Source organism: Mustela erminea, chromosome 1, assembly GCF_009829155.1.
Source record: "Mustela erminea isolate mMusErm1 chromosome 1, mMusErm1.Pri, whole genome shotgun sequence".
In the NCBI taxonomy this organism is placed as follows: domain Eukaryota; kingdom Metazoa; phylum Chordata; class Mammalia; order Carnivora; family Mustelidae; genus Mustela; species Mustela erminea.
The window spans coordinates 5,280,235-5,347,535 of record NC_045614.1 but is presented as its reverse complement, the minus strand read 5'-3'; the positions used below and the strand labels follow the sequence as shown (position 1 = coordinate 5,347,535).

Sequence of the window (67,301 nt, the reverse complement as noted above, 5' to 3'; positions counted from 1 at the left end):
TGCAGGAAGACCCTTCAAAGCCTAAGTCGGACCATGCATCTCTCGGCTGAAAACTCCAAGAGGACCCACCATACCTCCCTCACTCTGTGCCTCCCCATCCGCACCCCAGCCATCACCTCTTACCAGTGCACCACCCCCTCCACAAGCCTCCCGACTTCCTGTTTCTGGAACGCACTTCTGCCTCAGGGCCTTTGCACTTGCTGTTTGCTCTTCTCAGAATGTTCTCCACCTATATACCCGCACTGTTCACCTTACTTCCTTCATGTCTCCCCTCAAATGTCTCCGTGCTCTGGAAGCCTCTTTTGATTACGAAATAGAAAGATAGTGACCCTTCTTCCCCCAACCCAGCAAGCCCACCCCTCCTCCTTGGGTACTCAGATTCCAGAACTTAGCACCGTCTGACACTGATGTGGTTTTAGTAGGGTTTAGTAGCTGACCATCTGCTCCGTCACGCCACCTCCACTAACTCCTCTCCATGGGGGAAGGGGTCTTGTTCGGTTCAAGGCGAGTCTCCAGCATCTACAACGCCTGCCACCGTGTCGGTGCTCAATGAATATTTGTCCTCCTCCACAAACTAACCTAGAAATGCAGTGCGATCCCAAAGTCCCAAGTCGATATTTTCTGAAATGCTACACGCCCGTGAAAAGATTCGCGCACTACCTGTTAGAGGTGCTGGTTCCAGAACATTACGAGTGTGCTAAATGCCAGGGAGTTGTTCTCTTTAAAATGATTAATTTTCTCTTACGTCAATTTCACATCAATAAACAATGGCTTGATGTAATACTATCACGCTCCTATTAGAATGGCTAAAATTTCAAAGGCTGCCCACAGCAAGCGAAGGGACAAGAATAAATACGTTGCTTGGGGAGGAAAGTAAGAGTGCACCCACTCTGTAAGGCACGTTGGCGTTTCTTTAAAATTAAAAGGGGCACCTGGTTGGCTCAGTTGGTAGCGCTTGTGACTCTTGATCTCAGGGTTGTGAGTTCAAGCCCCGTTTTGGGCATGGAAGCTACTTAAAAAATTTAAATTAAATTAAATTAAATATATACCTACCACGTGATGCAACCACTCCTCTCCTGGGGTACTTACCCAAAAGGAATAAGAGCACATGAAGAAACTTAGATCTAACTTCAAAGCAGGGGGCACCTGGGTGGCTCAGTCGATAAGCCTCTGCCTTTGGCTCAGGTCATGATTCCAGAGTCCTGGGATGGAGCCTGCTTCCGGCTCCCTGCTCGGTGTGGAACCTGCTTCTCCCTCTCCCTCTGCCTGCCTCTCTGCCTACTTGTGATCTCTATCAAGTGGGTAAATTTTTTAAAAATCTTAAAAAAAAAAAAAAAAGAGTTAACTTTTAGCACATGCAACAACAGGTACAGATCTTAAATATGTCAAGTAAAAAACACCAGATAGAACAGGCCACCTATGACATGCGTCTGGAACTGCAGTTGGAGGCTCAGTCGGAAGAGCGTGCAACTCTTGATAGGGTTCGAGCCCCACATTAGATATAGAGATTATTTAAATAAATATTTTTTAAAAATAGAAACGTGATGAATCTATAGTGTCAGAAGCCAATCAATCGTTCCCTGGGTCATGAGAGGGGTAATGAAAAAGGGGCACCGGGAAACGCCGGGGGAAGACCCTTGAACACTTGATGCTAGGTTTAAGAAGTATGGCATCAGAGGCCACCTGTGGTAGACTCCATCGTTATGAAATGTCCCGATCAGGCAATCCCACAGAAATGGGAAGTGGGTTATTAGGAGTCGGGGGCTGGGGGATGGCCATGGGGAGTGAGTGCTAATGGGGGCAGGGTTTCCTTTTGGGGGATGACAAGGTGCTGGAACTAGGTGCCCAACACTGTGAATGTACTAAGTGCCATGGAATGTCTACTTAAACTGGTTATGGTTAATCCAATGTTAATTTTTCCTTAATTAAAAAAAAAAAAAAAGAGGAAGGTCAAGAGTTAAAGAGACAAGCACACCCCCCACCCCAGGCTCCCATCATCCCCTGGAGCCTCTAAGCCCCCAAACACCTGCTCCCAGCCACCTGCCTGGGTCCACCGCCTCCTCTTCCTGGGCTCCCCAAACACTGCCCTCCCCAACTTTTAAGTTTGGACCGTCCCTGCGGTTTCCTGGAAGTGACTCACTGAGCCTGCTGTACGGGACAGCAGAGCGAGCCCCACTCCGGGGGAACAGAGGCAGCTGCAACCCCAGCCTCTTCAGAGCGACAGACATTGGTCCCCGTGCCTGTCCCAGCAAGCAAATGGCAGAACTGCTGTCCCACATGACATTACACAGAACTGTCATCTGCATGCTGGGACAGGCGCGGGGACCAATGTCAGTCTGTGGGCAGAGCTGCGGGCCAAGAGATAGTCAGCTGGCTGATGGGGACAGGCGTCCCCCCACACCTGCCTGCCCCACCCTCTGCCCTCTGCGTGGAAGGTGGCCTGCAAGGATGGCACCACGATGCGGGTCCTGTCAAGGTTCACGCCCTTGTGTGGTCCCCACGCACATCTGGGCTGACCTAGGACTCCACAGAAGCAAGAGCACGCATCCAAAGGGACGCTGGGCCGTCTCGCTCAGAGGGCCAGAGAGGGGAGGGGGTGGCTCCACTGCCCTGGCCATCCCAAGGCACCAGACATACCAGAGAAATTCTAGATGCCGATGTCCACCCGGCCCAGCCCCCAGAGGACAGCAGGCACCATTCACTACGTGGGACGGAAGAGCGGCAGCAGACGTGACAGAGAACACGTGGCGGGAGGTTTGCGCCTCTGAACCCACGTGACGCCGACGGATGAGCCAGACCTCTGATTAGGTGACATGTGCCAGTGGCTTCATACCCCCCTTCCCCCCTTGCCCCCTGACCCACGGATGCTGACAATGCCTGAGCAAAGGGGACAAAAACCTAAAAACAAGAAAATCCAGCCGAGCTCCAAGCAACACTGCCAGATACGGAATTCGTTTGCCTGCCCCTGAAACTCCCTCTTTCAGAAAGCTCTGGGGGGCCCAGATAGTCGACTGCCCAAGTTACCCCACTTCTCCCTCCCAGCCTCAATTCCTCTTTTTATGCTTCAAATTCACTAAAAAAGGGGACACCTGGGGGCCTCAGTCGGTGAAGCGTCTGCCTTCAGCTCAGGTCATGATCTCAGAGTCCTGGGATCGAGCCCCGCATCGGGCTCCCTGCTCAGGGGGGAGCCTGCTTCCCTCTCTCCCTCTGCCTGCCTCTCTGCCTACTTGTGATTTCTGTCAAATAAATACAATCTTAAAAATAAATAAATAGATAAATAAATAAATCCATCAGTGAAGTGTGAGTCCCCGAAACCCTGGACACTCCGCCCTCGGACCCTGACAAAGGCAGAGCCCCAGGTCCTCCCCCCCCCCCCCCTCTCTCTCTCTCTAGGTTCCCCGTGACCTCGCTGTGTGGCCGGCGAGGCTGCCGTGTGCCCTCTTGTGAGGACCCGTGAGTCATCGCCCTCGTTCCTCGAAGTTCCCAGATAGTCTTTGCTGAAATGCGTCCAGCGATTGTAAGAACCCCAAGCGCCGACCCAGCCGGAACACTGGCTGCAGACAGGAAAGGTAAGTGGAGGCAGGCCGGGCAGAGCAGAAACCCAGGTGGATGCCACAGGCGCTCCTAGCCCGTGGCGACCCTGTCAATAGGCCAGTACCTACGGGACAGACGGCGTCTGCTCCCAGAGCCCACTGGGGTTATTCAAACGAGCCAACCCCAAGCCCACCTGCCCACGGGAACCACAATAAACCTTCTTGCCCATGTTCTCCTCGAGCTCCCCCTGCCTCCGGACCCTGGTGCTTTCTTCCTGGGCATGGGTAGTGTGCCCCCTGCCCCCCATCTTTTGGGAACTGTGAGTCTTTTCAGTGGCAGTCCACAGCCCAGAGCACAAAGCCCCCATGTTAAAACTGGGTGGATGGGGCTTCTGGGAGGCTCAGTGGGTTAAAGTCTCTGCCTTCAGCTCCGGTCATGATTCCAGCATCCTGGGATCGAGCCCCAAGTCAGGTTCTCTGCTCAGCAGGGAGCCTGCTTCCCTTCCCCTCTCTCTGCCTGCCTCTCTGCCTACTTGTGATTTGTCAAATAAACAAATAAAACCTTTAAAAAAAACAAAAAAACTGGGTGGAGCCCAGATCAACCCTGAGATGCCCAGCTTACATCTCAGAGAGCGAGAAGCCATGACAGATGGTGGTCCCCCGGGACTCCGCACAGGGGCTGGCCGGTAAGGAAGACCACCCCGCTGCCCCAGGCCCACCGCCTCCTCCTCTGGGTCCCAGGAAGCCAGAGGCAGAGCGGCCGAGGGAGCGCGCAGGGCTGGGTCCCCGAGTCCCACCCTCTGGCGGCACTACCACCGCGGAGGAGGGGCTGTGAGGGAGACCGTCGGCTGCCCGGGCAGAGGGAGACAGAGGCCCAGAAGCAGACGGAGGATGTGAAGTAACTTTAATCAGCACCTTCCGATGAGGGCAGGAGGAGTGCCTACGTGTGGGGCCGCGCCCCGGAGCAGACTGGGGCCAGCCCCTCCGTTCCGACTGTGATGCACTCCCCATCCAGGGTCCCGGCACCCCCAGCCTCTCTGGGACCGGCTGCAGGAGCTCGGCTCCACGGTGCTGCCTGGCCAGAAGGACCCACGGCTGAGGGCTGGTGTGCCAGCACCCGTGCGCCGCCGCTGACGTACCAGGTCTCCAGAGCTGCTGCCGCTCCGGGACCAGGAGCCTGGGTGGCAAGAGCTTGTCCTCAGAGCAGCGAGGGCTTCCTGTCTGACAGCAGCAGCGACTCCTTCACGACCACCAGCAGCCCCAGCGGGTGCAGGCGCCCGCGGGCACAGAGCCGGGACAGCACGAACAGGGAGATGGCGGCCACACCGGCACTCAGCACCACTGTGGGGTCAGACAGGCAGGGGTCAGCAGGAGCAGGAGCTGGCCGCACAGAGAGGGGCGTTTGCAGCCTGTGTCCTCCCCAAGCCCCAGGAGGAGGAGGCCCTGGCCATCTTACCCGCAGCTGCGATAACCCCCCAAGCACTCCGGTTTCCAGACTGGACGGAGTCCTCGTCCCCAGTGGGGGTGGCTGTGACATTCCTGAGAGAGGGGACACTGTGCGGGGTCACGGGGGTCCCCGTGGATGTGGCAGTCCCTTCCTGGAGGGTCTCAGTTCCTGCAATAAGTCCAGGCATTCAGCAGCCCCGGGGTGGGCGGGGAGACCCTGGAACATGTGTTCCAAATGCGGGGGACGGGGGCGGGAGGGACCTTGCGGCTCATCTCCCGCTGCCCCCAGGGGATGCAGGCCCAGGTGGATGCAAGTGTCCACACTTTCAGCCTGGTCACCCACCAGAGGGTGTCAAGTGTCCTTTTCTAACGGCCAGCCCACCCCACCCCTCCAGGCACGCTGAGGTCCCAGGACACACACCACAGCCAAGCTCATCACTGGAGTCGGGACAGTCGGGATGGCCATCGCAGAGCCACGTGTGTGGGACACAGGCACCGCCCAGCAGGCAGCGGAGCTCCCCCGCCGGGCAGGGCTGGGAACTGCAGTTGTGACCGTTCTCGTGAATGCCATCTCGGCAGTCCTCCACGTTGTCACAAGGGCAGGGGCTGCCAGTGGGTGGCTGGCACTCTCCGTCCTGGGCACAAGGCTTGATACCTGGGGTACAAGGTCAGTCTGGTCCCAAACACCCACCCAACAGTGCTGCGGTACGCCCCTCCACCAAGCCTTCTCGTAAGCCCCGCCTTCCAGGAACAGGTGACCTTAGAAAACCCACACATCCTAAAGATCCCAACCCTTGTGAGCTCCACCTGCCAGGCCCGGCCTCCCTTCAAGCCCCTCTTCCCGAGCCCCACCCCCAAGTCCCCTTCCCAGTCAACCCACCTCTTCTTGTAAGCCCTGCCCACTCTCAGGCCCCGCCCCATCACCCCCAAGACCACACCCCTTGCACCAGCGCCTCACCCCCTGCGGCCCCGACCCCAGAGCGAAGCCACTCACTGCAGTCCTCCTCATCGCTGCCGTCGGGGCAGTCCTGGTCACCGTCGCAGCGCAGAATGAGGGGCACGCAGAAGCCACTCGTGCGGCACTGGAAGCTGGTGGGCGAGCAGGAGCCTACAAGGAGCACACAAGTGAGGTCTGGGAGGCACCAGTCCTGCCTCCCTCCGCCAGGGGCATGGAGGTTACAGACTGCGACCACTAGAGACAGGCCAGGTCCCAGGGCGCTGGAATGACACTGGTAGCCACCATTTGCAGAGGACCTACTCGGTGGGAGGCCCGGAGCGCAGGTTCTCCTGCCATGCCCATGCTGCGGAAGACACTGAGGAGAGTGACAAAGCCCCAGGCTGCAGCGCTGGTGGCAAAGTCCAGGTCTGAACCCAGGTCTCACTGATCCCAGAGTCTTTACAGGCTCCTGGCCAGACGGTCTCCCCAAGAGGCCCTCCAAGATCCACAGATCAAAGCACTGGGGTAGCGGCCATCTCCAAGCCTGCCCCGCACCAGGCCCGTGGTCAGGGTCAGCATGGCCTGTTATATCCCACCTGCTTAGCCAAGGGGAAACTGAGGCCCTGGGCAGAGGACCTGCTTAGTTAGCAAGGCTTGTCCACTCACCTCCTAAATTCCTCCCAGATCCAACCACCTTCCCCATCCTGAATGTGCCGCCTCCTCACAAGGCCCCGTCCCCATCTCCATTTGGACACTGGGGACCACAGAGTCACATCATTTAGTCACCTGCCCTTGCCCCCCCCCCTGCTCAAAACCATGCCCCCTTCTCGTGCCAAATCCGTTTTGTCTGTGGGGTTGCAAGGCCTGGCCCAGCCCCACCACTTCCTGGACCTCACTGCCTCCCTCCTCTTCCCTCTTCAACCACCTCCCTCTGGCCTGACGGGCTCGTTCCGACCTCAGGGACTTTGCCCATGCAGGTTCCTGGCCCAGTCCTCCCTCTCTCCTCCCCACTCTGCAACTGCGATTCCTTCTCAGCCTTCAGATCTCAGCTTCTTTCTCGGAAAGGGTCTCCTGCACCTCTCAGGGAGGCCTGACGCTCCGCCTTCCCCCAGTAACAACGGTCCTCAAACTGGTATCCACACAGACTGGACACGCGGTGGAGATCAGGGCCGGGACCTCGTGACCGCAAGCCCAGGGTAATACAGACACGAGTCACACCAAGGTCCAGGCTGTGTCCTGATGAGAGCTGAGCCTTCCTGGGCCCCAGGCAGTGAGGCTCAAGCTACGTGCTGATCTGGAGGAGCACGGACGGCCTAGAACGAGGGCCAGCAGGAGGGAGTCTGACAGACGGAGGAAAGGAATGGCCCTTTTCTTGGGTGCAGTGGTGGGAGAGAAGTGGGGGGCACAAATACCCCAACCTAGTGGCTCTCCAGTCCATCCTGGTACTCTTGCCACTTTCACCTTTACTTGGGCCTGTGCCTCCAGACCCCCTGTTCCCCAGAGCCACTCTGTTCACAGGCCCCCAGGCACAATGATACCTGTGGCCCACAAAGTCCCTGAGCTTTTGAAGTCAGGAAGAGGTATGGCCGGACCTGGATCTGGCTTCCTTCCCTGCCCACAAGGGTGGGGGTGTCTGGCCATCTCTGGGTGCGGTTTCCTCTCCAGGCCTAGCCATTCTCAGCCCTGCAAACCTCCAGACCTCCCTCCCTGGAGTGTGGGTTCTTCCTGGACACTGGGGGTTCTTCCTGGACCCTGGGGGGGGCAAAGCACAGCACACCAGGCCTCATAGGGCTGTGGGGTCAGACAGGAGTTAGAAGTGACCAGTGGGGGAATAAAAGAAAGTGACTGGTGACTTTTCCATCCAGCCTCAGTTCCCTCCCCTGTAAAACGAGCACGCTAGAAGTCCCTATCATAGGGTCCGGAGGAGACCACTTGCAGTTTGGTACTTGGTTAAAGTGAGTCCTGCCCCCTTAAAGGACCCAGGAACATTTAGCCTGTAAAGGCAAGGTCTTTGGCATGAGCCAGGAGACCAGATCAGACGGGAGCTCACAGCTGAAAGCGAGGGTCACCTGTGCCTACAGGGAGATCACTCTATCCCACCGCTCTGGGAACCTCAGAGATGGCCACCAAGATCACTTAGGCCCAGGAGCAGGTGTCCAAGGGCCTGGGGTTACCGGGAGGGAGAGAAACCTTTTGCTCTCTAAAGCCAGAGGAGCAAGGCGCAGGGATGGGGAGGGTGGGGCCTGGTGGCCCAGGAAACTCTGCCATATGGCCTCGGGGTCGGACGGGGGTATATTCGCCGCAGCGGCTGCCAAGAGGCGCCAGGTGACCGGCCATGCAGTTAGAGGTCGGACAACCGGAGCCTCCAGCAAGCCTTCCTGCCCACGCTGGGCTGAAGGGCTGCTTGGAGGTGACAAAGGGGTCCGCCAAAGCGGAGCGGGAGTGGGGTGTGAGAAGGCAGAAGCCGGGCAGCGAGAAGCAGTCAGGGTCACCCAGGCGACGATCGCTCTCTGGGGATGGCTGGCTCAAGGGCCAGGCTCCCGGCACGCCAGAGTCTCAAGCCACGTGCGGGGGGAGTGTCCGGGACCCGCGAGCGGCACAGCCAATAGCGAGGCGCCGCCGGGGCGCGGGGCGGGGCGGGCCGGCGGAGGGGTGCGCGCGCGCGGGGTGCGCGGGGCGCGGAGCTAACTCACCTGGGGCCTGGGCCAAGGTCTGGGTCGGCATCGGGGCTGCCTTCAGGCCCAGCCCGAAGCCGAGCAGCAGCCGCAGCGCCAGGCCCAGGGCTGCCGGCCGCCGCACTCCGCCCTGCGCCATGCAGCTCCTCGCCGCACCGCCCCTGCCCTGGAACTGACCACGCGCCGACCCGGCCTCGCTTTTATCCCCGCGCACGCGCGCCGCCGTCGGGGGCGGGGCCCACGCCTCGAAGATGTGCGGCGCCCCCGGCTACGCCTACCGTAAAGGTCCGAATACGAGGAGACCCACAATTTGAGGCTCTAACCCACTTTTCCCAGTGACAAGGTCTATGGAAAAATCCCGGCCCGTTTGAAGTTAGAAACTGTGGGGATGTAAAGGAACTCGTCGGTGTCTACTCACAACATCGAAGGCGTCGTATGAGTCCTGCGGCAAATATGACTGTCTAATTACTATAGTTAATATGGCAGCCACCCCCTGAGGCACGCTCCAGCCTCTGCCTCCCCCAGCTTCTCTTCTGCACCCAGCCTTTGCTACTTTGCTCACTTTGACTTAGTGTCTCTTGACCCACTAGAAGGTCAGTGGTAGGACAGGAGTGCTATGTTGTTCACTGCGTCCCCAGTGCCCAGCACAGGGTCTGCCACCATAACGGGCTCTTCAATATTTAGTGAAAGTGAATGAAACACTTCCAGAAGTTCCATCAGGGGTCCTGTCCCTCGCACCTGGGAGCGCTCACCCACGCCCACTGCCTCCTTCAGTCTTCCTTACCGGGAAGTAGGTCGTATTCTTCCAGAACAAGATACACAAAGGCCGCCCATGGGCTTTCTCTTCTTGTGCTTAATCCATAGGCACATAAAATACAAATCTTCTGGGGCGACTGGGGGGCTCAGTCGGTTAAGCGTCCGCCTTTCCCTGGGGTCACGATCCTTAGGGTCCTGGGATCAAGCCTTGCATTGGGCTTCCCGCTCAGCGGGGAGCTTGCTTCTCCCTCTCCCTGCGGCTCTGCCTACTTGTGCGCTCTGTGTCAAAAAAAAAAAAAAAAAAAAAAAAAAAAAAAAAAAAAAACCTTCTACAGACTTTCTAGCCAATGAGAGGCTGAGTTTTCTTGAAAATAAATATTTTATCAATAGCTCTGCCTTCAGAAGAGGCAACAGGTGGACTGCCAGCAGAACCCCAGACAAGTGGTGCGCCCTCAGTGTTAGGTGTACAAGCATTGACCCCCCACCCCAAACCCCCACCCCCGGTTCCTGGGAAGCAACACTAAGCATCCCGAGTTTTCCCACAAGGGGCTCTGTTTGCAGGTTGTTGGCAAGCTTCACTATTTGAAAATGTTGAAAGTTATAGCTGCTTTTGGAGTGTGTATATTATATGTGTCTGTTGGGGTTTTTTGTTGTTTAAAAAAAAAAAAACCTCCCAGATATCCCAGGGGAAATGGGTTAAGAGGCAAAGATGTACAGGTGCAGAGGCAGATGGAAAGCTGGCAAACAGGACTGTGCATGGCAGAGGTGGGGAGAGCCCCACCTTTGAGGCTGAGAGGTCTCTGGGGTGCAGGGATAAAAGCGGAAGATGCCGTGGATCTATAGTAGTTAGGCGGACTCATCAGCTGTCGGGTTCAATGTCATTGAGCCTGAGCAAGTTCTTGTCCTCCCATTCCTGTTTTTCTGCTGAGGGGGTGTGGCATCACCCATGACCTCCCAGGATTGTTCCACAAAGGAGCTGAGATCCCCAGAGCGTTCAAAACAGTACCTTGCACACAGACCTTAGGTGTCAGACCTCCTTCCCACCCCCACTCCCTTGCAAAACTTCAAGTCTGTGTCACCGGACTATTCAGAAACCTCCAATGGCATATCTGGCCCGCAGTCTGTGGAAGCCCTCAGGGCAGCCTTCCTTGTGACCTCAGTACACCCTGCCCAGACTTCCTCTCCCTCCCAATCTCTTTCCTGAATCTGACTCAGCCTTTGCTCTAGAGTCCCACCTCGTCCAGAAAACCTGCCCTGGGGGCTGCAGCCTGGGGTTTTCTCCCAGGTGAGCTTTTAGCATTTCTATTGCCAACTCTGAGGCTCCATGATACATCCTGCCTTGCTCTTGGCTTCCAGAGAGCAGAGCAGTAGCAACACCCGGATCTTCCTACATCTCTTCACCCACTGAACGTGTGGGGTTCTTCCGCAGGGCAGCCATGTCACGCCCCCACTTGAGGTCCCTACATGGCTCCCCATTGTTCCTTCGGACAGACCTGGTTTGTTTTTCTGGCTTTCACTCAACATCTCATTCCTCCACAAGTACCAGCCCCTTCTTTTCCTAGGCTGACTCCACCTTGCTCCCCAGGCCCACAATGAGAGGTTTCTGGTTCATGGGGTGCCTGGGTGGCTTAAGCCTTTGCCTTTGGCTCAGGTCATGATCTCAGGGTTCTGGGATCTAGCCCTGCATTGGGCTCTTTGCTCAGTAGGGAGACTGCTTCCCACCCACCCCACCCCTCCCCCCACCCCCACTCCCCACCCAGCCTCTCTGCCTGCCTCTCTGCCCACTTGTGATCTCTGTCAAATAAATAAAATCTTAAAAAAAAAAAGAAAGAAAGAGAGGAAGGTAGGTAGGTAGGTATCTGGTTCAGGGAGGCCTTTCTTCACCTGTTCTAGGTGAGCCTTCTCTGGGAGTTGCCCTGCAGTCCTCAGTCACCCCCATGAAGCTGCAGGGCACTCCAGGCCGGATGGGGGCAGCCGTGGAAGGGCGCGGGCTGGTGTCGACGTGAGCAGCAGCAGCGGGGGCGCGAGCAAACCTAAGGGAGCAGCTTGCGTTCAGCCCCAGGGTCCTTCACCGTCAGTGCCCCCCGAACATCCAAAGTTCCTAGAACCCAGCCTACTGATCTCTAGGTTAGCCAGGCCCCCAAGAAGGGATGGTGACAACACCGGAGCCTCTGGACCCCATGGCATCAGACTCGATGCCCAGTGACAGCGTGTCACCCTGAAGCTCAGGAACCCCCTCCCTCCTGCCACCCTGGAGCGCTGGCAGAGTGAACAGAATCGGCACCAACTTCCCCAGGAAATCCAGGAAGTCGTACGCAGCTTCAAAAAGTCAGAACAGAAGTGACACTGGAGAGCTGCGTGTATTTGTCATAAATTAGGTCGCGTTCTTCTTGGAAGGAACACACGGAGGGGAAGCACTCAGGCGGCCCTGGGAGCAGAGTCACAGGTAAGGCTGGTCTTTGGACAGCTCCCACCTCTTCATGGGAGGGGCTGGCGACACAGCCTTCTTCTCAGTGGCAGCTGCAGCCGAGCTGGAAGGGAAGAGACTTTGGTTAGGGCCAGGTCTCCGGAGAGCAGCGTGGGCGGATCTGAGGGAGCCCCACACCTGCGCCCAGCAAGACCATGCCTGCCAGGACTGTGTGCAGGCCAGCAGGAGCGTGTTTCAGAATGCCCAGACGCCTTCACTGGGGTCCCCCAGAGGGTCAGCCAACCCTCGCTGGGAGCTGGCCAGCCCCCTACCCACCCAAGCCCCCACTGAATGCCCAGTCAGCCTGCCCTGGCTCCTGAGCTCAAAGGCAGCCATGAAGGGCTGGCCGCCTCCTCTAGTACCCCCTCCCACTTGTGGCCCCAGGGTGGACGAGCACCCCACTCCTGTTGCCCCCAAATAGAATACTGGCAAAAGGGCCAAGCAATCAGGTGACGGGTGCCCACTGCTCTCTCCCCGTCGGGTGCTGAGCACTTGACACGTGGCAGGCACTGCCCATGCCCCGGCAGAGCGCTAAGACCGGGCCTCAGTCTAATGAGGCTGAGAGTCAAGTGCAATTGGTAAATACTCCGTTTGGGGAGCCCGGGTGGTTTAGTCGGCTAGGCGTCGGACTCTTGGTTTCAGTTCAGGTCATGATCTCAGGGTCCTAAGACAGCCCTGCATCAGGCTCCCGGCTGAGTGGGGAGTCTGTCCCCACCACCCTGCTCCCGACTCTCCCCCTGCTTGTGTGTGCATGCATGTGCCAGCTCTCTCTCTAAAATCAATCAATCTTTAAAAAAAAAAAGAGGAAAAAAAAAAAAGAATGCACCATTTGACCCACAGTGAGCCCCAAGAGAGACCCTAACAACAAATCCAAGGAGGGTGTCCTGAGACACCCAAGCCCCTGGGCCCCTGGTGCCTCGGGCCGGAGAGGCTGGCGCATGGTCAGCCAACTAAGGAGAGGAGGCGGGTGGGGAGGCTCTCTTGTGCAGAAGACCCCCAAGAGCAGGGGTTCCAGGGCTGCCCGCCCTCCCAGGGGTCTGAAGAACGTATAAGAGACAGAAGTGGCCTCCCTAGGAAAGTCAGGCATCCCAGGAGCAGGTGAGGGGCTGTGGGGGGAACTGGGTAGTGTGCCAGTCTGGTGCTGGACTCTGGAGAATCAGAAGGTAACAAGGGCCATAACATTGGCCATTCACCGAGTTCTAACTACACAGCAGGCCTTGCCTGGCCTCATCACCTTACAGATCTCACCACACTGCAAGCCTACCCTCCCATTTTACAGATGTAGAAACTGAGGCTCAAGAAGGACGCAACAGGGCACCTGGGTGGCTCAGTGGGTTAAAGCCTCTGCCTTCAGCTTAGGTCATGATCCCAGGTCCAGGGATCGAGCCCCACATCGGGCTCTCTGCTCAGCGGGGAGTCTGCTTCCCCCTCTCTCTCTCTCCCTGCCTCTCTGCCTACTTGTGATCTCTGCTGTCAAATAAATAAAATAAAAATCTTTAAAAAAAAAAAAAAAGAAGGACGGAACACTGGCTGCAGACCATACGATGAACCAGCTGTAGAGCCCAGACACCACTGGGGGGCTGAGCAAACTGGTCTGAAATCCTGCTTCTGCTCCTCACTAGCTGTGTGACCCAGTTAGGTCACATGGCCTCTCTGTGTCTTGATTTCCTCTTCTGCAACAGGGGCCATCACTGCCCAACTTGTGGAGGGGTCAGTAGGCAGGCAGGGCCGACTCCATTCTAAAACCTTACAAATATTAACTATGAAGATTAAACTTCCTAACAACTCTGCTATAGACTCAATGTTTTGTGCCTCCCAAACTCCTGCTGAAATCTCAACCCCCAATGTGACAGCATTTGGAGGCAGGGCTCTTGGGAGGTGATTAGGTCTTAAGGCAGGAGCCCTCAAGAATGGGATTAGTGCCCTCATAAGAGACCCCAGGCACCCCTTACCCTTCTACCACGTGAGGACAGAGCAAGAAAATGCCATCTGCGAATCAAGAAGAGTGCACTCGCCAGACACAGAACCTGCCAGCACCTTGATCCTGGACTTCCCAGCCTCCAGAAGTGTGCCAAAGAGGTTTCTGTTGTTTATAAGCCAGAGCAGTCTATGCTACTGTCACAGTAGCTCAGTGGACTGAGATACACTCCCTAAAGTAGATACTATTATCATCCCCTTTTGAGAGAAGGCACCTGAGGCCAGGGACCAAACTGGGTTTTAAGGGACCTGAGATTTACACGATTGTTTCTTTGGGGCACCTGGCTGGTTCAGTCAGTGAAGCAGCCGACTCTGGATCTTAGGGTCCTGCGTTTGAGCCCCATGTTGGGTGTGGAGCCTACTTGAAAAGAAAATACAATTCTTTCTTTAAGAAGAGTTCAAAGGGCGCCTGGGTGGCTCAGTGGGTTAAGCCGCTGCCTTCGGCTCAGGTCATGATCTCAGGGTCCTGGGATCGAGTCCCGCATCGGGCTCTCTACTCAGCAGGGAGCCTGCTTCCCTCTCTCTCTCTCTCTGCCTGCCTCTCCGACTACTTGTGATTTCTCTCTGTCAAATAAATAAATAAAATCTTTAAAAAAAAAAAAAAAAAAAGAAGAGTTCAAAGAGGGATGCCTGAGTGGCTCAGTTGGCTGGACGACTGCCTTCGGCTCAGGTCATGATCCTGGAGTCCCGGGATCGAGTCCCGCATCGGGCTCCCAGCTCCATGGGGAGTCTGCTTCTTTTTCTGACCTTCTCCTCGCTCATGCTCTCTCTCACTGTCTCTCTCTCAAATAAATAAATAAAATCTTTAAAAAAAAAAAAAAAGAAGAGGAGGAGTTCAAAGAAAATGTGGTTGTATGTGTATATATATATATATATATATATATATATACAACCACATATATATATATATATACACATACACACACGTACACGCACAATGTATGCAAATACCAAATCTTTACGTTGTACACCTGAAACTCACATAATGTTATAGGTCAATTAACGCCTCCATTTCAAAAAAAAAAAAATTACAAAAACAAGACCTGGGCTTCTCCCAGAGCCCTTGATGGGAGCACGGAGCTTCATTCGCTTTGTAGGAAATGCAGCCCAGGCTGAGGCCCCAACCGTTACTCTGGGCTGGGTGGGGATGAACAGAGCTCTCCCATGAAAAGCCCCCACAGCACAGTTCCTGACACAGGTGACGCTCAGTGGGCCCTTGAAAAGCACAAGCAAGAGAAAGGGCTGGTTCCGGACTGTGGGGTCCTCACCTCTCCGCAGGCTTGCCGGACGCCAGTACCTTCTGGGAGGACATGATGACTGAGGGCGGCACAGCTTCCCGGCGGCCATCGCGAGTGCAGTAGTGGTTATTGGAGAGCTTGTGGCTGGGGCCCACGGGGAGCTTGGGAGGAGGCTGAGTTCTGCAGGAAAAAAACATCACCATTGAAGCAAACAGAAAATCACTTTAAAAAATTTTATTTATTTGAGAGAGCGAATGCAAGTGTGCACGCTCACATAAAGATTCTCAAGCAGACTCCCCACTGTGCACAGAGCCCAACATGGGCCTTGATCCCACGACCCCAAGATCATGACCTGAGCGGAAACCGAGAGTCGAACGCTTAACTGAGCCCCCCAGGCAGCCCTAATATAAAGTCACTCTTCCGGGCTACGCTGGCCTGGGCTGCCTCCATCACTGCTGCAGGCCACGGCAATTCCTTGATCCGCTGTCGTGGATGCATGGCTAGGGAGGATCCAGGGCCCTGAAGCAGGTAGCAGTCTCTGCTTCGGGTGGGAAGGTGCTGGAAGGCAAGGCCTAGATATCCCCCAAATGCATGGAGGACCTTTTTCTGAGATTTCTCAGGGAAGAGGGCAGCCCAGATTGGACACCCAGGCCTGTTCCCAGTCCACCATGGCCCAAAAGCTTCCATCTGGCCTCACTTCCAGCTGCAGGAAGCTGGAAGCCAGGCTACAGAACTCCTGGGCTTCCTGTTACCTCAGGAACTCTGAAGAACCATGCTGGGATCAAGGCTTATTACTCAAAGAGCACCTTGTCCTCTGAGGTCTCTGCATTTCCTGCCTGGTCACCAACACTATAGCCAGGGCTGGACGAGGGAACAGAGCTCTGCCCTGGGTTGGGCTAAAACCTAGGGTGAATTTACAAAGAAGCCAGAAGCCTAAAATGGAAATGCTAACCTCAAAACAAGAGAGAAGCCTCCCTGGAAAACATAGCAGAGAGGAGAAGACAGAGAAAATAGGAGAAATCATAAAATCACCGGATTTTCATTCAACCCTGTTTTAAAGTAATTGGTTTAATTAATTAATTCACAATAATTGGTTAGCCGTTTTGCCAGGATTTAAGTTTTTTTTAAAACAAGCAACAGCTATTGTATTAAAAAAATGAGAAATATACATAAAAATATAAAAATTTGGTATTAAAAGCAATATCCTGGGGCACCTGTGTGGCTCAGTCGGTTAAAGTGTCCCACTTTTGGTTTTGGCTCAGGGCATGATCTCAGGTCCCCACATCAGGCTCTGCGCTCAGTATGCCTCTGCTTGAGATGCTCTTTCTCCTCCCTCTGCCCTGCCCCCAGTTCACACGTGTGTGCATGCTCGCTATCAAACAATCAATCAATTAGATCTTTAGAGTAAATAAGTAAAAGCAATATCCTCGGGTACCTGGCTGGCCTGGTCAGTGGTGCGTGCGACGCTTTTTTAAAGATTTTATTTATTTGACAGAGAGACATAGCCAGAGAGGGAAAACAAGCAGGGGGAGTGGGAGAAGGAGAATCAGGCTTCCCGCTGAGCCAGGAGCCGAATGCGGTGGCACGCATGACCTGAGCCACAGGCAGACGCTTAATGACTGAGCCACCCATGCTGTGTGACTCTCGATCTCTGGGTTGTGAGTTCAAGCACCATGTTTGGTGTACAGGTTACTTAGAAATAAAATCTTAAAAGCGGGGGGGGGCACTATCCTGTGTGGCAGTTAGCATTTGCTTAACCCCTAGAGTGCAGACGACACCCCTCCACCCTCGGTGGGTGGGCCATAGCTTTCTGCCACCTAGCAGAAAGGTTAAAAACCGCATGCCCAAGAGACACAAAGGAATCACTAGGGGGCGCCATGCCCTAAGGAAGTTTGTAAATTTTATAAATCCTTTTCCTCAACTGGTCTACCAACTACCCTGGATAGAAAGCAACTTGAAACTTCTGATATTTGGAATTAGTTGTAATAGGTAGACATTCACATAAGTTTGGTTATTCAAATGCTAGTTGTCTTCCTTTCGTGCTAATTCTCAATGGCTGCCTTACCTTTGCCTACTCCTCTGACTTCCAATATACTGATATCCCTCCTTCCCTCCAAGTGTTCCAGCCACAGACCTCCTGCCTACTTCTGGCTCTGTCAGGCCTCAACAGCCTTGGCACATACTGTTCCCTCCGTTCAGAATGTTCTTTCAATCATGGCCATTTGGCTCATTACTCTGGTCATTCAAATGTCAATCCCAGAAAAAAAGACCTTTCCTGACCACTTGACCTAATGTAGCCACCCCACAGCTGACTCTAATTTAGTTTGTCTTCAGAGCATTCCAGAATGCTCTTTACCTGTTGCATTTATTTCCCTACTCTATCTTTCTCTTTCTAGAACTTGAACTCCGTGAAAGGAATGGGGATAACTTTTCTTCTTGGTCCTGGTATCCCTGAGGACATGGCAGGGGCTTATAAATATTAAGTAATTTTTGCACATTTTAAATGAGTTTGGAATCAAGGCACCTATGGGTTCAAATCCCAGCTGTCACTTTCTAGCTTCTGAGTGACTTTAAGAAAATGATCGATCGTCTCTCTGAAACTCACATTTTTTCATTTGTAGCTTGAGGATGATAACCCTAACTGGCAGGACCACACTGAGGACTCCACAGCTACACGATCCCCACTCTGAATTCATGTCCAACCTAACTATATCACGAGCAGCCGGCTGTGAGTACAGGAAAGTTAAAAGCAAACCTCTGCTTCCACAGCCTGCCAGGGACAGGAGGGAAGATGCCGGTCCAGCAAACCGGGGACCTAAAGGACAAGCATTTTGTTCCCCATGTTAAGAAAAACAGGACAAAGGGGCGCCTGGGTGGCTCAGTGGGTTAAGCCTCTGCCTTTGGCTCAGGTCATGATCTCAGGGTCCTGGAATCCAGCCCCGCATCAGGCTCTCTGCTCAGCAGGGAGCCTGCTCCCCCGCCACCACCGCCTGCCTCTCTGCCGACTTGTGATCTCTGTCAAATAAATTTTAAAAACCTTTAAAAATAAATAAATAAATAACAGGACAAGGCCAGAGTGTAGGCAGCGAGCGGGGCTTGCTCACCGCTTGGAGATCTCCTGGTAGCGCAGCTGCAACTTCGACTGCAAATCGTGCTGTGGGAGGGGGGGAGAGGAAGGCAGTCAACCCGCAGGGTCCTCCAGGAGAGGAGAGAGCGAGGGAACGGGGCATCCCAGGGGTGTAGAAGGGAAGGTCGGACGGAGATGGTACAGGGATGTGGGCCCTAGAGATGAAGACGAAAGCTAAGGCCGGGGCCTCAAAATACAAAGTTAAGAAGGTCCGGGACTAGATAGATCTCAGTCCAGAATGGGTCCAGGGCTGGGGTGCAGTTGGTTGTGTTGGCTGAGGCAGTCACGAGTTGGGGGTCCCGGGCTGAGACACCGGTTCCGACCTAAGGGGATCTCGGTACCAAAAGCCTCAGGCCCAAGGGTGCAGGAAGAAGGGGACTAGTGGGAGCGGGTCCAAGGCGCACGCAACCCTCAGCCTCCCCGTTTGGCCCCTTCCGCCCCGCGCACCCCCGACGCCCAGTTCCGCAGCCGCTGGATGAAGCGAGTGGCGGACGCCATCTTCGTTTGCACTGAAGGACGCCGGTGACGTCCCTACCGCGAGGGCTGCTGGGAAGAACGTACGCGGTCTCGCGAGAGGATGGGCAGGCGGGGCTAGGATGTACTATAAAAGGTCTCCTCGGACCACGTGACCCCTCTCCGCCCGACCGCCGCCGCGCCGCCATTATGGACACGAGCCGTGTGCAGCCCATCAAGTTGGCCAGGGTGAGGTGGGGAGTCCTGTTTTGGGGGTCCGGGATGAAGAGACATGGGGTGGCGGGCTCGGGCTGCCCAGGTCTGATCGCAGCTTCCCTCCGCTAGGTCACCAAAGTTCTGGGCAGGACCGGCTCGCAGGGACAGTGCACACAGGTGAGCACGCGGGTGGGGACGCCCCAGGGTCTGAGCCCTGCTGACTGCCTGGCCGGCTGGACCCTGAAAACCGGAGTCCGTATATAGTACTCCGACGTTCCTCTTTCTTGTGGCTTAACCGGTCCCAGCGATCTCTTTGTGGCTCCATACCCTGCTGAGTGTGTCCCTCTCCCGAACAGGACTGGAGCTGCCGCTGGCCCTCCTGGCGGCTGCTCTTCCCGCTCGAGAACTTTGTTCTCCGCGACTTGTCTCTCTCGGGTTTCTCTCCTGGCTCTGCCCTGCCTCCCAGGCGCAGCCCCCTTTTTAAGTATCTCTGGGTGGGTCCCAACAACGTCCTTTGAATCGAAACCTGTTGCCCAGCCCGCGGTGCCTATCTGCTGCTCGAGCTGACTCGTTGGCGTCCTCGGGTGGGCCCCGTAGGTGCGCGTGGAGTTCATGGACGACACGAGCCGCTCCATCATCCGCAACGTGAAAGGCCCCGTGCGCGAGGGCGACGTGCTCACCCTGCTGGAGTCAGAGCGAGAAGCTCGGAGGTTACGCTGAACTTGGAGTTGGTGAGTGCAGGACAGGGGTGGGGATCGGCAGGCCTATTAGACCCTTCCTTGGTGGTAGTTAGGGAGGCTTCCCAAGTCCATGGCGTGAGAGGCTGTTGGGGTGGGAAGTGTAGAAAGAGGATATTGAGATTTGGAAGACCGGGGAAGGAGTTGCTAGGCGGCCCCTCAGTATCTCTTCTTTGGGTTTGTTTACAGGGTCCTGGATATCTGGGTTGGCCGCTTGCTCGCAGGGATGATCTGCATGGATTAATAAATCATTTGTCTGGCTCTGAGTAAGGCTTATAAAATCTTCTAGAGGGAGCCTCTCCCACCTTTTTGGGCTCTGGTGAGTTGGGGGGAGGGGGAACTATGTGTATGTGCCCCCAAAACAAGACAGAGGTTGAGTTAGTAATGTTTTATTCTGCAACAGGGTGGACTCGGGCCTTGTCAGTTTCTAGCCCCTTCCTCACCCCACTGGTCCGAAGTGAGCCCCTCCTGAGCACTGGGTCATCTGAGCCTTTCTCTTGGCCCACGGTAACATCTGGATAGCAAACCCTGGCCCTTGTGTGACCCAGAGGCTGGGGTGGAGGAAGGAACAGACTTTTTGCAATCCAGGTCCAGGGTGCCAGGCTGCTCACTGAGTCTGGGGGTCGTCTTCATGGTCGCTGTGTTCTCCTTCACCAGGCGCAGCAGCCATGGGAGACTCAAGGGGTGCCTGGGGAAAGGTGGGGGAGGGGTCCTGTTAGTTACTGGTGGGCAGGATTCCCCTGTGGTGGAAGCCTCTTGGAGGCGGTAGCAGGAGTTTCCCCACAGTGAAGGTGGGAGCTAGGTCTAACAGCTCGCACATGCTCTTAGATCACTGCCCCTTTGGAGACCTTGGGCTTGTGACATGTGACATGGAGGTGTGTCTCACAGGTATTTTGCAGGGGGACCCTCAGGTCCCAGCCACATGCAAGGGGTCAAACCCAGGTTCCCCTGACCCTGGGTGCTTCCTCAGGAAAGCCGGAAAGGAGGCCTCCTTCCTGGGGCACCCTTGGTATGCTCTGTGAAGCCAGCGTGTGGTGGGGGGGCCTGGTCCCTGCAGTCTAGGGGCTGCACTCACCGGGGACTGTGGCTGGCCCGAGCTCAGGTGTGCATGCAGCAGTGCAGCCACCTCGTCCTGCTCGGCCTCCAAGGCAATGGCCAGGGCGCTGGTGCCCTCCTGAGGGATAGTGGGAACAGTCAGGTCCCTGAACCAAGGCATGGCTCCCCTGCCATCCCCATGTCAGCCCCGTGGTGGCTCACATTGTCCAGGAGGGCTGGGTCACAGCCGGGTTGGGCCAGCAGCAGCCGGACAGTGTCCAGGCGCCCATACTCGCTGGCACACATCAGCGCTGTGGCCCCATCTGCATCCTGGGCGTTCACATCTGCCCCACATGCCAGCAGGGCCGCCACCATGTCCTGGCGGCCATGGCTGATGGCCAGCATGAGGGCTGTCTGTCCTGTCTGGGGACAACGAAGGGGAGATGGCTGTGGGGGAGCAGCACTGGAGGAAGGGAGGTCAGAGACAGACCCAAAGCAGAAGTGACCCCACCAGACAGGGAGCAAGGGAAGAAGTGTCCACGCACCTGGCTGGCCTTGGCATTAACGTTGCCCATGTGGAAGAGTCTCTGAACCACAGCCATGTCCTCTTCCCGCCCCACAGAGGTGAGTGCAGCCAGCATGAGGGCTGTGTAGCCAGCCCGATTCTGGCGGTCAACCTCGCAGACCCCTGGGAGAGTGGAGGGGGTCAGTGAGCCAAGATGCTGACACCCTCAGCCCAACCTGGTTTACTCTCCTGCCCCCCACACAACAGGTTTACCGCCAGTGTAAGGGGGGTGGTCACTGGTCATGGATTTACTATTTCCTCTGCCTCTTAGGCTCTCCCTGCCAAGAACCACATGGCTCTGTGCCCTTCAGGGTCTGCTCAGATCTCTGTATTTCAAGCTGGTTCAGACTTGGCTTTCTGCTGTATCTCCCAGACCTAACACCTGACCCATAGTACATCCTCAATAAACCAGTGCTTCTATTTTTGTGGCTATCATCCACCAAACCAATATCATTGCCCACCCCACCCTTTCCTCGACCCAAGTACTATATTAACTTGGGGCATCTGGGTGGCTCAGTCAATTAAGCATCCAACTCATTTTTGGCTCGGGTGGTGAGATCAAGCCTGGTGTTAGGCTTTGCGCTGGGAGTGGAACTTGCTTAAGGAGTTTCCCTCTGCCCCTGCTGCCCCCCCTAAAAAACAAACTAAAAAAAGCTATGTCAGCTGGTTCCCTTTTTATGTCCAAATCCACTCGTTCCCATGCAGATCAAGAGGAATTTGGCTCAGTCACTTATTTAAGACACACTCACATCTCCCCATTGCTCCTGGAATACAGGCCACTGTCCACCATGGCTTCTGCAGCTGTCCCCTAACTTGTCCCTTCCTCTGGAACCCTTTCTCCTCCAAGCCTGTGTTACATAATAAGTTGCGTCCTACTCCCATAGCTACAAAGTTGTACCTACCCTGTACCTGCAAATGTGACCTTAATTGAAAATGGTAATGGTAATTGCAAATGTAATCAAGTTAAGGTGAGGTCATGATGGTAGGCCCTAATCCAGTGTGGCTGGTGTCCTTAGAAGAGACCCAGAGACATGCAGAAGGCCACGTGAAGACAAAGGCAGAGAAGAGAAGCTGCTATCAGCCACCGGATGCCAAAGATGGCAGGCAACAGCCAGGAGCTCGGAGAAAGGTCTGGAGCAGATTGCTTGGAGCTCCTCAGGAACCAGGCCTGCCAACCTGGATTTTGGATTTTGGGCCTCCTGAACTACAAGAAAATGCCCATGTTGTGCTATTTTGTTATAGCAGTTCAAGGAAGGAGCACTGAACACGAACACTGGCTCTGTCCTTTGGGATCATCCCCGAGGATGATCATGACCCGCCATCACAGCATCTCCTCTGGGCACAGTTAGCAGAGTGACTGATGCTGTTGTCCCCCACTGTTTGGAAAGTTCCATGAGGCTACAAAAGCTTGGGGAGGTCTGAGGCTTGGATCAGGGCCATGGAGTGGATGCCCTGTAGAGAGGGTCTCAAACAGTGGGCTGGGAAGAAAAAGGGTTAAGTAGTATGGAAAGGAGGAGAGTGGGTTTCCTGGTCCTGCAGCATGCCCTGTAGTGTTTACTGCCTCCATGAACTGCTCTGACACTGCTGGAGTGTGCCGGAGTGGGGAGGGGCACATAGAAACAACCGTAGTGGGGGCACCAGGCTTCCCCTGCCCTCTCCTCTGCCCTCCTACCTCAGGCCTTCCTAAGCCAAAGGGTCAGTCCATTTGATTTCCTCTGGTTGTGTTTTGTTGTGGCCCTCCCTATTTGTAACCATTTCACATTTCGGCGTGATGATTGTCCCATCTCCATTCCCCGTCTCCCCATAATGCACGTGCTCACAGCCATTCGTTCTACATTCATGAGCGTTTGCTCATTCAGCTGGCACTTGAGGGTCTATGGGGCTCGGTGCTGGGGCCTGCCATGCAAGTAGGGTGAGGTGAAGGAGGGCCGTGGGGAGGAGTTTGGAAAGGGACATGAACGAGTAGTTAATGACAAGGAAGCAGGGGATGTAGCGGACAATGATGCGGAGGCCGGGGGCCAGGGGGGACAGACAATGGTCCTGTGATGACGAAGGGCTGTTAGGGCCGGGCAACTGGAGAGCTGAAATGTTGGGAGGTGAGAGCTGAGAAGAGACTGGAGGGGGCGTGGCTATCAGTGACCTCCAGATCTTAGGGTGACCTTTCAAGTGTAAGCTGATGTAGGGCGGAGGTCAAGGAGAAAGGAGGAGCAGGGGGGTCAAGGCACTGAGAAGCCTGGAGGTGGTGGGAGTGATGCTTCATGAGGATCCTGAAACTGGGGAGGATTCACCTGCAAAGAGGAGCTGCTGAGCCGCAGGAAGGAAGAATGGCCTGTTGTTTGGAGGGAGATGCCAGAAGGGGTGGAGGGAATAGGGGTCTGATGGATTGGAGGCTCCAAGGTAGGACGGAAGGGGGAAGGGTCTGGAGGTGGAGATGAGGGGCAAGGATACACAGCCACGTCCAGCGCAGCGTGGAACAAACCTGATGTGGGGAGTACATTGAGGACTCAGGGTCCTGGGGCAGGGGAGGGACCCGACAGCAGGCAGAAGGGCAGAGGGAATGATCGGTGTGAGAATTAGAAGGCCCGGGACGAGGTCTGGGGAGTTGGAGCTTGGGGGACTGGCATGAATGGGAATAAAAGGGGTCTGTGAGGTTTGGGCTGCTTGTGGCTGACCGCCAAGCCTGCCTTGCCTGTTGCTGAAGCCCCGCCCCAGCTCCCTTGAAGGGAGAAGATGCCTTGAATCATGTATTGTCCTTTCCTCCCAAGCTCAAGCTCTGGGTCCAGCTCAGAGCAACTGTACCCTTCCCCAGGTCACCAAGATCTTCAGAGACGGGACAGACCTGTATGTCTGGGGGCACTGGGGCCGGGGAGAGAACAGTGGGGCCTGCCGTGAAGGTGAGACCCCTCCAGCAACAGGCCCTGGCAGATACTGGACCTGAAGGATAACACCCAGGAGGGCTCTTGGTGGGCAGTCTGTCTACTGCCCTCTGTCCCCTCTGCTGGGAGTCCCCTGCAGAAAGTAGCTGTATGTGGGTGGCCCACCCCCACCCCCGCACAGTACTGGAACCTAGTAGGCTTTCAATACATGTCTGTGGGCTCAGGAACACCTGGGTGTGTGTATCTCAGCTCCAGAGGGGGGAAGCTGGGGAGAGAATGAGCAAAAGCAAGTGGCAGGAGATAGAAATGGGTAAAATGTGGAGTTGCATCCCCATTTCCCAGATGAGGAAGGTAAGGCTGGTGACACTAATTCCTCTAAGTTTAGGTCAACCTAACTAAAGCTGGGTATTCGGCAAAGTGAGAGGCAGGGTCCGGGTGGAGCGCTCAGAGCAGAAAAGCCTGAAGGCCCTTGGCAGTCTGCCCAGGACACGCGGATCCTCTAACCCTGGGAGGAAGGTGCTGACCGGTATCCAGCAGCAAGCTCGAGATGGCCAAGTTCCCGTGGGACACGCTGTAGTGCAGGGCTGTGTTCCCGTTGCCGTCGGCCAGGTTCACCACGTGCGCCAGGAGCTCGGGTCCCAGGCGCGCCACCGCGCCCAGGACCCCCGCCACGGGCTCCGCCTGAGAGCGCCGCTGACTCGACACTCGAAACCACTCCTGGGCCACTAGGCGCGCCGCGCCCTGCGGGGACCGGAGGAAAGACGTCAGAGATGGTCCAGGCTGTGGGGGCGGGGAGGGCGTGGGGGCGGGGCTGGGAATCGAGGCCGGGGAGGATGGTCGCGGCTTGTCTGAGGGGGTGCGTGGGGCCGCACCCTTTTGTAGGAGGGAGTACAGCCAGTGCGGGTCCCAGGCTCAAGCCAGCAGGGGTCCTCCCCTCTGGGAAAGAGCCTGTGGGAGAACCTGGAGTGGAGGAAGGCGGTGAGAGCTTGCCTTTGGGGAGTATGGGGGTGGGCCCGGGGCTTGGGGCGCACCCTTTTGGGAGAAACAGAAGTCTTGGAGCCAAGGGGTGGAACTTGGGACCGCCCCCCACCCCAACTCTAAGAAATCCGATGCACTTCCCCTAGAGGGCGTTAGGGGAGGTCCTAGATGGGGCCACGACTCCAGGTGTGAAGGGCTCTGGCTGGCACTCACGCCATCGCGGGTGATTCCTCGGGGCCGGCTCAGCTGTCGCTGTAGCGCTGCGCACGCCTCCCTCAAACGCGGGCTCAGCTCGCACCTATCAAGGTGGTCGGGAGATGCTCAGAAGGAGTCGGAGGTGGGGTGCGAGGCAGACAGAAAAGAAAGCAGCGGTCCCCACTCTGTGTCCCTAACGCTGCTCACCTCCCCTGCGCACCAGGCTGAGGTTCTGCCTCCAGCTCGGGCTCGGGCTCGGGCTCGGGCTCGGGCTCGGGCTCGGGCTCCGGCTCGGGCTCGGGCTCGGGCTCGGGCTCCGGCTCGGGCTCGGGCTCCGGCTCCAGCTCCGGCTCCAGCTCCGGCTCCAGCTCCGGGTCCAGGGCATCCCTGCCACTGTCGTCCCCAACATCCCTGCCACTGTCCTCCCCGGAGGAGCTGCTCCTTGGAGCCTCGGCAGCACCGTCCTCGCTGTCGCTGTCACTGTCGCTGTCGTCCTCGCTGGATGAGCTCTCGTACCTGGGGGCAGGGTGGGAGGCGGCCGCTGAGCCACCCCGTGGGCTCATTCTTGTGTCCTGTGCGGTGGGAGTGGTTTCCCCACTTTACAGAAGAAGAAAACAGGCTTTCCAAGACCACACTGCGAGTCAGGGGCAGAGCCGGGATTCAAACCCCAGACTATGTCCCTGCAGGTGCTGCCTCGGGGAGGGGTAAAGTGCTCACTCTCCGTTGAGGACCCCAACAAACTGCAGGCTCTTGGGTCCGGGGCTGGGCTGGGCGCCAGGTGTACCATCCCTCCTCTTCATGATGGATTTGAGGATGCCTAGCAGGGGTCAGATGAGGGTACTGAGTTCGAGTCCAGCAGCCATCAAGCCGGGGCTTGGGCAGGGCTTGGGACTCACCCGCAGGGGCCATGGCTCTGTCCGCATCCATGGATCCCGTCGGGTTCTCCTGGCTCAGGCCAGGGCCCTCGGCGGGGGTCTCGGTCTGTGTGGCCTTCGCGGCACAAGCCCACGGGGTCTGGGTAGCAGCCTCGCGCGGCTGGGGCTGAGCCGCCGCAGCTGCCGCTGCCTCCTCTTCGGCAGCCTCGCGGGCCTCCTCCAGCTCTCGCAGCCGGCAGCGCAGGAGCTCGCTCACCCCGCGCTGGTGCTCCAGGCTGGCGCGGAGCAGCTCCAGCTCGCGCTCGGCGGCCTCGGGCATCCCCAGCAGCGCCTCGGTCACCCACGCGTCCGACTCGAGGGTCTCAGGAGCCGCTTCTACGCTGGCCTCCCGGGTCTCCGGCACTGCCTGGGCGGTGGTGTCTTGGGTCTCCAGCACCGCCTGTACGCCAGCCTCCCGCGTATGCAGCGCCCGGTCTGGAGTCCCGGCCGCGTCGGGGACCTCGAGCGCGCCTTCACTGCCCCTAGAAGCCGGTCCGTCGGGGCCATCGGCCCAGGGACTGGCCCTGGAGCGAACGCCACGCTCGGAGGTGGCGAGGCGCTCGGTGAGCCGGCGCAGCTGAGCTAGCTTGTCTGGGCGCGCCTCGGCCTCCCCGTCGGGCTCCCGCTGCCCGCGTCCTGCCAGCAGCCGAGCCTTCTCCGCACGCAGCACGCGCACCTGCTCCTGCAGCCCGGGCAGCGCGCGCGCCTGTTCCTCCAGCTCGCGCAGGCGCCGCAGAGCCTCGGCCATCTGCTCGCGCACCAGCTGCAATTGCGCGGGACCGGGAGAAGCGGGGGCGGGGTTGGAGGCGGGGCTGGGGGCGGGGCTGCTGCGGCCAGATCCCCGCGGACTACGCAGAACAGCGCGGGCGGGGCTGGGCGCGCGCTCGTGCGCCTGCGCCAGCTCCAGCCGTCGGCTAGTTTCCAGGAGCGTGTGCTCGACGCGCGGGTTACGCACGGGCACTCGCGGCGACAGCGGCAGCAGCAGGAGTCCCGAGGGCGCGCCGGGGGAGAGTGCGCCCGATGCTCCCCCATCGTCACTGGCCAGAGATTCGCTGGAGGTCCAGGCGCCTGGGCTACGCGCGCCTGCGAGGCCCCCCCGGGGTGCACGGGGGCGGCGCGCAGGCGGGGGGCCGGGGGCGCGGCGGGTGGCGGGGCCGCGCTCCAGCTCCTCCACGTACTTGAGGAAGTCCAAATCCAGATGGAAGCCGTAGGGCGTCTCCACTGAGTAGGGCGAGCTCGGGCTGCGGGTGCCCGCGGTGGTGCCGGGGCATAGGCGAGGGCCACCCAGGTCTGCAGGCATGACGGGGTTTGGGGGGGTGTCAGGCTGGGGGAGGGGACGCCCCTGGGGGAAACTGGACAAATAGAGCGCTTCCCCCGCGGCCCCATAACAAGGAGTCCTGCAGGGCTCCCCCTGCACCAAACCCTACACACCTGCCCTTCCGCGCATGCATACTCGAGGACCAAATACCTATCTGCACCAAACAGTCAAGCAATCCCACCCTTACTGAGCACCTACTATGTGCCAAGAACTTTTCTAGGCGCTGGGGACACATGAGTGAACAAGACAGACAAACCCCTGTCCTCCGATAGGAGATAAATAAACACGATTGTTCCAAATGATGCTTAGGGCTCATAATAATAACAAGACGAAATACAAGTAACCGGAGGAGGTGCGTGACTTTGGCTCTAATTGTCAAGGCTGGTTTCCTGCGGAAGGGACTTAAAAGCTGAGCCCTGACCCAAGGAGGAGGAAGCAGTTGGGGACAGAAGGTTCCTGAAGGGAAACAGTCAGAGCAAAGGTCCCGGGATATAGTGAGCAGGGTGGACGGGAGTTAACAGTGAGGGGGACAGAGGTGGGGGTACCCGAAACAGAGTGAAAGAAGGGAGAGGGAGAGGAGTCCGAGAGGTGGTTTGGGGCCAGATCGTGGGGGGCCTCCCAGGCCGCAGTGAGGAGTTATGATGATATTGCACGTGTGATAGACCACCACAGGCAGGGTTGAAGCAGAGCCATGACATTATCAATGGACCTTTAGAAAGGGCTCCCTGGCCACGTGCAATGGAGGGAACCACAGGACTGTGTCCGTACATGGGCACCAAGTATCAATCTGTGCACACACACATATCCCACTTTGCACACTCACCAGGCAGGTTCTGATTCAGGGCAAACTTGGCCATGTTTTCTGGAGTAGCTGCCAGACACACCCTGGAAAATGTCCCCAGAGGGGGTGAGGCTGGGGCTGGGACTCTAAGTGAGTAAACAGACCCGCATCCACCCTCCCACACACATATATGTGTCCTCCCTGATCCTTCAAGAGGCCTTGGAACTTCAGAATGAATGAATGCTTGCGGGCGTCCCCAGGTCCAGGCCTCAGCATGCTGGGGAGGAGGAGGCAGAAAGGGCAACAAGAAGAGAGGAGAGTGATCAGAGAACGGGAGGGACTAGCTGTGGGGGCTGGGAAGGGTCATTCCAGACCTGCTGAGCTCGGTCAGTCCCAGGGCAAAATTAGAAGCTGGTGCTCAAAGAGTTGAGGTGTGAACCTTCAGAAGAAGGTGAGAGCTGGAAGCCCTTTATGGGCTCCGTAGAAATTCATCTGGTCAGATTCTGCATATTAAGAAAGGGACAAATGCAGGATCACTTGAATCCTTTTTTCCTTAAAGAAATGCAGACAAGATATAATTGTGCCTCTGAGTTTTTACCAGGTCACATGCGAGAGCCTTGTGGTCAGGATGGAGAGTCGTGGGCCAGATGTACCAAGGATTCAAATCAGTGGAGACCTTTCTCCCTAGGATGTCTTTAGTGGAGTGCCACAGGGTTCTGTTTTTGGCTCGTAGGAGCTTGTAATGGAACTATAAGCACCAGGTTGTCAGAGCTGTGGCCATACCTGGGGCTGGGGGGACTCTTCAGGAAACGTGATGGAGGCTCTACGAAACCGAGGGACGGCGGGCCACATCTCATGTGATAATTAACAGGGACAATCAGAAAGCACAGGGCAGGGAAAATGGGGCTTTGACGAGCTCACACGAAAAACCTTTGAGGAAGGGAAAGCTGCTTGTCTTCACTACCTACTGTATGCCCTGCCTGATCAAATGCAAGCTCCATACAATCGTGTAAGGTGGATATTATCATTCACATTTTCCAGATGGGGAAACTAAGGCACAGAGCAACTAGGTCCGCTGTCTGCGGGAAATGGCCTCAGACTGGGCTCTGCCCATCTTCCGGGGACCCTCTGCCCACCGAGCCTCCACCACCAGGAGCCTGCCGGACCCATCTGTCCTCTCCCTGACCCAGTGCTCTATGTGCCCACCACCTGGCAACCTTTGCTGTCGCCCCCTCCCCACCTCCCTCGCTTCTGATGACCACCTCTGTCCCGACACCCACCAGCCATTGACTATCCCCTGCTCCACTGCTGGGGGAACCCCGCCACTCCGGACCTACGCCCAGTCTGTGTCCCTAAAACCTCCCTCACCCCACCCCCAGGCAGGCAGGGCCCCTTCCAGTCCTGAAGCAGCTGTTTCCTGTCCCCTCACACCGGCCGAGAGGGGTAGGCCAGCAGGGTAGCCGGTCATCGAGGAGGACGGCCCGTGCTCGCACAACTTGTTTTCAGGAAACTGCCAGGGAAGAGTTGAGTCGTGGAAAAAAACCTGGGCCGACTTAGGGGTCTGGGCCCGCCTCCCACAGCTGGCAGTGTGACTCAATGGGCTCAGCCCCCTCCTCTGGTGACCTTGTCACACCCAAATTTGAGGCCCTGGGAACTTAAGAAAAAAATTCGAAACAAAACAAAACAAAACAAAAAAACAGTTGTGGGCCGTCCCTAAGATCCCAAGCAGCTAGAGCAGCTGGACCTAGGCACTAGGGTGAGAAATGATGCCTCAAGAATGATAAATAATAATAATAACAACAACAACACTTTTGCCATTTACTGTGGGTCTCTCTCTACTAAAAGCAATTTGTGGGTATTAGCTTAAAAAAAAAAAAAATCCTAGCTAAACACTCTGAGGAAGGTTTTCTTATCATTACCCTTTACCCTACTGCACAGATGGAGAAACCGAGACCCAGAGAGATTAAGGGACCCGTCCCAGGTCACACATGGGCAGAGGCAGGATTTTAACCCAGGAGGTTTTGCCAGTGTTTCTGCATTGGCCACCCACTTGATGGCCTTCTAGAAGCAGCCCTCCTCTGCAGGGCAGTGGCAGAGAGCCCGATGGGGTTCATCCCTCCCAGCCCTCATCCCTGCCCATCCCTGCGTGCTTCCCTAAGGGGGAAAGAGGCAGGCCCACGCCGCGGCGGCTCCAGGGGCCGCAGCCCCATCAGAGTGGGGGCGCGGCTGCCCTCCCCTCTTCTCCGCTCCCTGCAGGAGATGTCAGCTAGATCGGATCCTCTGCTTAAGACCCCCTCATTAGGCCGTCAGAGCCGACGCCATACGCCCCCGCTCCCGCCCCAGGGACTATTTCGGGACTTGGAGTAGCGATCAGGAAACCTGCAGGGTGGGGGACTCGGCGGGTAGCGCGGATCCCGGTCCTGGGGATTGGGGGGTTCTTCCCGGCTTGAGGCCCTGAATGGTAGCATCCCCTAAAGTTGGAGCTGGATTCTCAGACCCCTGACGTGGGCGTGGGGGCTGATGATGGTGGGAGGGGGAGATACTTCTCCCTCCAGGTACCCCCCGCCACCCCCAGCACACACACACACACACACCCCAAGACAGCCTCGTAGAGACAGAGCAGTTTCCTGCAGGAAACGCCGCCGGGCGGTTCCATCCGCTACCCATTGTCTGCCCGCCCGGGGGCCGTCGGTCCCTCCCCCCAGCGCGGTTTCCGTATCACCCCCCACACCCAGGTCCAGAATGAGGGACTGGAACCAGGTCCCCAAGCTCTCCAGGAGCGACGCCGGGAAAGTCCCGGAGTCGGTTGGGGCGCTACAGGGTGAACAAGCCCCCCACTTGGCTCCTAAGGGCGGCAGAAGGGCCATCTCCCGAGTCCAGAGTCCCCAACTCTGCTCGCTGCCCACCTGGGGCTCCCAGTGCGGGAGGGGTCCCAGCCAGAGGACATCAAGGCCACCCCATCACAGGGCACTGATCCCGCAGAAGGGCAGGAGGCGCAGTACCCCTTTCCGGTACGCCCACTAATTCCCCCCAAAATCCCCATCGATGGCCCCGAAAATTGGCGCTTTACCTGAAGCCGCAGCCCCCGCCGCGCCCGCACCCGAGCCCGCCCCCTCGAAGCTCGGGGACGGGTTATCAAGGCCTTGGTCCTAACTGATGGCGACGCCAGCCAATCAGCGCCCGATGTTCTCCGAACTGTCCAATGGTGACGGGGGTAGGCGGTGCTGGTCTGGACAGAGAGTGGGGCGGGGCTGGGGGCGGGGCCTGAAGTGACTGTCCCCGTGCGCCTGCCGGCCAGGAGGAGAAGGTAGGGGGCGGGGGCGAGCAGCGGGGGCGAGCGGCGGGGGACGGCCAAATTCCTCCCAGCGCAGGACTGAGGAGCTTGGATTTGATCCATTGGGAGCTAGGGAGCCATGGGAAGACCGCGAGAGACTAACCCGATGGGATTTGTGTGTTTGGAAGAGCCTTGGGTGGAAACTAGAAAGACTGATGCTCGTGTCCCAGCGTCTGGGTGAGGTACCAATACCCTGGCTCTTTCCTACCACAGGATCTTGGCACAAGCTGTCCCATCTTTCTGAACTGTTCTTCCCTGCACTTGTTCCCATGGGCTACCTCTATTCCGGATGACTCGATCTGTGTGTTCCCAGCTCTAAGGGCTTAATGCGGCCCGCCTCCAGCCTCTCTCTTTCCCATTGCTCTGTTTTATTAACTTGATAGCTACTTTCCTTATCTGAAAGAAAAAAGAATCTCTGTCCTTTGATTACTTGCTTGCCATCTATCTCTGTCTCTAAAGTGTCAACACCATAGGACAGGGAACTGATTGATTTTGGTCACTGCTTCATCCGGGGGCCCTGGCACACAGTAGGTGCTTAATAAATGTTTGTTAATTTTTTTTAACTACTTAAATTTTCTTTCGTTAAAGTAGAACACGTGCCCAACATGGGGCTTGGACTCCCAACCTTGAGATCAAGAGTTGCATGTTCTCCTGCCTGAGCCATCCAGAGACCCCTGTTGAATGATTTTTTAAAATAAGATTGAATTCTTTAACCCATTTCCCGATTCATTTAGCATTTATTGAGCACCTAACCTACACCAGGCACTGTGCGGGTCCCTGAGGGGTCACAATGCCTGCCATCCTGGGCCACAATGCTGAGAGGCAGAGAGAGACTTTCAAGGTAATGTTTATGGTAAGAGGGTGACAGAATGGATGGGAGGAAAAGGGAGGGGCAAATCCCTGACTTTCAGGGTTCAGGGAGGCAGCCTGCAGTGGGGACACTTAGAGAATTGTGCTCCAAATGGGATAAACTACACAGGCAAAGGAGAAGTACAAAGCTTCACAGATGGGGAGCTCACGGTACTTCTAGATTCATCTGTCTTGTTCGTCCCAGTGCCAGTCTGCTTTAACTACTGTAGCTTCAGGATACGGCTCGATATCTGGTAGTCCTCTTTTTACAAAATTCCTGGCATTTTTCCATTGTCTTTTTTTTTCCCCTAGATTTTTCTTTCCCCCTGTAGATGTCAGTTGAGTTTCCCATGAAAACTCCATTGGAAATTTAAAAGGTTTTTTTTTTTAAGATTTTATTTATTTATTTGACAGAGACAGAGAGCAAGTAGGGGGAGCAGCAGGAAGAGGGAGAGGGAGAAGCCGGCTCCCTGCTGAGCAGAGGCTCCATCCCAGGACTGCAAGATCATGACCCGAGCCAAAGGCAGACGCTCAACCAACTGAGCCACCCAAGAGTCCATGAATGTATTTTTATTGTGAAATAAAGTGCATACACACACAGAAACTGATCCAGGAACCCACACAAAACAAATATATTGCCTCTGGAGGTACTGAAGAGGACATTCCCAACCAGGGGTGATTTTGTTCTTAGGGGACACCCAACAATATCTGGGAGACACTTTTGGATTGTCATGGGGGGGTGGGGAAGAGCTGTTATTGTCATCTAGTGGGTGGAGGTGAGGGATGTTGCCAAACATCCTGTGATACACAGAGCACCCCCCCCCCAAGAATGATCTGGCCTGAATGTCAAAAGAGCTGAGTTTGAGAAACCCAGCTCGCAGGTGAACATCATGATAACCCCCACCCTGGTCCACACGTAGCACGTCATCAGCGACCCCAGAAGTCCCTCCATGCCCCACGTCCCGGTCCCAGTGACTCTTCTCTCCACAAAGTAACCAACTGTTGTGACTTTGATAATAATCCCTGCTTTGTGTTTCTGAATAGTCTGTCACCCAAGCAGGGTCTGCAAACATGGTAGTTTTGTCTTGCACATCCAAAAAGGAAATGATATGTCTTTTAAGTATCTTTTAATTCGCAGTGTTTCCCCGTCACCCCATTCCTTCCCTTCCAATAAATCAATCGCTTAGCTCATGCTGTTTGTTCTGGAGCATTTCCCAGGGTCCGGGTGTTGCTGATCCCACACTGGCGTCCCTCTGTCCTCCACATTCCCTGCAAATTGGCAGCTGGGTCTGGAACTGGGGTCAGACTCAGGTTTACTCCTTTGGCACAACTATGGGGTGTGCTCGGGTCTCCCATCAGAACCCCCACATTCTGATGGTCTCTCCTGCGTGGGGCTAGCAGCCGCTGACGTAGCGGTTCTCCGGGCTTGCACCATGGTGATGTCCTCCTAGCCTCTCTTTCTCACTAACAAGCTAGAATTCTTCCCTTGCCAGATGCTTCTCCTTGCATCCCATTTGGCTACCCAGGGGCGTGTTCATATAAGAAAGGCAAGACAAGTGTTTGATTCTTTTTCCCTTCATATATCACTTTTCAAAATAATGAACTGAGTCCCCATCATCCTCTGAAGGTGATGAATTAGGTTGTTGTTGTTGTTTTTCTGAAGATTTTATTTATTTATTTGACAGACAGAGACCACAAGTAGGCAGAGAGGGAGGCAGAGAGAGAGGAGGAAGCAGGCTCCCTGCTGAGCAGAGAGCCCAATGTGGGGCTCGATCCCAGGACCCTGAGATCAGGACCTGAGCTGAAGGCAGAGGCTTTAACCCACTGATCCACCCAGGCGCCCCGAATTAGGTTTTTTTTTTAAAAAGTTGGGGCACCTGGGTGGCTTAGAGCTCAGTGGCTCAGCGATCTCTGTCAAATAAATAAATAAAATATTTTTTCAAAAGGAAATCTTTATTGAAAAACAGTCATTATACAAAACGGATGAACACAGAGGAAGGGAAGGAAAAATAAGGTAAGATAAAAACAGAGAGAGAGGCAAACCACAGGAGACTCTTAATAATAGAGAACAAACTGAGGGTTGCTGGAGGGGGGTGGGGGATGGGCTAGAGGGGTGGTGGGCATTAAGGAAGACACTCGTTATGACGACCACTGGGTGTTCTGTGTAAGTGATGAGTCACTAAATTCTACTCCTGATACCAATGTTACTGTATATATTAACTAACTTGAATTTAAATAAAAACTTGGAGAAGGAAAAAAATAAAAATAAAAAAGTCATCATGAGCTTATTAGTTTAAACACATCATGTTTCAATCCATTGTGGTTTTCCTCTCTGCTAGGTCCACGTGGCTAGCGGGAGCCTTTGCAGGTTGGGACCTGGGTAGCTCAGTTGGTTAAGTGTCTCTCTTTGGTTCAGGTCATGATCTCAGGGTCCTGGGATGGAGCCCAGAGTGGGGCTCCCTGCTCACCTGGGAGCATGCTTCCTCTCCTCCTCCTCCCCTCCCCCTTCTTGTGCTCACTCAGGCTCTCTCTCACTCTCTCTCAAATAAATAAAACCTTTAAAATAAAATAAAATGTCTATAGTGGCCTTTGATAGGGCTCTTGCTCTCTCCATGAGCAGATGTTCCAGGTTCATTTCAGACACCTTCTGCCCCTCGCCTGCATCAGATAGAAACTCCAAAAAACTCTAGGTTTTTCGGTGGGAAGTTCTATTAGTTTGGGTGCTAGGAATGTTTATTACTAGGTTAGTAATTGTGACCAGACTTTGTAGTGAACAAAGTTGGGGGGAATATATATTATATTTTACATATACATATAATGTATATACAATATAACATATTATGATATATAATTCATAATATACATAATAATCACAGTATACAATTGTACAATATCATAAGACACTATCAATAGAGTGAAAAGACAACCCACAAATGGAAGAAAATATTGCAAATCATATGCCTGATAAGGAATTAATATCCAGAATATATGAAGAATTCCTACAACTCAACAAGCAATTCAAAGAAAATGAACAATTTAAAAATGGGCAAAGAACTTCAGTATATGTTTCTCCAAAGAACAAGCAGTAGTCACCCTTCCTATCCACCGTTTCACTTTCTATGTTTTTTGGGGGGGGGAGGGAGGGGGGTTTTCTCTGTAGTAGGAGGAGGGGGAAAAGGTTTATTTATTTATTTTACTTTTAAAGTTATCTCTACACCCAATGTGGGTTCCAACTCATGACCCTGAGATCAAGAGTCACACGCTCCACCAACTGAGCCAGCCAGGAGCCCCAATGCTTTACGTAGTTTTAGTTACTTGTGGTCATCCCTGGTCAAGACGCCGATGATCCTCCCGCATGGTGAGGTCAAGAGTAGCCTAGCACTGGGGTGCCTGGGTGGCTCACTGGAAGCCTCTGCCTTCAGCTCAGGTCATGATCCCAGGGTCCTGGGATCGAGCCCCACATCGGGCTCTCTGCTCGGCAGGAAGCCTGCTTCCCTTCCTCTCTCTGCCTGCCTCTCTGCCTGCTTGTGATCTCTCTCTCTCTCTCTCTGTGTCAAATAAATAAATAAATAAAATCTTAAAAAAGAAAAAAAAAGTAGCCTAATACTATGTCACAATGCTGATATCATTCACCTCACTTCACCTCATGACTTAGGCGATTTATCATCTCACATCATCACAGGAAGACGGGTGAATACAGCACAATAACATACTTTCAGAGAGAGCGAGACCCCAGTGACATGACTTTTATTAGAGTATATTGTTATAATTGTCCTATTTTATTATTTGTTACTACTGTTAATTTCTTACTGTGCCTAATTTATAGACTATGTCATAGGTATATATGACTGGGGGGAAACATAGTATTTATAGTATATAAATGTAAACACAGTATATGTGTATATAGGGTTCAATATATTCCACTGGGGTCCACGGAGGTCTTGGAACATGTGCTTGTGGAAAAGGGGGGAAGACCGTACACATTACAATGCTGTACGAGCACACAAGAAAATGTCCAACATCACTAGTTATCAGGGAAATGCACATCGAAACTGCAATGAGATACCCTTCATGCCCACGAGAATGGCTATTATCAAAATAAGCATTGGCAAGAATGCAGAGAAGTCTGAACCCTCCTCCGTTGCTGGTGGGAGTGTAATCGGATAGAGCCACCTTGGAAAAAGATTTGGTGGTTCCTCTAAAAGCTAAACATTGTTTTTTCCAGATTCCTAACACCATTCCCGGTAGGAAATGGGGCACTTCTCTGTGCCATCCTGTCCAGCTGAGGCTTGAGCCCGAGGAGAAGAGAGGGGGGCCTCCTGGTCACTCCGGGACTCACGTGAACCTCTTGGGAGCCACTTCAGCCCCTTTGCCAGATCTAGGGCCTCCTGGAAACTGCAGAGCAGCCCACACCCCAGCGTGGAATGTCCAGCTGCCCCAGAGTGGCTGTGTCGGCCCCGCAGCACTCACTCCTCCCAACGTGAGAGCTGATGGGCGCCAGGTGGGAGTCTGGAAGGGCAGGATCCTTCCGTCCACTGTCCAGTCTCAGCCACCCCGCCTCCTCCCCAGACTCCAAATCCAGCTGATCCACAGCCTGTTGGTTGCCTCACCTGAAAAGCTCTGGAATCCTTGTCTGGTTAACCCAGGACCCCATCACGCCAGGCTTCGCTGCTGCCCTCCAGCTCCCACCCCTAGCTTTGAACAATTTGTACATTTCAGCAGGCAGGAGTGGTGCTGGAGCTTCTCTCCTTCTGCTGCGTCTCCTTCTCAGCCTGGCTGAAAGTTACACAAGTGTGTGTTGCGTTTTTACTCCGTACATTTCACATGCATGTTAAAAGCAGGCTTTGGGGTACCTGGGTGGCTCGGTCTGTTGAGCGTCTGCCTTCAGCTCCAGTCGTGATCTCGCAGTCCTGGGATGGAGCCTGGAGTCAGGCTCCCTGCTCGGTGAGGAGCCTCCTTCTCCCTTTGCCTGCTGCTCCCCTTGCTTGTGCGTGCTCTCTCTCTCTCTCTTGCTCTATCTCAAATAAATAAAATCTTTATTTTTAAAAAAGCAGCCTTTTGTCCTTATTCAGTATTTATTTAAAACAATCTTTGAAGTAACCAATCTGGACAATGATCCAGGCAAGAAACTAGTGGGTGAATGTTTGAGGACAAACAGTATTGTTGTGTAGCTTCCATGTATCTGCTTATAGGATACATATTGATTACAAAGGAGAGAATTTTAAGGCTGCGGAGAAACAGAAGGGGTCTGAACCATGTGACTGTAGTTACAATGGCTGGTAATGGAGAGTATCACCCGCTTCCTGATACGGCGCACAGAGGACACACCATCACCTGGGCAGCGTTCTTCCCAAAGATGCAGAACCCGGATCTAATCATGAGGAAAAGTCAGACAAACCCAAACAGGGCCACACTATGAAATGACTGACCTATGATCTCCAAAAATGTCACCGTCACGAAAGACAAGTAAAGGAGGTAGAGGAGGAAGGATGTTCCGGGGGAAGGAAGTTAAAAGGGCAATGGAGTGCCCCAGTGGCTCAGTCGGTTGAGCATCTGATTCTTGATTTTGGCTCAGGTCCTGATCTCACAGTTGTGAGATCAAGCATCACGTTAGGCTCTGCGCTGAGCGTGCACCCTACTTGGGATTCTCTCTCTCTTCCTCTCCCTCTGCTCCTTACCCACCCCCCAACTCTCTCTCTTTCTCTCAAATCAATTAGTTAATTAATTTAAAAAGCAGGGGATGTGGCTGCCACATGGTCCACATGATCCTGGATTAGACCAGAGAGCAGAAAATGAACATTGTTCTAAAGGATCTTACTGGATGATTGATAAAATTTCAACACCTCTCTATTTAAAATCGCCTGGGTGGCTCAGTGGATTAAGCCTCTGCCTTCAGCTCAAGGTCATAATCTCAGGGTCCTGGGATCGAGCCCCGCATCAGGCTCTCTGCTCAGCAGGGAGCCTGCTTCCCTCTCTCTCCGCCTGCCTCTCTGCCTACTTGTGATCTCTGTCTGTCAAATAAATAAAACCTTTTAAAAAAATTTCAACACGGTCTGTAGTTTAAGGAGCAGCATCATATCAATATTAGGTTTCCTGATTGTGATGATTGTACCAGGGTTATACAAGCAAAGTTTTTGTAACTGGAGCCAGTTCTGTTACCCAGGGGACATCATGGGGGCATGTGCTCCTGACATCCAGTGGGTGGAGGCCACAGAGGCCAAAAATCCTACCGTACATTGGGCGGTCCCCCACAGCAAAGAATTCTCCAGCCCACGTGTCAACAGTGACAAGGCAGAGAAACCCTTTGTAAGAGAGTGTCTTTCTTATCAGAGAATGCAGATGGGCGGATAAGATGGGGTCTTATCTGGGACTAGCTCTCTAAACCTTTAGGGAAAAAAAAAGTGTGTTTCTAACTAGACCCCACCTCTCTCTCTCTCTTTCTCTCTCTCACCAGGGACCCTCTTTATGTTCCCTAAACACATCAGCCACATTCCTTCCTCAGGGCCTCTGCCCTGGCTATTCCCTCTGCCTGGAATGCTCTTCCCCCAGATACCTGCTTGACTTACCTCTCTATTTAAAATCGCAAACATCGAGGGGTAGCTGGGTGATGGACATCGGGGAGGGTATGTGCTATAGTGAGTACTGTGAACTGTGTAAGACAGATGAATCACAGACATGTACCCCTGAGACAAATAATACATTATATGTTAATTAAAAAAAAAAAGGAAAGAAAGAAATTGCAAGCCCCCCCCTCTATTCCAATAACTCCCTTCCTGGATTTATTTTTCTTCCTAGTATCCATCATCATGTAATATGCTATATACTTCCCTTCCTTATGGTGTTTATCATGTCCCTGAGACACAGTTATTGTGCCACGTCCTTGTTTAGGACAAGGACCTTTGTGCCCATCGCGTGGCACACAGTAGGATCTCAATAAATGTTGGATGTATGGCCTAAAAGAAGGACTTGGAGGGGAGAGGAGGAGGAAGAGGAAAGTTGCTACTCATCATCTCCACATCTCCCCCTTGGACTACTCCTCTGGATCTCTCATCTCCTAGGCCAAGCCCCCCGAGGCCACCTCGGTCGCCCCCGCTGCCTTCCGGAGTCGCACAAAAGGGGTTCCTGGAGCACCTCACCTCCCTCGGGTCCGGGGTCTGGAAGAGCGGGAATGGGAAGCCCAAGGGCTGCTCTCGGGTCCGCCACCAGGGGGCGCTTCCCTCCGGCCAAATCCCGGGCTGGGGCGCTTGTGCGCGGAGGATCTGCGAAGAAGTTTCCCTTCCGAACAAAAAAGGGCAACTTAGCTTTGTCTTATTGTTATTAAAAAACTAACCTCTAAAAATTAACATATTCATTACAGATATTTAGGAAACTAAAGAGAAAGACAAAAGTTGCTGCCCTAGCCCCCCCAACTCAAAATGAGATCTACCAGCATATTTTGCTTTGATCACCATGTGCTCACTCTAAAATTTTTATTTTATTTTAACTTTTATTTTGGAGAATTTTAAACAAAAAAATAAAGAAATGTACTTCATGCCACTAAACTGGACACTTAAAATGGTTAAAATGGTAAATTTTATGTTACGTATCTTCTCCCATAATGAAAAAAAATCTGTATATATCATAAACCAGGTTATCAACTCAATCCTGCTTCGTTCCTTTCATTTCCTACTTCCTTCACAATTGGATTCTTTTTTTTTTTTTAAGATTTTATTTATTTGCGAGGGAGAGAGCAAGAGAGCACAAGCTGGGGGCTGCCAGAAGGGGAGGGAGAAGCAGGCTCCCCACTGAGCAGGGAGCCCTACTAGGGGCTAGACCTCAGGACCCCAGCCAGGATCATGACCCCGGAGGAAGACAGTCGCTTAACCTACTGAGCCACTCAAGCACCTCTTGCCACTTTAATTTTTTTTTAAGATTTTATTTATTCATTTGACAGACAGAGATCACAAGTAGGCAGAGAGGCAGGCAGAGAGAGGGGAAGGGAAGCAGGCCCCCTGCTGAGCAGAGAGCCGGATGCAGGACTTGATCCCAGGACCCTGAGATCATGACCTGAGCCGAAGGCAGTGGCTTAACCCACTGAGCCACCCAGGCGCCCTAGCCACTTTAATTTTAAAAGGCAAAGCCGGGGTGCCTGGGTGACTCAGTGGGTTAAAGCCTCTACCTTCAGCTTAGCTCATGATCCCAGGGTCCTGGGATTGAGCTCTGCATCCGGCTCCCGGCTGGGAGCCTGCTTCCCCCTCTCTCTCTCTGCCTGCTTGTGATCTCTCAGTGTCAAATAAATAAATAAAATCTTTAAAAATAAAAGGGAAAGAAGGTGGAATGTATTGTAATCATTTCATTTTAACTCAGCATATCCAAAATTTGGTTATTCCAACACACAATCAATATCAAAAATTAGTGAGGAACGCCTGGGTGACTCAGTCAGTTAAGCATCTGCCTTTGGCTCAGATCATGATCTTGGAGTCCTGGGATGGAGCCCAACATCAGGATCTGCTTCTCCCCCCCCCCCCAGCCCCCCGCATGCTCTCTCTCACTATCATTCTCTCTTTCCAATAAATAAATAAAATATTTTTTAGGGGCGCCTGGGTGGCTCAGTGGGTTAAAGCCTCTTCCTTTAGCTCAGGTCATGATCCCAGGATCCTGGGATTGAGCCCCACCTCGGGCTCTCTGCTCAGCAGGGAGCCTGCTTCCTCCTCTCTCTCTGCCTGCCTCTCTGCCTACTTGTGATCTCTGTCTGTCAAATAAATAAAATATTTTAAAAAATCTTTTTTAAAAAAAATAGTCATATATTTCACACTCTTCTCTTTTCTTTTCTTTTTTCTTTTTCTTTTCTTTTTTAGCCAAGTCTTCCAGCTCTGGTTTGTTGCTTTAAGCACATCTCAACTTAGACCAGCCATACTTCCAGGGCTTGTACGCCACTGGTAACTCATTGTTATTATTTTGGACAATGAATGAACTCTGGATGTTTTTTCATCTTCAAGTTTGATTTTTCAGCAGGGCGACTTTATCAGTGGCGATGCACACTTCCATTTAGTGGTCCACGCTTCCTCTCTTCTGTGACATAGCATCAGTAAATATCCTAGTGAATGAATGAATGTGCCCACAGAAAACTTGCCAGAGGTCATTCATCTGCTTGCGTGTCTCTCACCAGTGTCCTTTCTTGTAAACATGTTTAAAAAGAGAAATTGGAGGGGTACCTGGGTGGCTCAGGGGGTTGGGCCTCTGCCTTCTGCTCAGGTTATGATCTCAGGGTCCTGGGATTGAGCCCCATGTCAGGCTCTCTGCTCAGCAGGGAGCCTGCTTCCCCACCCCCCTCTGCCTGCCTCTCTGCCTACTTGTGATCTCTCTCTCTCTCAAATAAATAAATAAAGTCTTTAAAAAAAAAAAAAAAAAGGAAAGAGAAATTGGAATGCCACCAGTTACGCAGTTTGGATTTTTCATTTAACACACCTTACATTTTTTTCCCTAGGTCCCTAATGCTTCCTTAAACCAGCTTGCAGTTTGAAAGTATGTTGCACTCAAGGTCTTTCCCCCAATTTTGGAACACTTAGGTCGTTTCCTGAGTGTTACTGTTGCAACAAATCATTGTTTCAGGAGGTGGTGTAGCTAGTGTGTTAAAATGTTCTGGCTTAGGGGGCTCCCGGCCGGCTCAGTCCGAGAGCACTCTGCTCTCGATCTTAGGATCCCGAGTTGGATGCCGACTCTACTTCACGCGTAGAGATGATACTTTTTAAATGTTGTGGTTTGAGTCAAATATTTATGCATAAAAATAAAACCATAAATGCTCAACCAAAAACTGGAGAATTATCCTGCAAAAGTAAGATTTTCTGAGACTTAAAACCCAGAAATTAAAAAAAAAAAAGTTTCTTCTTTCTCACACAGAAATAAAACTTCTCTATGGCAAATAATATATTCAGAGCAGGTAGCCGCTCTTTCTGACCCTGGGTTCTGTCCCCATGCTTTAATAAAATCACCTTTTTGCACCAAAAAAAAAAAAATTATATATGTGTGTGTGTGTATATATATACATATTTACATATACATATATATATTTATATATAAATATATGTATATATATTTTCAAAGCAAAGAGGCACCTGGCTGAGTCAGCTGATAAAGCGTGCGATTTTTTTTTAATTTCATTTATTTGACAGAGATACAGTGAGAGAGAGAACACAAGCATGCGGAGTGGGAGAGAGAGAACCAGGCTTCCCGCCGAGCAGGGAGCCTGACACAGGGCTCGATCCCAGGACTCTGGGACTGTGACCCAAGCCAAAGGCAGATACCCAACGACTCAGCCACCCAGGTGCCCTAAACATGCAATTCTTAATCTCAGGGTTGGGAGCTCAAGCCCCACATTGAGTGTGGAGCCTACTTAAAATAAATAAATAAATATATAGATACAGATATAGATATGCTGAAAAAATTACATATGTACTTGTCTATAATATATTCCTATATATTATATATGGTATGTTTATATATTAAGTATAAACTTATATATATAAATGATATATGCACATATATAGTTCATATATATGAAATTAGATATAGATATAGATATATATAAACTGAAAAAAGTTTGCAATTCGTATCCCAGAAACAATCTGTCTGACTGATAAGGAACTGCTAGAAATTAGGAAGAAAAAGGACAAACCAATTTCCCCCCAAAAAGATAAAGGAAATATAAATGGCTATAAAACATTTGAAAAGATAATCTTGTACTACGATAACCTTCTACTAAGATGATACTTAATGATGAGATGCCATTTTCTGCATCTGGATCAGATTGGCAAAAGCCTGGAAGTTTAGTAAGACGCTCCATTGACCATGCTGGGGGGGAATAAATGCTCTCATACATTGTTGGGCCAGCCCATACTGGCCAAACTCCAGGGAGAGCAGTTTGGTAATGGTTGTCAAAATCACAAATATACATCCCCTCTGACCCAGTAATTCCACTGTGGGAAATTCATTCTGAAGGTCTAATTGCACAAGTGCAAAATGGTCCTCTGCAAGGTTATTACTGCACGGCTTATAGTAGCAAAAGATTAGAGATCTGGTTAAATAAATTATAGTACAAACATAAATGGAATATTATATACCCATAAAAATGACCGATCAGACCTCTGAGACTTATGTCAAGTGAAAAAAGATACAAAACAGTGTGTGCGTTGCCCTACCCTCTGTGTAAAAAGAGCTTTTGGAGAGATCGCTTATATCTGTCTAAATAAACACAAGGATAGAAAGAACTCTTGACAGTGATTTTATGAGGGGGACTGAGCAGTAAGCAAGAGGAGTGCCAGGGAAATTAAAATTAAAATTAAAATCTGAAATTAGGGGCATCTGGCTGGCTCAGTCAGTAGAGCATGTGACTCTTGGGTCAGAGTTTGAGCCCCACAGTGGGTGTAGAGATTACTTAAAAAATAATAAAAAATACATAAAAATGAATAAAAATGAAATGTTAAAAAAGATCCCTGGGGCCTCTGGCTGGCTCAGTCAGTAGAGCATGTGACTCTTGATCTTAGGGTTGTGGGTTAGAGCCCCATGTCAGGTGTAGGCAGTACTTAGAAATAAAAGCTTAAAAAAAAAAGTCCCCGCAGGGACAACTGGGTAGCTCAGTCTGTTGAGCCTCTACCCTGGGCTTGAGTCATGATCCTGGAGTCCTAGGATTGAGCCCTGCATTGGGGGGGGAGGTCCCTGCTCAGCAGGGAGTCTGCTTATCCCTCCCCCTTCTGCCCTGACCCTACCGCATGCACACACTCTTTCTCTCAAATAAATAAAAAAAATGTTTTTCTAAATTCCACCAAAAGAAATGAAAGTATTGTCCAATCAAAATCTTGTCCATAAATGTCCATAGCAACTTTATTCATAGGAAAACAATCCGAATGTCCTTCAGCAGAGGAATGGATAAAGACACTGTGGTTTATCCATATTATCATTAAACATAAATATGTTATTTTTTTTAAAGATTCTATTTATTTATTTGACAGAGAGAGAGAGATCACAAGTAGGCAGAGAGGCAGGCAGAGAGAGAGGGGGAAGCAGGCTCCCTGCTGAGCAGAGAGCCTCATGCGGGGCTCGATCCCAGGATTCTGAGATCATGACCTGAGCCAAAGGCAGAGAGCCTTCACGCACTGAGCCACCCAGGTGCCCCCAAAATAAATATACTATTGATCTCCAACGGGAATGAATTTCAAAGTAAACATGCTGAGTGAAAGAAGCCGGACCAAAAAAAGAGTGCGTTTTATCTGATGCCATGGATATAAAATTCTAGGAAAAAAACAACATACTCTGTAGGGACAGAAAGCAAGTCACCAGTACACACAGGAAAGTGGGAAAATCCAGTGGAAAGGGTTCCCAAGAAGCACCACGAAGCTTTTATGTGATAGATAGAAGCAAAAGGAAGCTTGGGTGTCATAGATATGTCCATTACCTTGATTATGGTGTTAGTTTCACAGGCATATATATATGTCAGCACCAATTACATTGTGCCCTTGAAACATGCCAAATTATAGCCATGTCATTCGACTTCAGCATGCTATACTAGTCATCTTCGGCTGCTACAGCAAAATACCACAGTCTGAGTGGCTTCAACAACAGACACTTAATGCTCACAGTTCTGGAGGCTGGAAAGTCCGAGATCAAGGTGCTGGTAGATTTGGTTCCTGGGAGAGCTCTCTTCCTGGAGTGTAGGCAGCCAACCTCTCGCTGCATCTTCACATATATTCTCTCTGTGTCTCTTTTTATAAGGACAACACTGTCATCATTGGGGTCCCACCCTCATAACCTAATCACTTGTATAAGCCCCCGTCTCCAAATACCATAACACTGGGGGCTTAGGGTTTCCACATGTGAACTGTAAGGGAATACAAATGTTCTGTCTATAACAATTTTTTATTTTATATTTTTTAAATTTTATGTATTTATTTATTTGACAGACTGAGATCACAAGTAGGCAGAGAGCCAGGCAGAGAGAGAGGAGGAAGCAGGCTCCCCGCTGAGCAGAGAGCCCGATGCGGAGCTCGATCCCAGGACCGTGAGGTCATGACCTGAGCCGAACGTAGAGGCCCAACCCACAGATCAACCCAGGTGCCCTGATTTATTTTTATTTTTTAAAAGATTTTCTTTGGGGCACCTGGGTGGCTCCGTGGGTTAAGCCGCTGCCTTCGGCTCAGGTCATGATCTCAGGGTGCTGGGATCAAGTCCCGCATCAGGCTCTCCGCTCAGCGGGGGGCCTGCTTCCCTCCCTCTCTCTCTCTGCCTGCCTCTCTGCCTACTTGTGATCTCTGTCAAATAAATAAATAAAATCTTTAAAAAAATTTTTTTCTTTATTTATTTGTCAGAGAGAAAGAGAGAGAGCACAATCAAGGGGAGCAGTAGGCAGAGGGAGAAGCAGGCTCCCTGCTGAGCAGAGAGCCTGATGTGGGACTCGATCCCAGGACCCCAGGATCATGACCCGAGCCAAAGGCAGATGCTTAACCGAATGAACCACCAGGCATCCATGTCCAGAAAAACTTTTAAATGAGGATATTTAAATGTACCAAAAACCCCTGAAAAGTGATGGATAAACATTCTCCAAGTTTTGTGTTGACACAGTATTAGGAAAAAGGGACTTCTCCAGCATCTTTTTAGACTTTTTGGGGTTTGGTGCAGTGTAAATGCATTACGCATTCAAAACTGTCATTTACCAAAAAAGAGGCAAGATTTAAAAAAAAATCCAGTGATTTGGAACTAGAAAGAACTAGATTAAAAATCTTGTCTCTTCCAAGCGGTGTGACTTTGGCCAAGTATCTGAACGTTTCTGAACCTCAGTCTTCCCGACAGTCAGAAAGGGAAAGGAACACTGTCCTTTCAGGGCTGATCTGAGAATGATGTAACATGGGCCATGCACGGGCCCAGTGGTCTAGAGATGAGCACTCAATAAAGGGGCCGTTTATGGTTATTACTCCTTCCTTAGTGATTTGAGAGCTGTTGACTGCCAGGTTCACATGCACACAGCTCCCAGGCTGGGAGAACTCTGAGGCAGGGTGCCCATGGGTGCCCTGCCCCATTCCTTTCTGGGGACCAACCCACAATCCGACTCATCCTTTTTTTCTCTGAGCCTGTGAGCCTCCTGTCCTGTGGCTGACTATTCCTGGTGACCTGGCTGGGACCAGAGGCTGGCAGGAAAGGGCATGAGCAGTAGCTGGAGATGGTGAGGGCCATTCCCTGGACAGAGGCCAGCAGCTTCCCTTGGGGTGTCCACATAAACAACCCCAGGGTCCCTCTGGGTTTGTCTGGGAGGGACTGGGCATGCATCCCAGGCTATAGTGCATTTTCCATGCTCTCCCTCCAACCTGGGCCATCCGTTCCTTACCCTCTTCATCTGGTTGGTTTTAGTATCTCTCAGCTTCTGGGCCTCTGCCCCAGGAAGGCTTGCCTCGTGGGATTGGTCCCTTTTCTGGGCTGTCCTAGGTTCACATGCTTCCTACATGACTGACCATCCAGTATTAAATTTAAAGTTAAAATAATCACTATTCGATCGAATTTCTAGTTCTAAAATAAATAAGTTCTGGGGTGTAACATACAGCTTGGTCACTATAGTTAATAATACTGTAGGGGCACCTGGGTGGCTCAGTGGGTTAAAGCCTCTGCCTTCGGCTCATGTCATGATCCCAGGCTCCTGGGATGGAGCCCTGCATCGGGCTCTCTGCTCAGCAGGGAGCCTGCTTACGCCTCTCTCTCTGCCTGCCTCTCTGCCCGTCAAATAAATAAATAAAATATTTAAAAATAATAATAATAATACTGTAGTGAGCATTTGAAAGATGCTAAGACAATAGATCTTAAAAGTTCTCATTACAACAACAAAACATTTTGTAACTATGAAGAGCGACAGGTGGCAATTAGACGTATAGTGGTGATCATTTTGCAACCTATACAAATATTGGATCATTATGTTGTATACCTGAAACTGGCATAATGTTATATATCAGTTATGCCCCCAATAAAAAAATAAATTAAAAAAAATCACAACAGGAGCGCCTGGATGGCTCAGTGGGTTAAGCCTCTGCCTTCAGCTCAGGTCATGGTCTCAGGGTCCTGGGATAGAGCCCCGCATTGGGCTCTCTGCTCTGCAGGGAGCCTGTTTCCCCCTCTCTCTCTGCCTAACTCTGCCTACTTGTGATCTTTCTCTCTCTCTCTGTGTTAAATAAATAAATAAAATCTTTTTTAAAAAAATCACAACAAACAGTGCTAGCAAGGGACAGACGGACATCACGTGCTTCCTGATATACACAGAGGAGGACAAAATATCACTGCCCAAAAAATGTCTAATCAAGAGGAAGACAAATGCAAAGCAAGGGACCCTCTATAAATAACCGGTGTGGAGACTTCAGAAATGTCCATGCCCTGAAGGACAAAAAAGGAACAAGGAATTGGTCCAGATGAAGGGGGACGGGGGGCTGAAGAGACACAGAAACCAAAGGCAGCGTGTGATCCTGGATGAGATCCCAAGAGAAAACCAGCTGGAAAGGACACGGTGGAATATGAACCATAGATTAGGTAATGGCGATGTGTCAGGGTCACATTTCCTTCCGTTGCGAACCGTGCTGCAGAGCCCGGGAGAGTGGCCTTGTTGTCGGCACAAGATCCAAGCCCAAAGCAGAGCCACACATCGTGTGTGCAACACACCTTCACACTGTTCAGAAAAAAATCAATGTGTGTGTGCATGTGTGTGAAAGAGTATATGTCACCTTTCTTTTTCCCTCTGTGCCTGCTTATTATATCCATATCTGTATCTACATGTGTATTTTGTATTTATGGGCATGACTAATATATTCCGTGTATATATCATGTGTATGTATGTGCGTGTCTCTGTACATAAATGTGGCTCTCTCCATATACATGTAGAGTTTGTGCTATGTATGTATCTGTATGTATTAATATGTCCCTGCATATGTGTATTATATGTATGTATGTATGTATGTTATGTATCTCTTTGTATGTTATGTAGCTCTCTACATGTGTGTGTATTATACACGTGTCTCTCTCCGTAAATGTTTGACATATTCATTTCTCAAAATATTTTTGTGTTTATATAAATATGTATATACATATATATGTATATATATAGTGTGTGTGTGTGTGTGTGTATTCCATTCCTGTATCTATTCTTACATGGGATTTATGGATCGTTAGAATGGTAAATCTAGTGTAGTAAGTTAGCAATTGGCAAATCTCTATGAAGAGTATACAGGAAGTCTATGACCTCTTCTTGCAACATTTCTATAAGCTGAAGTTAGTTCGGAATTAAAATTTTTTTAAAAAAGAAATTGCAGGGTCATGGGGTCTGTCTCCTCGGGGAAGCTTTTCCAGAAAGAGTCTAAAGGGTAAGTTCTTTTTAAGCCCCTACAAAAGCATGTGGGATTTGAAAACAAAACATACCTTCTTGCAAATCTGGGAAGAAAAAGAAAGATCTGCAATATTAAAGTTAACGCATATTTAGTCAGATGTCTGCAAAATGCCACGTGGTAACAACTTGACTTCAACTCAGCTCTGTGCAGGTAATTCATCCCGGGGCCCTGGTCCCCTACCGATTTGTGAAGTCTTGAGCACAGGACTGTGTCGACCTGCCCTGGGTTGTATCCCCACCGGATGGCACAGGGCCTTGGCACATGATAGGTAATCAACATCTGCAGAACATATGAAGCGAGCCAGTGCTGGTTCTGGCCGTCAGACCGGGGATCTCTGTGATGGCAATGCCAGGATCTTGATTTGCATGGAGTCCCTAGTGCCATGGACAAGTCCCCCCCAACATCTGCAGGGCCAGGGCAAGAGTACCAATGGAGGTCCATATACCACTTATCTAAATATGTGAAGTTTGGGGCGCCTGGGTGGTTCAGTGGATTAAAGCCTCTGCCTTCAGCTCAGATCATGATCTCAGGGTCCTGGGATTGAACCCCAAATCCAGCTCTCTCCTCAGCAGGGAGCCTGCCTCTCTGCCTACTTGTGATATCTGTCTGTCAAATAAATAAATAAAAACCTTTAAAAAAAATATGTGAAGTTTGACATCAAGTAAACTGCGGGGGTGGGGGTATTCACTAATGGCCCCCAGTGCTTCACTCATAGTGGTACCCATGCCCTTGTGTGGCGCTGGCTGCTGGGGCATCAGCAAAGGAGATCCAAGCCAAGGCTTAAAACATCTTGGATCTTGGGGCACCTGGGTGGTTCAGTGGGTTAAAGCCTCTGCCTTCGACTCAGGTCATGATCCCAGAGTCCTGGGTTCGAGCCCCGCATCAGGCTCTTTGCTCAACAGGGAGCCTGCTTCCTCCTCTCTCTCTCTCTGCCTGCCTCTCTGCCTACTTGTGATTTCTGTCACATTTATTTCTGTCAAATAAATAAATAAAATCTTAAAAAAAAAAACCACATCTTGGATCTTGGGTCTTAGTCTCTTGCAACACTGTGTTGACCACATAAGTTCAGTCAGTCCTATAGAGGAGAACGAGGGGTCCTGTCCCATAGCCCCAGCTAGCCACCAGACACCAAGTGTTCACCTCGGATCATCCGTTCCCAGTGGGGCTCAGGCGACTTTTGGGTGACCCCCCATGGACCGAACACCCTCTCCAAGTCCCCCGAATGTGGCTGTGAGCCCCTACGTTCTGAGAATGTTTGTTACACAACCATAATAGGAAACTAATGCCCTAATTATCTGTTCTCAAATAATAAAATCTGTCCTATCCTTGTTATTAAATATATTTATTAAATATATCTTCAGCATTATATAAAAGGCCAAGTTCAGATTTATTACTTCTTTTTTGTCTTACCAAGATTTTTATTTTTTTAAGATTTATTTATTTATTTCACACACACACACACACACACACACATACACACACATACACACACACACACACGGAACACAAGCAGGGGGAGTTGGAGATAGAGAGAGAGACACAGGCTTCCCGCTGAGCAGGGAGCCTGGATGTGGGGCTCAATCCCAGGACCCTGGGTTCATGATCTGAGCTGAAGGCAGACGCTTAACCAACTGAGACAACCAGGTGCCCCTTATCAAGATTTCTTTTAGTTTAGTTTAGCTTAGTTTAGTTTTTTTTGACTGTGGTGAAATACACATAATGTAAATTTTTTTTTTTGTAAAATTTTTTTTTAAAGATTTTATTTATTTATGTGACAGAGATCACAAGTAGGCAGAGAGGCAGGCAGAGAGAAAGGAGGAAGCGGGCCCCCTGCTGAGCAGAGAGCCCGACGTGGGACTCGATCCCAGGACCCTGAGATCATGACCTGAGCTGAAGGCAGAGGCTTAACCCACTGAGCCACCCAGGCGCGCCCAATGTAAAATTTTTTTTTAAAGATTTTATTTTATTTGGGGCCCTGGGTGACCTAACTAAAATAAATAATTAAGTTAAATATTTAATTAATTTATTTATTTGAGAGAGAGAGAGAGAGAGCCTGAGAAAGAGACCATGAGCAGGGCAGAGGGGCAGACAGAGAGGGAGAAACAAGCTCCCCGCTGAGCAGGGAGCCTGACTGTGGGGCTCTATCTCAGGACCCAGAGATCATGACCCGAGCTGAAGGCAGACGTTCAACCAATTGAGCCACCAAGGCATCCCCATTTTAACCATTTTAAACTATACTATTCAGCTACGTACATTCACGATGTACTACCATCATCATTACATGGTTGCGGAACTTTTTCAGCACACTAAATGGAAACACTGTACCCTTGGTCTAGAAGGAGTCTGTAAGCTCCAGTAAACACACCCCTTCTCCCATGACTTCTCAGCTGGCGGGGGGAGTTCACCCTTTAAGTGCAGTGCCCTCATAGAAGTCCCTCTTGCCCAGATCTGAGGCTGGCACTGGCGACAGAAAATCACCAGCCCAAAGGCAATGACCAAAGCCCTTAGGGATGTGCAAAAGACAGAGCATAAAAGGGACTGTGTCCCACAGCAGTGACAGGGTAGGAAGGCTTGCTCTGGCCAAAGAGACAGCTTCCCATCCACTCTGGCCCCATTGCAAACAGGCAGGACTGCAGACCACCCTTCCTGGTCCTTCCAGTTTTGCAAGGAAACCAAAAATCTAGATTTTTGTTAAAAAGCTCCTGATATTCAAAATTCTGGCCAGACCCAAGCAAGCATATCTATCTTTAGTCAGGGTTCGGCCAGTGGGACCCAGTGTAGGATCATGCAAGGTCTGTGCCTAAAACATGGGCAAGGGGTGAAGTGGATGCCAGAGGAGAAAGGACAGAGGGGCCATGGCTTCTGCAAATGTGGACAGGTGACAGGATTGTAACTCAGGGGCTGGCATGAACTGCGCCCACTGTCAGCCCCTGACCGAACTCAAAACAGAATACAGTTGCAAGGGTGCCTGGGGGGCTCAGTCAGTTAAGCGTCTGCCTTCTGCTTAGGTCATGATCCAGGGGTCCGGGGATTGAGCCCCGCATTGGGCTCCTCACTCAGCACAGAGCCTGCTTCTCTCTCTCCCTCTGTCTGCCACTTCCCCCGCTTGCGCTCGTGCTCTCTCTCGCTCTCTCTCTTGCTCTTTCTCTTTCTGATTTTTTAGTTATTTATTTGACCCAGAGAGAGACACAGCAAGAGAGGGAACCCAAGCAGGGGGAGAGGGAGAGGGAGAAGCAGGCTTCGTGCTGAGCAGGGAGCCCATCCCAAGATGCTGGGATCATGACCTGAGCCGAAGGCAGACGCTTAGCCCACGGAGCCACCCAGGTGTCCCATAAATAAAATCTTAAAAAGAAGAAGAGGAGGGGCACCTGGGTGGCTCCGTGTGTTAAGCCGTTGCCTTCGGCTCGGGTCATGATCTCAGGGTCCTGGGATCGAGTCCCGCATCTGGCTCTCTGCTCAGCGGGGAGCCTGCTTCTCTCTCTCTCTCTCTCTCTGCCTGCATCTCCATCTACTTGTGATCTCTCTCTGTCAAATAAATAAATAAAATCTTTAAAAAGAAGAAGAAGAAGAAGAGGAAGAAGAAGAAGAAGACATTTGCAGCTGGCTTAGGCCCAATAATAGCTCCCAGTCTTCCTGGGAGACAAGCCCCCTCCCACCACCTCTCTCAGGTCACGTGACCTCTCTGTACCTGTTTTCTCTTCTTTCTTTAACTTTTTAAACTTCTGTTTTAATTTGGGGCACCTGGGTGGCTCAGTGGGTTAAAGCCTCTGCCTTCGGCTCAGGTCATGATCCCAGGGTCCTGGGATCGAGCCCCGCATCAGGCTCTCTGCTCTGCAAGAAGCCTGCATCTTCCTTTCCCACTCCCTCTGCTTGTATTCCCTCTCTCACTCTCTCTCTCTGTGTCAAACAAATAAATAAAATCTTCTTAAAAGAGAGAGAGAACATTCTGCATTCTGCTTTTTTTTTTTTTAAGTAGTTTCCACACCCAACATGGGACTTGAGCTCACAACCCTGAGATCAAGAGTCCTGAGCTCTACCCTCTGAGCCAGCCAGCTGCCCCTCCTCTTCTTTAAAATGGAGAGTAAGGGTGCCTGGGTGGCTCAGTCATTGGGTGGCTGCCTTCGGGTCATGATCCCAGGACCCTGTGATCAAGGCCCACATAGGGCTCCCTGCTCAATGGGAAGCCTGGTTCTCCCTCTCCCACTCCCCCTGCTTGTGTTCCCTCTCTCATTCTCTGTCAAATAAATAAATATTTTAAATCTTAAAAAAAAAAAAAATATGGGGCTCCTGGGTGGCTCAATGGGTTAAGTCTCTGCCTTTGGCTCAAGTCATGGTCTCAGGGTCCTGGGATCCAGCCCCTCGTCTGGCTCTCTGCTCAGCAGGGAGCCTGCTACCTCTCTCTCTCTGCCTGCCTCTCTGCCTACTTGTTCTCCTTCTCTGTACCAAATAAATAAATAAAATCTTTAAAAATAAAACGGAGATTAAAACAGGACCATACCAACCTCATTGGGCATACTAAGTGAATGAATGTATGTAAAATACTTAAAATAGTGCCCAGGCATAGAGCAGGAGGAATAGTCATTGGCTATGGTATTAGCTATCTATTGAGTTAGCTGCATACTGGATCTGGCTTGGGGGTGTGCCTCATGACGTTGCTAACACGTATCGGCTGAGGTTGCATCAATTGGAAGCTGGACTGGGGCTGCAGGATCTGCTTCCAAAATAACCCCCTTACAAGCACCTGGGTGGCTCAGTCAGTTAAGTGCCGACTTTCTATTTTGGCTCAGATCCTGAAATCGAGCCCCACCTCAGGCTCTGCGCTCAGTGGGGGGTCAGCTTCTATTTCCTCTCCCTCTGCCCCTCCCCCCTTTCTCTAACAGTCAATCTTCAGAATAGCTCCCTTGCCTGGCTACAGGCTGATGTTGATCTTTGTGGGGGAGGGGGCCAGTTCATCATGACACCCTGTGGATTTCTCCAAAGGGCTGCTTGAGTGTCCTCACAGCAGGAAGGCCAGCTTCTCCCAGAGTAACTGATCTAATCCAGAAGACAGAAGCCACATGGTTTTTCATGATCTGACCTAGAAGTTGCACACACCATCATCTCAATAACATCCTCTTGGTTACACCACAGGGATGTAAGGGCACGGGTGACAGGAGGCAAGAATCGCAGAGCTGTTATGAACAAAGCGGCATATCGCGGCTCCCAAGAACACAGTTGTGAGTCAGCTAGCCCGGTGTCAATTCCTAGCTCTGTCCAGATCATCGTGATTAATCTTATATTGTGTCTAGTGTCTATAAAATATAATAATAATAGCTCTTAGCTCCTTTGGAGTTGCTATGAGGATTCAGTGAATACATAATCACTTTAGGATAATAGGAGCATTATGTTAAGAACACAGTAGGTGTTTGCTGCTATTTTGATTACAAGCAGTCTCTCTGCTGACAGACTGTCCCACCCCCCAGAAGACCCAAGACTGGAGATTAGTAAAGAGGGACAGAGGGACCCTTTGTAACCCAGGTTCTAGAGACACAGATGAAAGATACACTTCATGAGACCATGTACTGTGCCAGAATGAAATCTCCAAAAAAAAAAAAAAACACAGTCCAGGGGTGCCTGAGTGGCTCAGTGGCTTAAAGCCTCTGCCTTCAGCTCAGGTCATGATAACCAGGGTCCTGGGATCGAGCTCTGCATCGGGCTCTCTGCTCAGTAGGAAGCCTGCTTCCCCCTCTCTCTTTCTGCAGGCCTCTCTGCCTACTTATGATCTCTATCAAACAAATAAATAAAATCTTAAAAAAAAAATCTGTCTTTAAAAAAAAAGTCCATCTCACTGCTTCCCTGGTTTGGTGAGAGATCCAAGGCCACGTGTCGCATTCCTGATGTTATTTGCTTTGACCAGAGTAGCTGACATGGGGAATAGGAGTGTCTTACCTCCCATTATGGCCCCAGTACAGAATCTATCACACAGCAGGTACTCAAGAAACAACTGAGAAGGGTGGCGGGGGGTGGACTGTTTCATTGTTGGGTCAGAGGGATGTTGCGGGGCAGTTTTTGTTTGTTTGTTTGTTTGTTTTTAAAGATTTCATTTATTTACTTGACAGATCACAAGCAGGCAGAGAGGCAGGCAGAGAGAGAGGAGGAAGCAGGCTCCCTGCTGAGCAGAGAGCCCGATGCGGGGGCTCTATCCCAGGACCCTGAGATCATGACCTGAGCCGAAGGCAGCGGCTTTAACCCACTGAGCCACCCCGGTGCCCCTGGGGGGGGGGGGGGGATTTTTTAGGATGCTGTCCAGAGCCAGCTCCTGGGGCCCCTGGACAAATTCTTTCTCATAGCACCTTCACAGCAGGTGCCTCTAAGAACTTTTGGCCTGGTTTGCGCCCTCTGAAACGAGGCCCAGAGGCCAAAGCCCAAAAGGGCATCATCAGGTTGAGAAAGTAACTGATCATTTCTCTCAGAGCGAGAAGCCAGGAGGGAAGACAGCACCCCCGACACCTGTATCACCCACCCAGGGAGAGAAGCCAGGGCCTGGGGGATGGGCAGGCCGGCTGCCAGCGCAGATGGTGGCTGTCTGGATCTACTCCCTGCAGCAGAAAGACTCTCCTTCCTGCCCTCCCCATCTGCCTGTCACGGCTGCCCCGGATCAGCCAGCCTGGCATCTGGCCCGGGGGCTGGGCCAAGTGCATGAGTCTTGACCCGCCCGTCAGCCCCAGGGTATGCAGTTTCAGATTCCAGAGGCTGAGCTGGCTTCCAGCCCTGCTGAGTCAACTCTGTTCTTGCTGGAGCTCCAAGCCAACCTGCCCAGGGTTCTTCCTGGCACACAGGCTTTTCTTTGCCAGCCTCAATTTCCTGACAGGGTAGAGTGGGGCTGGTGGGGAAGGAGGGAGAGGACTTCAGTCAAAGTTTGTTGAATGAGGGGCGCCTGGGTGGCTCAGTCAGTGAAGCGACTGACGCTTTGGTTTCGGCTCAGGTCATGATCTTAGGGGTGGTGGGATCAGGCCCTCCATCCAGCTCCTGGCTCATCAGGGAGTCGGCTGGAAAGATTCTCGCCCTCTGCCTCTCCCCCAACCCTGGCTCGGGAATAAGCATGAGCCGGCTCGCTCTCTCTCAAAATAAATAAATCTTAAAAAAAAATAAAATGTTTGTTGAATGAATGCTTGGACTTTCGGAATGGACATGGTCCAGCCCCACAGCCGCACTTAGTGCTTCCTTTGTCCCAGCCTTGCCTCCTACCCCAGGCTGAGTGTTGGGCTTTCTCCAGTAGCCTGGGAATTACTACCCGATAACAGGACAGTTTGTTGAATGAATGAATGAGCAGGAGGAGCCCGTCTTTCCTCTATCCTGTTCTGAGGTGTCTGCTTTGATACAGGCCAAGACTGACGACACTACAGACCCTGGGGTAGAGGTAAGACTGGGGAGTGAGCCCCGAGCTGGAGGGTGAACAAGAGAGAGCCGGGGCCAGCCTTAGGGCGCTCAGTTGCGGGAAGTACGATGAGAGACGTTAGACGATCCCAGGAACACAGCTGCAGTGATGAATCCGTGAGCCGGAAGGAGCGTGGGAGCCCCGAGACGGCTCCCTAGCGGTCCAGCCCCGGGCCTTCGGCTGCTCTCCTCTCCGGGAAGTCTCTGGAGGCGGGGGTGTTGGAGGGGTCCCGGGCTCCATGCCCAGCCTTGCTGGACCCAGCGCACCAGGGCCCTTGCTTATTCGTCTCTTTCCGCCCTCTCCCCAGCTTCTGACTTGGGGAGCAGAGTCCGGAGGACCCCCCCAGCTCCGAGGGTCCCCGTTGAGCGCAGCGGGTGCGGCGTGGAGGGCTTGAGATCCAGCGCTTGGAAGCGGGGCCGCGGAGAGTTACGTCTCGCATGGTCTTGAAGACCCTCCAAGGCCTGGCAGGGAAGAGCTAGAGCTTTGCACCCCCAGGGCGCCCCCTCCACACTCAGAACTAGCCGACCCCGGGAGCACAGAACCCCACCCCCGCCGCACGGCCCCGCCCCCGGCACTCCCTGCGCCCCGCCTCCGAGGCTCCCCCTTCCCTCTGCACCGGCCTTATAAGAGGGGGAGTCGCGGGGATAAACCAAACCCAAAGGGCCGGAGGCTGTGATCTGAGGTTCCCCTGTGGTTGTGGCTGCTCACGTGAGTGAGTCTCCGCCAGGGCCGCCGCGTCTCCAGCCCTCGACTCCCGAGCCCCGGCGTCCCCGAGTCCAGGACACCCCCGGAAGGATGCGCCGCGCTCCGACGGCTTCGGCAGCCCTCATGCTGTGTGCCGCCACCGCGGGGCTGCTGAGCGCGCAGGGCCGCCCCGCGCCCCCTCCCGCGCCGCCGCGCTTCGCGTCCTGGGACGAGGTGAACGTGCTGGCGCACGGGCTCCTGCAGCTCGGCCACGGGCTGCGCGAGCACGTGGAGCGCACCCGGGGGCAGCTGGGCGCGCTGGAGCGGCGCCTGAGCGCCTGCGGGGCAGCCTGCAAGGACTCCGGGGGGTCCGCCGCGCCCCCGCGCGCGCCCGAGGGTCCGGGCCCCAGTGGCGAAGCTGTCCCCGACACTCTCCGCAGCCTGCAGGTACTGGTGCTCCTGCTTCTCCCCCGCGGGTCTTAAACGGTGGGACCAGTGGGGACTGGGAGGGGGATGCGTCCGGGCTTCCCTGGGAGAGAGAGTTGGAAGGAGGGACCAGTGGATGAATGGGGAGGCTTGCCGCCGAAGACCGGGTCCTGACCACTGTTTTCCCGCTCTCCCAGACTGAGCTCAAGACTCAGAACAGCAGGATTGAGCAACTCGTCCACAAGGTAGCCCAGCAGCAGCGGCACCTGGAGAAGCAGCACCTGAAAATACAGAATCTGCAAAGCCAGGTGCTGATGCTTGCCCGGGGTGGGGCAGGAGGTCGAAGCTCGATCTGTGGGTGTGGACTTGGAGGCCGGTTAAGCAGCTTAGAGCCCTGGGAGCCAGCCAGACCTGATACTCTCCTCCTGTCCTGCCCAGGTGGGTCTCCTGGCCCCCACGCACCTGGACCACGGGATGGCCAAGCCTGCCAGGAAGAAGAGGCTTCCCAAGACGGTGCAGCTCGGGGACCCCGCTCACAATATCAGCCGCCTGCGCAGTGAGTGTCCGGTCCTTTGCTGTCCTCTGGCAAGCCCCCCGCCCCCAACCATACACACACACACACACACACACACACACACACACACAACGCCATTTCTGTCCCCCTCCTGGTCTGGTCCACCTTACTAAAGAGGAGAGGCCCCAGCTCTGGGTTCCTGGAGGCTCACTTGTCTCTCAGGTAAAGGGCTGATGGGGGTACATCCCACCTCATCCCTGCCCCTGACCAGCCAAGGGGGTGTTGCAGTGAAAGGACACCTTCCTGAAGGCTGGGACCTCCTCTGAGGGCACAGTGGTGGACAAGAGGGTGCTAGCTAGGGATCCTGGAGTTCTGGTTGGTTGAAGAGAGATGGCTGCCTGGGATGGGGGTTCTGAGCTTGGGCGCTCTGTGGTCTCTTGGAGTGCAGATCTAGGAGGGGGGCAAAGGCAGGGAACCTCCATGTCCCTGCCCAGACACACCACTCACTCTTGAATCTCTTACAAATCCAGGGTTCCTGACCCACACATCGGTCCCTCACCTCTCTCTTGGTCCCAAAGTCTCTGATCACCCCCCACTTCCTTCTCCCCCATTCGTGCTAAGAATGAGCCTTTGCGACTGTCACAAGTTCTGGGTCCTCTATTGCGCATCCCAGATCGCCCCAAATCTCCTCCCGCAGATGTGTCTGTGTGTCTGGCACAGGATCCCCGCTCCTGGTTTCTCGGTCCCCACCCTAAATTCAGGGCTCCCGTTGCCACTGACTTCCCTGTAGTCGTCCTGTCCCATCACCGCAGTCTGGCGCGGAGAGCGGTGTGCAGCCGACAGTGAGAGCTCGGATTCCTCCCTTCACACCCGGGGGCTGGAGCTGGCTGTCAGCCCTCTCAGCTGGAGAGCTCCTCCTCCCCTACCCACCCTCCAGCTCCCTCGCTGACTCTTCCTCCATCCCAGGCCAGTAAGGGTCCAGGGTACCCTCCCAACCGTCCCCCCCCCCCCGGGAGGGGCTTGGGGCTAGCCAGCAGCCATGGGTCTGGGCTGGGGGATGTGAGCTGTGGGGTGCATGGGTTTGGGGACTCCCAGACTCGGGGCTCAGCCCTGCCAAGTAGGGGAAGGTTCAGAGCTGGAGAGACAAACAGCTGGTGTTAATGGAAGCCACATTGGTGGTTTGGCCGGGTGCCGTCCAGATTGGAAGAGAAGAAAGTAGGGGAAAGGGGAGCTGCTCCAGGGGCCGGAAAATGTCTCCAGTCATGCTGGCCCTGCCCCCATCCCCCCATTCACCCCCCCCTCCAGTGTGGACTTCCCCCTCCCCCTGGCGACCTTTCCCCTACTTTCCTGGCTGGGCTGGGGGTGGGACTTCCCCAGCTTTTGGACCTCCGGGGGCCCCCTCTTCCTCCTCCCCTCCTTCTTTTCCTCTTCCATTCATCAGTCCTTCCCCTCCTGGAAACCCAGGGGAAACCCTCCTGGAAACCCACCCCTGCAAACCCCATGCAGGCCCTCCCCTGACAAAGCAGGGCTACTTCAGCTTGGCTCCCCTTCCCCTTCCCCACTCTGGCCCAGCTTCTCAGTCATTCCTCCAGTCTCTATTAAACACCTGCTGTGGGCTAGGATCAGCCTGGGCACTGGTGCCAGACTGTGGGCAAAGAGCCACTCTGTCCCTGGCCCCATGTTATCCTCATTCAGTGGCGGAGAGACCACCAGATGACCCTAGTGGTGTTGGGAGTGGGAAATCATCAGTGCTCCTTTTAGGAGGCTGGCCTGGTCTGGGAGTCAGGAAAGGCATCCCTTCTAGAAGCTGGGATCTTTAGAATGAGGCAGGAAAGGCCTGAGGGAAGAGGGCCCTGGGCAGCATGACTGGCATGTGCAAAGTCCCTGTGGCAGGAGGGCGCGTGGGGCAGGGAAGGCTGTGTGGCCAGAGGTCGGAGGGCGGTGTGGGAGGAGGGAGGATGACTCAGGGACCATCCAGGAGGGAGCCTTTGTGAACCTGGGACTGCGCCCGCATGTCCCCGTCACCCACTGCCCAGCCCCTCACATGCCTGTTTCCTGGGAACCCTCCTGCCTCACTCTCCCTGCTCCTCTCTCTGCCTGCCCTTCAGGGCTGCCCAGGGACTGCCAAGAGCTGTTTGACGAGGGAGAGAGGCAGAGTGGACTGTTCCAGATCCAGCCTCAGGAGTCCCCGCCCTTCCTGGTTAACTGCAAGATGACCTCAGGTAGGATTCACGGGCCTCCTGGGGTCATCTCTCTGTCAGATGTGTCTCCCCACCACTACCCCCTTGTTGAGCCAGGTTCCGAAGGCCCCGAGAAGCCCTCTAGATTTCTGCTGCCCTATCCCTCCCCACTGGGTCCTTGGGACAATCAATGCTCCAGGCTGAGCCCCTTGCCCAGTGGCCAGCCCACCTTTGACCATCTTCCTCCAGTCCTTCTGGGCTGTATGAAAGCAACATTGCCCTTTCCAGATTTGGAGGCAGTTTGGGGTTTGAGAGTCAGGTGGGGAGTCAGAATCCCCCGCCAGCAGGGTCCTCCTGACGACATTGCACCTTTCTGGGCAGATGGAGGCTGGACTGTAATTCAGAGACGTCAGGACGGCTCTGTGGACTTTAACCAGCCCTGGGAAGCCTACAAGGCTGGCTTTGGAGACCCCCAAGGTGGGTATTTCCAGTGGGGCCAGAGGCACTGGGGGCAGGAGGGGGCATAGAGACAGGTCTGTCTCGCTGATCGGCCTCTCCCTGGTAGGTGAGTTCTGGCTGGGCTTGGAGAAGGTGCACCGCATCCTGGGGGACCGCGGCAGCCGCCTGGCCGTGCAGCTGCATGACTGGGAGGGCCACGCCGAGTCGCTGCAGTTCCCCGTCCACCTGGGCGGTGAGGACACCGCCTACAGCCTGCAGCTTACAGCCCCCGTGGCCAGTGAATTGGGGGCCACCACTGTGGTGCCCAGTGGTCTCTCCCTGCCCTTCTCCACTTGGGATCAGGACCACGACCTCCGTGGGGACAAGAACTGTGCCAAGAGCCTCTCTGGTGAGCAAGCTCTGCCCTTCCCCATACTGCCTTGTACCTCAAGGGCAAGACCTCCCCTGCCCCCCTTTCTGCATCCCTGTCCTGCCTTCAAGGCCAAATTCCACCAATTCTCTGCTTCCATTTCTCTGTAAGCGCTGTGTGCCTTTGGGCAGCTGACTTAGCCTCTGCCTTCATCTTTAAAATGGGTGTAGTTTGCCATCTTTAAAATGGGTGTAGCCAGTGCCCGCTCCATAGGCTTATTTCGAGATGACATTCATGGGATAGTGGCTGGCATGTGACAAACCCACCAAGATAAACCCTGTTTTGTTCTAATGAAATCAGAGGCAGAGCCTAGGCCCTGTAAAGTAAAATCGTGAGGCCGCTTTTTGGTGGGTCAAAAAATGACGGAAAACCAGTAATTTCATGTGGGTCAGTCTAATATATAAATTGATGAGCCGGACAATGATCATAGAAAGTCTTTAATAAACATATGCCATTAGGGTATGTTGGTGGCTCAATCGGTTAAGTATCTGCCTCCGGCTCAGGTCATGATCCCAGGGTCCTGGGATCGAGCCCCACACTGGGCTCTCTGCTCAGCAGGACACCTGCTTCTCTCTCTTCCTCTGCCTGCTGCTCCCCTTGCGTGTGCTTGCTCGCTCTCTCTCTCTCTGTCAAATAAATAAAATCCTTTAAAAATAAGATAAACATTTGCCATGTGCCAGGTACAGAGAAGGAATGTGCCACAGTCATAGGCATGAAAGCTGTAGTTCTGGCAAGTGGGGGGGCCTTTGTCACAACCTCCGGACACAGTGTGACGATCACTAGAAATGTCTTCCCCTCTAAAGTTTGTAAAGTCCGCCCCCTAGCCTCCTCTCCATCCCAGCCCCAGCGGAGGCACGAGGACCCCAGCCTGACCACGTTCTGTTTTCTCGGATCCCACCAGGTGGCTGGTGGTTTGGCACCTGTGGCCATTCCAACCTCAACGGCCAGTACTTCCGTTCCATCCCACACCAGCGGCAGCAGCGTAAGAAGGGCATCTTCTGGAAGACCTGGCGGGGCCGTTACTACCCACTACAGGCCACCACGATGCTGATCCGGCCCACAGAGACTGAAGCGGCCTCCTAGCCTCCTCCCTGGGGCCTGGTCTCAGGCTCATAGAGGATAGTGACTCTGACTCTGGCCCGGCATGTGGCCGCTCCCTGCCTCGCCAGGGGCTCAAGACGGGGCCATCTGGAGCCTCGTGGACAGAGAAGCAGCTCACGAGTGGAGATGCCCCCTTTCCGAGTGGGGGAGCTGCAGGTGATATCCTCTGAGGACAGAGCTGTAGGGCTACAGGGCACAGATTCCTGGAAGCGTGAGACTGAGCGGCGTTGAGACCTACTCCTTGCCCGCGTGAGGAGTCGGGGACCTGGAGGGACCATTTGGGGGCAGCCAGGCCAGCCCTCGAAGGCAGATTCAGTCACATTGACTGGCTGGGGGACCAGGGCTCCCATGGGCGCCCAGTGCCCTCACCGTGCTCCGGTGTGTGGGTGCTCTGCAATGACCCAGCGCCCGGGGTATCCGGGCCGAGCTCGCAAAATCCTTGTAATAAAAGCAACCTCAGAACATTTCATTCTTCTTTGTTCTTCGGTTTGTTTTTTTTAAAAAGTGGGCAGTTTCAAAGTCCACAGAAATATGTTCCCAGGATAGAGGGTGAACACTCCCAGATTTCTTGAGGACAGCGCTGGTTAGTCCTACTACCTGACAACTGATTTTAATTTCCTTTGCTCATGATTTCGCAACGTGTGTCTCAATTTTTATTTTCAAAAGAACTAAAACCCTCATTCGATCCTTCCGGAAGCAGATAATGGGGGAAATGAGAGCCCCTTCGTGATCATACTTACACACATGAATCACAGTGAACTTCTTAGCCTCTGGCCATCTGATAGAAATATAATGTGAGTCACATGTTGAATTTTATTTTTTTTCTAATGGTCATGTTAAACAAACACACACACACCCAAAAACAAAGTTAAAAAAAAAAAAAAAGTCGGGGCGCCTGGGTGGCTCAGTCACTAAAGCATCTGCCTTTGGCTCAGGTCATGATCTCAGGGTCCTGGGATGGAACCCACATCAGGCTCTCTGCCCAGTGGGGAGCCTGCTTCTCCCTCTCCCACTGTCCCTCCCTGTGCTTGTGCTCTCTCTCTGTCAAATAAGTGAATAAAATCTTAAAAAAAAAAATATATGGGGCGCCTGGGTGGCTCGGTGGGTTAAGCCTCTGCCTTCGGCTCTGGTCATGATCTCAGGGTCCTGGGATTGAGCCCCACATCGGGCTCTCTGCTCAGCAGGGAGACTGCTTCCCTCTCTCTCTCTCTCTCTCTGTTTGCCTCTCTGCCTACTTGTGATCTCTCTGCGTCAAATAAATAAAACTTAAAAAAAAAAAAAGAAAAAAATTACTTGAAGCTTAAAAAAGATCTGTTGGTTTAAAAAAAAAAAAAAAGCAAAAAGAGGGGTGCCTGGGTGGCTCAGTCCATTAAGCATCAGACTCTTGTTTTAGTTCAAGCTCTGATCTCAGGGTTATGAGATGGAGTCCTGCAGTAGCCCAGCTGGGCATGGAGCCTGCCTAAGATTCTTTCTCTCTCCCTCTGCCCCTCCTCCCATCGCTCTCCAAAAAAAAAAGAAAGAAAAGAAAGGTAAAAAGAAACATATGAAATGAATTTTATTGGTGTGTTTTTATTGGGGTGGCTCAGTAGCTCAGTTGGTTCAGGACCCGGTTCTTGATCTCAGCTCAGGTCATAATCTCAGGGTCGTGGGATTGACCCCCATGTCATCTCCATGTTTAGCTTGGGATTCTCTCTTTTCCTCTCCCTCTGGCCTCCCTGGCCCCTCACATGCATTCTCTCTCTCTAAAAAAAAAAATAAAATGTATTTTTATCAGTATAACCAAAATATTGCCTTTCAACATGGGGGTTATGTACAAGTCATTAATACATTAATTAATACAGGTTATTATATAGTTTAATATATTGTATTAAGGCATATACACTTTTTAAAAATACCAATTCTTTGGAACCTAGTGTTTATTTTATGCTTAAGGTACATCTCAAATGGGACAGTCCATATTTTTTATTAACTTTTTTCTTTAAGATTTTATTTATTTATGTGTCAGAGAGAGAGAGAGAGAAAGCACGTATAAGGGGGAGTAGCAGGCAGAGGGAGAAGCCGCCTCCCCACTAAGCAGGGAGCCCAGTGTGGGACTCGATCCCAGGACTCTGGGATCATGACCTGAGCTGAAGGCAGACCTTTAGCCCACCGAGCCACCCAGGAGGCCCAGGACTAACCATATTTCATGGGCTTGACAACCACAGGGGATAATGATCACCGTACTGCTGGACACCACAGCTCTAGTGTGTACATTAAGTGTTTTGGATAAATTCTTCCCATTTTAACCACATCTGCAGAAATTATCCTGTAAGTTGGACATAAAATATATATATATATATATATATATATATATATATATATAAACTCAACTAATATTTATTGAGATTCTACTACATCCCAAGTCCTTACTTGGGATACTCTAGTGAACAAAAAGATTCCTACCATCACCATGCTTACCTTCAAAGCCCCTCCATATTACAGATAGGCTGGCTGGCCTATAGCTGATGGTCCAAAATGAGGCCAAACACTTTGGGTGGGGAAAACCTAGGAATAGTGGCTGAGACCCTGGCAAGATGGGTGGGATTGACTGAGGAGGGGCATGAGGCAGGCTTCTCCAGTGATGGTGATGTTCTGAACCCTGATAGAGGTGGGTTACTCCTCCATAAAGCTATATGCCTCTGTCTCTGTGAATGCACAATTAAGGTTGTATTTCATTGTATGTAAATTTCACCTTAGAGGGAAAAAAAAAGAAAAAGAGCCATAAAAAAATAATGAATTCTAGTTAATGATATGCGTGCTCAAGTGTAAGCAGACTGATGTCTTCAAGTTTCTTTCATTTTTATTTTTTTCCAGCTATATTGAGATACAACTGACATAAGACATTGTGTAAGTCTAAGGTGTACAATGCGTTGATTTGATACACGTATGTATTATAAAATGGCTACCCCCATAGTGTGAGCGGTTACCTCCATCACACCCTAGTTGTTCTTTTCTGTGGTGAGAGCATTTAACCCCTGCTCTCTTAGCAACTTTCAAGTACTAACTATAGTTACCATACCATACATTAGAGTCCTCCAAAGTTTCAACTTTCTTTGAAATTCATCAGAGTGTTGGGTGGGTGGACAGAGAGACGGATATGTGATAAAATAAAATGTTAATAGTGGAATCTAGATATTTTCTACACGATTCTTTTCATTTCTCGAAATGTTAAAAATTCACAATTAAACATGGGCAAGAAAAATTCTAACCTGATCCTGTTGTCTTCTGCAGGCTCTCAGCCTGTGTTGGAGCTCTGTATAGAGAGGGAGATGGGGGGCATCCGGAGGGGGTGCACAGAGTCAGTCAAGTGTCCAACTTTTGGTTTTGGCTCAGGTGGTGATCTTGGGTTTGTGAGATCAGGTCCCACGTTGCGCTCCACACTCAGTGTGGAGGAGTCTGTTTAAGACTCTCTCTCCCTTCCCCTCTCTGATCTCTCTCTCTCTCTCTCTAATAAATAAATAAACAAATAAATATCTTTTTAAAAAAATGAGGGGCACCTGGGTGGCTCAGTTGGTTGAACGTCTGTCTTTAGCTCAGGTCATGATCACAGGGTTCCTGGATTGGGCCCTGTACTGGGCTCCCTGCTCAGTGGGGCATCTGCTTCTCCCTCTGCCTCTCCCCCTGGCTCGTGCTCTCTGCTCCCACCCCCATCATGTAAGTAAATAAAATCTTTTTAAAAATTAAAAAAAAAAAAGAAAGGGAGATAAGCGGTAGAAAACTGTTCAAGAGGTATGAGCAAAAGAGAGCAAGCCTCTCTCCTTGATAGATAATACTTGAGAAATGGGGGGAAAGATACAACTTTCTCAGCAAGTGGTTCAACGGTCTTTAATGCACTGCCTAAAATTGCCACTCATATCATGTGGTCTGGCATGATGTGATGCCTTGTCTCCAGGACACATGTTTGGGAAAAACAACATCTGTCTGAGCCCTGAGCCCCAGCTGCTGTTTTAATAGGAAAACATATCTTTGCAATATGTTTTTTAAATGTTCTTGGGAAAGCAGTCGGGGCCTCCTTTGCTAAAGGAAAAGTCTGTGCTTTTCTGGTCCTGTGACTCCTTCCTGGTTGTGCTGGGGACACAGGAGCTTCACTGGGACCCTGGCTGAGTGTGGGTGATGAACTCCTCATTTGGAGGCCAGACCTTCTCTAGCTTCCTTGTTTGGGGGTGTCCTGTCCCAGGCTGGCTTGCAGAGTCTCCCTTGAGCCCACTGTGCCTGAAGGTGGTGGGATGTGCCTTCTAGGTAGGTTGGGGTGTTAGGGGGTTCCCTCACCTCTGCCCTCTTAATTCTCAACCTCTGCCAAGAGAGCTTATCTCCCCAACCCTCTCTGTTCCTCTGTCATCACCACCTCTTCCATCCAGGAACAACAACAACAAAATAACCACTAGGATTGGGAACCAAACAAGAGTCAGGCTGGGAATCCAGACCCGTCCGATTCCAGATTTGGAACTCTTCAACCTCATTGTTCTCCTAGTTGACTAGAGATAGTCTGTTAAACTCTGAGGCCTCAGTTCCTTCATCTGGAAAATGGGGGCAGGGAGCCTCTGGTACCCCACCCTCCGATCCCTACCCCTTTCTGTTCTCCTGGTGCTGTGAGGATTTCATGTAGCAGTAAATGAAAAGCACTGCAAACAGTGCCTGGCTCCTAGCTCACCATATAAACATTAGTCAACATTACTAGTATTACTATGAGCTGTCCTGGAGGGCTGCGGGGAGAGGAGCTAACCCAGACAGGAGAAAAGGCTTCAGGGTGGAGGTTGCTTTTGAGTCAGGTTTCAAAGAAGGATGAAATTCCTACAGAGAAGGTGGGAGGAGGGTATTCCAGGAAGAGGGCACAGTGAGAGCAAAATCTAGCGACCTTGGCAGGAAGTAAAGCTCACTGGGGAACCATTTAATAGCCCCACCTGGCTGCAGCATTTGGGCAGGAAGCTAGGATGGTGAGCTGGGGGTGGGTGGGGAGGGCATTTGTGCGGGAATGTGCAAGGCTTCAAGCCAACTGCGCAGGAGTGTGCTGACAAGGTCCCTGGGAGTGTCCCCTCTGGTCTGGCTTCCAGTCTTGCTTTTTCACCTTGTCCGTTCTCTTGGCCCCTGATCCCCACTCTCCAGCCCCCATGGCCACCTGGCTTTTCAGACCCATCGGAGTCTCTCTCACTTGCTTTTGTGTCCTCCTGAAATGCTGTTCCCATCACCTCCTCCTCTTCCCCCAAACAGTGCAAATGCCACCTTCCCCAAGATGCCTTCCCTGGGTTCCTAGCTAAGGAGTGTCACCATCATCACATA

The 67,301-nt window shown here is 52.5% G+C and overlaps 5 protein-coding genes and 1 long non-coding RNA gene across 8 annotated transcripts; 3 read left to right on the top strand and 3 right to left on the bottom strand.

Annotated features, from left to right (window-relative positions):
• Positions 1-4,420: 4,420 nt before the first annotated feature.
• On the bottom strand, positions 4,421-10,785 carry CD320 (CD320 molecule). Its single transcript, XM_032303276.1, has 6 exons — positions 10,753-10,785; positions 8,610-8,859; positions 5,974-6,087; positions 5,401-5,634; positions 4,990-5,148; positions 4,421-4,874 (listed from the first exon to the last, which is right to left on the bottom strand). Exons 1-6 carry the CDS (start codon positions 10,783-10,785, stop codon positions 4,732-4,734), a joined length of 933 nt encoding a protein of 310 aa, XP_032159167.1. The 3' UTR covers positions 4,421-4,731.
• A 903-nt stretch (positions 10,786-11,688) lies between these two features.
• Positions 11,689-18,717, bottom strand: NDUFA7 (NADH:ubiquinone oxidoreductase subunit A7). Its single transcript, XM_032309006.1, has 4 exons — positions 18,604-18,717; positions 18,134-18,183; positions 15,060-15,209; positions 11,689-11,878 (listed from the first exon to the last, which is right to left on the bottom strand). The coding sequence occupies exons 1-4, from the start codon at positions 18,652-18,654 to the stop codon at positions 11,788-11,790; spliced, it is 342 nt and encodes a 113-aa protein (XP_032164897.1). The 5' UTR covers positions 18,655-18,717; the 3' UTR covers positions 11,689-11,787.
• Positions 18,718-18,763: 46 nt separating this feature from the next.
• RPS28 (ribosomal protein S28) lies at positions 18,764-19,828 on the top strand. Its single transcript, XM_032309019.1, has 4 exons — positions 18,764-18,858; positions 18,955-19,002; positions 19,423-19,556; positions 19,752-19,828. Exons 1-3 carry the CDS (start codon positions 18,820-18,822, stop codon positions 19,543-19,545), a joined length of 210 nt encoding a protein of 69 aa, XP_032164910.1. The 5' UTR covers positions 18,764-18,819; the 3' UTR covers positions 19,546-19,556; positions 19,752-19,828.
• Positions 19,829-19,935: 107 nt separating this feature from the next.
• On the bottom strand, positions 19,936-31,379 carry KANK3 (KN motif and ankyrin repeat domains 3). Of its 3 annotated transcripts, none has more exons than XM_032308976.1 (13): positions 31,295-31,379; positions 28,599-28,727; positions 28,267-28,328; positions 26,108-27,415; positions 25,929-26,028; positions 25,514-25,727; positions 25,419-25,441; positions 25,230-25,314; positions 24,563-24,779; positions 21,143-21,285; positions 20,820-21,020; positions 20,638-20,736; positions 19,936-20,250 (listed from the first exon to the last, which is right to left on the bottom strand). In XM_032308976.1, exons 3-13 carry the CDS (start codon positions 28,298-28,300, stop codon positions 20,170-20,172), a joined length of 2,505 nt encoding a protein of 834 aa, XP_032164867.1. In that variant the 5' UTR covers positions 28,301-28,328; positions 28,599-28,727; positions 31,295-31,379; the 3' UTR covers positions 19,936-20,169. The 3 variants fall into 3 exon arrangements, with proteins under 3 accessions (XP_032164867.1, XP_032164885.1, XP_032164876.1); XM_032308994.1 differs by having other exon boundaries at positions 25,532-25,727; XM_032308985.1 differs by lacking the exon at positions 28,599-28,727 and having other exon boundaries at positions 31,295-31,359.
• Positions 31,380-31,505: 126 nt separating this feature from the next.
• Positions 31,506-32,861, top strand: LOC116600199. Its single transcript, XR_004289547.1, has 3 exons — positions 31,506-31,735; positions 32,293-32,399; positions 32,822-32,861. It is a non-coding gene; the product is annotated as an uncharacterized LOC116600199 (long non-coding RNA).
• A 23,158-nt stretch (positions 32,862-56,019) lies between these two features.
• Positions 56,020-62,452, top strand: ANGPTL4 (angiopoietin like 4). The gene is made up of 8 exons (XM_032308960.1): positions 56,020-56,194; positions 56,520-57,343; positions 57,520-57,630; positions 57,761-57,878; positions 59,945-60,058; positions 60,398-60,493; positions 60,582-60,863; positions 61,786-62,452. The coding sequence occupies exons 2-8, from the start codon at positions 57,008-57,010 to the stop codon at positions 61,965-61,967; spliced, it is 1,239 nt and encodes a 412-aa protein (XP_032164851.1). The 5' UTR covers positions 56,020-56,194; positions 56,520-57,007; the 3' UTR covers positions 61,968-62,452.
• Positions 62,453-67,301: the final 4,849 nt, after the last annotated feature.

Excerpts from the sequence above, each read along its gene's own strand:
- CD320 (XM_032303276.1), bottom strand. The coding sequence starts at position 10,785 with ATGGCTGCCCTGCGGAAGAACCCCACACGTTCA. Across the intron at positions 8,860-10,752 it reads GGAAGAACCCCACACGTTCA|CCGGGGGCGCCGCACATCTT; the intron begins GTGGGTGAAGAG and ends CGGTAGGCGTAG. Across the intron at positions 4,875-4,989 it reads GGGGGTTATCGCAGCTGCGG|TGGTGCTGAGTGCCGGTGTG; the intron begins GTAAGATGGCCA and ends CTGACCCCACAG.
- NDUFA7 (XM_032309006.1), bottom strand. The coding sequence starts at position 18,654 with ATGGCGTCCGCCACTCGCTTCATCCAGCGGCTGCGGAACTGGGCGTCG. Across the intron at positions 18,184-18,603 it reads TGCGGAACTGGGCGTCGGGG|CACGATTTGCAGTCGAAGTT; the intron begins GTGCGCGGGGCG and ends CCCCTCCCACAG. Across the intron at positions 15,210-18,133 it reads TACCAGGAGATCTCCAAGCG|AACTCAGCCTCCTCCCAAGC; the intron begins GTGAGCAAGCCC and ends TTTTTCCTGCAG.
- RPS28 (XM_032309019.1), top strand. The coding sequence starts at position 18,820 with ATGGACACGAGCCGTGTGCAGCCCATCAAGTTGGCCAGG. Across the intron at positions 18,859-18,954 it reads AGCCCATCAAGTTGGCCAGG|GTCACCAAAGTTCTGGGCAG; the intron begins GTGAGGTGGGGA and ends TCCCTCCGCTAG. Across the intron at positions 19,003-19,422 it reads CGCAGGGACAGTGCACACAG|GTGCGCGTGGAGTTCATGGA; the intron begins GTGAGCACGCGG and ends TGGGCCCCGTAG.
- KANK3 (XM_032308976.1), bottom strand. The coding sequence starts at position 28,300 with ATGGCCAAGTTTGCCCTGAATCAGAACCTGCCTG. Across the intron at positions 21,021-21,142 it reads TTAATGCCAAGGCCAGCCAG|ACAGGACAGACAGCCCTCAT; the intron begins GTGCGTGGACAC and ends CGTTGTCCCCAG. Across the intron at positions 20,737-20,819 it reads ACCCAGCCCTCCTGGACAAT|GAGGGCACCAGCGCCCTGGC; the intron begins GTGAGCCACCAC and ends ACTATCCCTCAG.
- ANGPTL4 (XM_032308960.1), top strand. The coding sequence starts at position 57,008 with ATGCGCCGCGCTCCGACGGCTTCGGCAGCCCTCATGCTGTGTGCCGCC. Across the intron at positions 57,631-57,760 it reads TACAGAATCTGCAAAGCCAG|GTGGGTCTCCTGGCCCCCAC; the intron begins GTGCTGATGCTT and ends TGTCCTGCCCAG. Across the intron at positions 60,494-60,581 it reads TGGCTTTGGAGACCCCCAAG|GTGAGTTCTGGCTGGGCTTG; the intron begins GTGGGTATTTCC and ends TCTCCCTGGTAG.